We start from the raw sequence: 72,089 nt of genomic DNA on the forward strand, positions 1-72,089 counted from the left end.
ACAGAATGTCATCCCAATCTTATGCCCTTAGAATCCAATCATCAGTGTGTAACATGCAGTGTCTTTTACTTACATACGTTTCATATATATACACTCAGTTCTTAGCTATGGTATTCTTTTTTGGGGAACAGATGCACACAATTTTCAAACTCCAGAAAAGAGCCATAAGAATAATAACCACAATTATTAGTCGAGCCCATTGTGAAGATCTGTTGAAAACACTGAGGATTTTACCTGCTACAGGTTAATACATTTACCAGTCAGTTGTACACATCAAAAATATCACTGGTAGTTACTGCAGAAACAGCTCTGTTCATGACCTTGGAACAGGTGCTAGACTCAAATTACATTTACCTAGAAAAAATAAACACGAAACTCAAAACAGCATTTTATACCAAGGAATAAAACTGTACAATAAATTACCAAAAGAGATTAGAGAAACTGCAGAAATACACTTATTTAAAAAGGCAGACAAAAAGTACCTTTTATGCAATTCATTTTATACATTAAAGGGTTACTGAGACAAAACAGAGTAGGGGTTTGGTAAAAAAAAAAAATGTTACACAAATAAATAAAAATAATGATTCTAAAACATGCAACACTCCACATAACACCTCAACACTATGTATCTTTCCTTCTGTTTTCCTTTTATAAAAATACTTACTCCCAAGCTATGAATAGCTCAATATTAACACCTCATCCCCTTTCTGAGCTCAACATGTCTCTCACTGTAGAGGGATGCTAACTACGTTTTTCAGGATAACAAAGAGGGTTTGCGTTACAGAAAATGGCCCAGAGATGACCAGTGTGTGTGTGTGTGTGTGTGTGTGTGTGTGTGTGTGTGTGTGTCGGTGTCGGTGTGTAGTGAGTGAAGTGTAATGAAACAATGTGTATGTATTGTGTGCTGTGACTCACAGTTAGATATGAGTGAATAGTGTGGCATTACTTTATTTAATAAGTTACTTGTAAAAAAAAAAGTATTTTATACCAGGAGTAAATGTAATGATTGTCTCTAACTAGAAGTCTGTAAATTATGTGTATACGAATTAGCTTATTCTAAATTGGGGTGAACATGGAAATATTTTGACATGTCCTATATCGTTGAAAAAAGAGATCTACGATGAATAAAGCTACTACTACTACTACTACCTCTACTACTATAACCCCAGCCGCAATGACCGCCTCAGATCTTGTCCGGAAGCGATAGCACGCACTCTTTAAAATAGCTCTGCCCAAATTCGCGAATGCTGTTTCGATAGCGGTGCGTAGAGATGCGACATTAAGAGAGCCTCGTCTTATTGGCTACTCTTTCGACTACACTCCAAACATAGTAGTGGAGGACTTCGAATCCGGGCTATTCGGGCTTTAGACCTCCTTTGGTCAGAACACTTCAACGTTATCCGAGAGCCAGTGTCGGACTAAACGGCTCAAATGAGGTCCTCCTCTGCATTACGTCGCATTCTTCGCTAGCTGACATTCAATACTGACACCAGTTTCCTCAGCGATTGCCCGGGGTCCTCCGAATCAGCGCCTGAGCGTTTTCGATTACCGCCGCAGTTCGTGACAAGCTTTTCGTCGAATGAGATTTCCTCGCCGGGTTAGCAGAACCTACCCCAGACATCTCCATAGCATTATACTTGGCCACAATATCGTAATCAGATATTCTCGGGCACCCGAAGAACGGAACTATTTCAATAGGCCAACGCCCATCGCGAAGACTTCCGATAGCCGCGACTCTTCGGTTGTACTTCGCACTTGTCCGTAACATTTTGACCTTTTTGAGGTTCTGACAGTTTACTAGATGCCTGTGGCTTTCAAGAACGCCAATCGAGGCCTCCGGCGGAACTACGATATGGCGGAAAATTCAAATTGAAATTGGTCCGGATTTAAGGGCAGCACGCTGGACATATTAAGATATTAGAATATTACGGAGTACTTTATCAGTAATCAGTTGTGAGGTTGTAACAATACCACCACTTGCCAAGTAGGTTAGTAATCAGATTAATAATGTTGATCACGCAGCGTATGTTCGCTTTATTGGGCAGCAACGAAGTTATTGACTGTGGATGGTATCGTCAGAATGGAAATAATGAAGTCACTGTAAAAAAGTAGTTAATATGAGCACTTATCTTGAATGGATTCCCACGTAGATTTCGTCGAAGTTGTTATGGCTCATCTTGTTGCTTCTAAGGTGATTCCACTTTGACTGTTAGAAGGTCCAGATCTGTATTTTAGCAATATTTGAAGACCTAACAAATGCGTTTTTCAGAAAATTCTTAATGATCAAACAATCCCAGATCAGAACAATGGTATGGTAGAAATAATTTTTGACTTCGTGTTCACGATCCACATTTTTATTAAACTTCGTGTAAATTCACATATATTTCTTCTTAATGGTCACATCATTAAGAAAACAGTTTTGTACCAATCTCCATATATTTAATTTCTACTTTAACCAAATACAAGAGTTGACTGTTCTTTTACAAAGCGAAATAACAACTTAACTTCTGCAAAGTGAAACAAAGACTGCTCTGTGCGCATTCGCGCCAAAACGGTTTTAAGTAAGTCAAAGATTATGACAGTCTCACAGAAATGAATACACACAAGAACCATATCAGTTTAATATATCGATAGATCGGAGTACCTATACATTAATAAAACCAAATATGAATATTGTCACTAAAATATCTCCTTTACTTCGCAGAAAAGTAGTACGATATTACACGTATCCAGAACCGGGTTTGGAGTGCAGTACTTGTCACGTAAATAAAGAACCATTACAAGCTGCAGAGTAATTCTGTCAGTCTATTTTAGCACTGCACACTCCGTAGATGGTGGTTGAAATAATCAAGTGTAATTACGAACTATTACAAAACGTGTGTGTTCCTCACAGGATTTGTTGTCTGAGAGGCGATGCACTCCCAGGATAGTGCAGCCATTAGAAAATGCACACTGAGTTTAGTTTTGTATCACAAATCTGTGTTTTGGAATATGTAGCACTTTTTTTTATTTTAAATAGTTATGTGTAGAATGCTGTATAATTACAAGAAATGAAGTAAACCACTTTCACTTTCTTATTTTTGGTGCACTGCTTGTAAATCCCGTAATGACGTCAGTTATTTAAAGAAATGACGTTGACTTCAGGTGTTCAAACGCAATATTTTACTAATAAGACGTATGAGAAAAATTTAATTATTAGATAGATGATGACAGGTAGCAATGGAGGTACTTCAACAAAATACCATTGCTTGCTGGAGCTTAATATACGTAGACAGTCTTCCACACTTTCAAAAAAAATTTAAAAAACTTTAACTACCTGTTTCTTTATTCTCTACAGAGTAATATTTTAAGACACTTATGGTAGCGTTACACAGCTCAATATCATCTGTCAACGAGTCCTTGCAATGTAAAATAGTCAAGCAAATCCGCTCAATTGGGCTATCGTAATGTAGACAGCGGCTTGGGCGGGGAAGGGGCTGGTGTTTTACGTGTGTGTACAAACCATCAATTCAGTCACCTAATTAACTATCAAAACAATGCTGCTGTCCAGTAGTTTTATTTGACAGCTTGTGGACACAAAGGCATCTATGTTGGATTTGCACCAGACATCGAGTTTGATGCCGCAACTGGACTAGAGAATGTGTAATAATGTATACATGTTCTCTTCCAACAAACAGAGTGATGACGCTCGTGTGAATATCGCACATACATGAAAAGTACATTACTGACCACTTCTCCTGTGGCAACAGTAGGAGTAGCAGTAGAATTGCCTGCAGCAGTTGTGTTAATACCTCAGTAGTAACAGCGACTAGTGGTAACACAACTAAACTACTAGATCCAGAGACTGTATGTAGCATATACACTGACGGAAAAAAATCGCAACACCATGAAGGACTTGGGCAACATAAACGAATGTTGAATGTGTTTCTACGTCTTAAGCACCATGTCTTTTCTAATTTTTTGCATCAGTCGTTTACGAGTGGCGCCGTAGACTCACTATGAGGATTCAAGTCACGTTTGCTTTAAATACATCCTACAACGGTCGTGAGCCTTAGCTGCCTTTGAGATTGGACGTGGTGAACTGATGTTAGTCAAGAATGCCTCTACGGTGATAAAGACGAGGTAGTTTAATTGCGCTACCAGAAACTGGAAGTTTCTTCAGCGATACTGCAAGAACGACTTGGTATTAACGTAACCACTGTACATGATTGCTGGTAGCGGTGGTCACGAGAACGTACGGTAACAGGAAGACAGGGCTCCGGACGGCCACGTAACACTACTGAGAGGGAAGACCACGGTGTTTGGCGTATGACTCCGGTACATCTGCACTTGCAAGTTGACCAACAGTGGGCACCACAATGACAAAGAAAATTCTTACAAATCGGTTGCTTCAACGACAGCTCCGAACCAGACGTCCTGCAGCGTGCGTTCGACTGACCCCACACCATCGCCAGTTTCGTCTTACGTGGTATCAAGCGAAAGCTCGTTGGAGGGCAGTGTTGTCTGTTGTATTTTCTGATGATAGCTGGTTCTGTCTCAGTGATGGACATGTGTTAGAAGGAGATCAGCTGAGGACCTGCACCCAATTTGTCTGTGTGCCAGGCACACTGGGCCTAAATCTGGTGTTGTGGTCTGGGGTACGATTTTGTATGACAGCAGGAAAATTATTGTTGTCATCCTGTACATCCTTACTGCTAATTTGTACGTCAGTGAGCTGATGTGCTGCCATTTCTGAACGCCTTTCCCGATAGTACTTTTCAACAGGATCACGCTCGCCTACGTACCTCTGTTGTAAACCAACATGCTGTAGAAAGTGTCGACCTGTTTCTTTGGCCTGCTCGATCACCAGATCTGTCTCCAGTCGAGCAGACGACAACTCCAGCTTCATCCAAAAACAGCATTATGTGTCCTCTATTACTCGAGCAAGTGCAACAGGAATGACGCTCCATTGCATTCATCATTCTGGCGGTTACAGTGATTGTTAACGTACCAGCATTTCACATTTCTAATGGCTTAGCTCCTGGTGACGTTAACCTGGATCTGGCAATGTTAATCACTTAAATATATTATTTTATCCGAGTTGGATCTTGTGAACTCCATGGCAGTTGATAATATTTGGTGAACGACGCACTCAGCCACCAATACTTATTAAATGTTTTATTTTAGTATCATAACCGGTTTAGGGCTACCATGCACATCTTCAAATGGCTAATACTTTTCGTTCTGACCAACAGTATGTCATCTATTTCACAAAAAGTAGATATCTGTTTAATGAAAAATATTAGGCATCTGAAGATGGGCGTGGTAACCCGAAACCGGTTGTGACACTGCAATAAAACATTTTAAAAGTATTTGTGGCTGGTTGCATCACTGACTAACTTAAATATGTTACCTAGACAAATGTATTGCCGAAATTTCATTAATTACTTTTTTGTGTTGCGATTTTTATCCGTCATTGTATCTAATAAAGCAAACTCTTGCTATTACATATATAGTGTTCATAATACAGCGTGTTTTACCATAAACAAAATACACTCTTGGAAATGGAAAAAAGAACACATTGATACCGATGTGTCAGACCCACCATACTTGCTCCGGACACTGCGAGAGGGCTGTACAAGCAATGATCACACGCACGGCACAGCGCACACACCAGGAACCGTGGTGTTGGCCGTCGAATGGCGCTAGCTGCGCAGCATTTGTGCACCGCCGCCGTCAGTGTCAGCCAGTTTGCCGTGGCATACGGAGCTCCATCGGTCTTTAACACTGGTACCATGCCGCGACAACGTGGACGTGAACCGTATGTGCAGTTGACGGACTTTGAGCGAGGGCGTATAGTGGGCATGCGGGAGGCCGGGTGGACGTACCGCCGAATTGCTCAACACGTGGGGCGTGAGGTCTCCACAGGACATCGATGTTGTCGCCAGTGGTCGGCGGAAGGTGCACGTGTCCGTCGACCTGGGACCGGACCGCAGCGAAGCACGGATGCGCGCCAAGACCGTAGGATCCTACGCAGTGCCGTAGGGGACCGCACCGCCACTTCCCAGCAAATTAGGGACACTGTGGCTCCTGGGGTATCGGCGAGGACCATTCGCAACCGTCTCCATGAAGCTGGGCTACGGTCCCGCACACCGTTAGGCCGTCTTCCGCTCACGCCCCAACATCGTGCAGCCCGCCTCCAGTGGTGTCGCGACAGGCGTGAATGGAGGGACGAATGGAGACGTGTCGTCTTCAGCGATGAGAGTCGCTTCTGCCTTGGTGCCAATGACGGTCGTATGTGTGTTTGGCGCCGTGCAGGTGAGCGCCACAATCAGGACTGCATACGACCGAGGCCAACACCCGGCATCATGGTGTGGGGAGCGATCTCCTACACTGGCCGTACACCTCTGGTGATCGTCGAGGGGACACTGAATAGTGCACGGTACATCCAAACCGTCATCGAACCCATCGCTCTACCATTCCTAGACCGGCAAGGGAACTTGCTGTTCCAACAGGACGATACACGTCCGCATGTATCCCGTGCCACCCAACGTGCTCTAGAAGGTGTAAGTCAACTACCCTGGCCAGCAAGATCTCCGGATCTGTCACCCATTGAGCATGTTTGGGACTGGATGAAGCGTCGTCTCACGCGGTCTGCACGTCCAGCACGAACGCTGGTCCAACTGAGGCGCCAGGTGGAAATGGCATGGCAAGTCGTTCCACAGGACTACATCCAGCATCTCTACGATCGTCTCCATGGGAGAATAGCAGCGTGCATTGCTGCGAAAGGTGGATATACACTGTACTAGTGCCGACATTGTGCATGCTCTGTTGCCTGTGTCTATGTGCCTGTGGTTCTGTCAGTGTGATCATGTGATGTATCTGACCCCAGGAATGTGTCAATAAAGTTTCCCCTTCCTGGGACAATGAATTCACGGTGTTCTTATTTCAATTTCCAGGAGTGTTTTTCAATTAACCAACAAGACGTAGTGTGATGCAATGCGCGACAAACATTTCGTGTGGGCCTCATGTTGGCTTACTGCAAAGCTACAAGTGGAATGCCAAATTAACGTGTAAAAAAGACAATTGTTTGCTAAATGTAAATAAATATAAAAATGAAATAATGGAATCTGAAGCCATAATTTCTCTACATAAAATCTTATTTTACATTTCTGGTGAAAAGGAGCAAAACTTCCAAATGTTATGATTAATGTTTGATAGATGCTTCACACAGAGTTTATAACGGCCTTGAATACTCAGGAAGGTAGCTAATCGGTTTGTATAATGCATGCTATTGCTGCTCTGAACGATAACTCTTCCTCTCCATTTCTTGGTTGATGAACAGTGATACACCTCGCATAATTTAAAAATGCTAGGTCGAAAATGAACGGTGTGCAAAGGCCATTGCTGCTGCACACATCCTTCTTCTGGGACGTCATTTATTGGAATGCAGTTGCGTGAATACCTTTCTGATAGTTTAGATCTACGTTTCCGAGCGAAAAATAAGCACGAAATTGTACTCTTACCCACAGAACGTAAGTACACTGTAGTGTCAAAACATTGTGACCACTGCCCATCACAAGACTGAATGCTGCGTGCAAGCAGCGTGGGTATAGGATGCGGCAAGGAAAGTATATAGTCGGAGCAGAGACGAATGGGGTATCACTGTAACCAAATTACTGGCCCCAAATTCAGACATCCACATACATAAGCAATTTCGGCAAGGGACAGATTGTTATGGCCCTAGCGCCTGGCAACGAGCAACTAGAAAACAGCGAATCTGCTCGACCTTTCGCATATTAATTTCATATTTAATGAGTGTCTATGGAAAGTATGTGAAGCACGGTGTAACCACAAGTAGGCGACAAGGTGTTATGCCCCCATGCCTCACCTCTGATGTGAAGGCCAGAGACTTGGCAACTCTGTGCAGGCTTACAGGCGCCGATCTGTGGTAAGCATGGGGATAACCGATTGGTTAAATCCTATACGGGTATTTTAGTTCTTAATAACCAGTGCTTTACATTGTCTGTTTGGTCTCAGCTATAACAGGTTTTTTTCCATTGTTTACTAATAAAATGGTAAAACTGGCATCTCAATTTGCCACAGTAGTAGTGCTACAACTTTCAGTTTTAAAATAAATCGTTTCTAGAAGTGGGTAACGTTTATTCGAAAAAACTCCATTGCTTTGATATAATAGATTATTATACAAACTGGGAAAAATATCAGTACTACTTTAATAACAACACCTACGATAAAAACTAGCAGCAGACACATGACGTAAGTATCGGTACATCATTCCAGAGACAATAACGTACTATTTTTCAGGATAATCTACAATGAGTGCGACGGCCTTACTCCATCTCACTGGGAAGGCCAGTATGCCCACATTGTACCAGTCTACATGTCGATATAGGAACCAACGTCTTGTTACATGAGTACTCTCTCCATCATCCATGTATTGCTTCCTGCGGAGTGCGGCATGGCATGTTACATGATACGCGTGGAAGTCCAGTGTGCAAGATTTTCCCCCAAATGGGCTGTCGGTATTTTCTCCCTATCGTCCTCGGATGTCAGTTGTATTGCAGAATAGTGCAATGTCCAGTTTGCTGAAGTATTTTACAAAGTAAGGTGGCAGTGGAGTACAATGCTTCATTTGTTTTAAGAGATTAAAACCGAGAGGATGGAAGACAAACTTGCGATGTCACGTAAGGAGAAAGCATCCAGAGTGTTCCTTGGAAAAGAAGGGAATTTGATTGCTGTGCCTATAAACTAGGGATAATAACTGAACATAAACTAGGGATAATAACTGAACACTTAATTCTGTGGCATAAACTAGGGATAATAACTGAACACTTAATTCTGTGGCAGCTTGATGGTGAAAAAACTGGTACCATCCAAATGTGACTTTGCGGAGAGGTAGTCTTCGTTTGACATATCGCTCTCGATGACGCTGCACCTGTCCCTTTGCCTTGCAGTTTTGGTGGGGATTATGAGCCTGCTTTGTGCTTCATATCGGAAACGGTTTCCTACTCCTTCGCCTGCATTGTTCCAGTCTTTTTTCAAGGGCTACGTTTGTAATCGCGATAAAAACCCGAAAATCGTTTACTTTCAGCGGTGTTAACAATCAGGTTAAACTGGAGACGAAAAGAACCGGTGTAATGGAAAATAGGTTGTTTCGGCGATAACCGCCATCCCTCATCTGTGTTGATTACAATGCTGGTGAGCACAACGTTGAGTGCACATTGTTTAACGTGGGGCAGGGCTTGGCAGCAGACGAACTCTCGCTGTTCCGGTTTTGAACTAACGACATTGTCATCTACGACTGTAATGACATGGGATCATCGAAATTAGACCCTGGATCACTGAACCACTATTAGTGCAGATAATAGACATGACAACCAGAACAGACATGCCACACATAATCCCAGTCCAATCCAAGGACGAAGGAGAAGCCAGAAGGTTAATACTTCGATTTTAGCAACAAACCAAGAATATCCAGGCGACAGACCACCGAGCGCCATCGATCACTGAAAATGTGTCGCCACGTCGGATGAAACATATTTCTTGATTCACAACGTCGATGGTCATTTCCAGATATCACTCTAACCTGGAACACGGCTGCTCCAAACATACATCCCATCCTGGGTACATGTCCCTGGTGGCAGTATTATGACCTCCACTTTGCCATCCATCGCACCTGTAGCCCGCAATCGGAAGCCCAAGACAGCTGTGACATACATTAACTGCATTGCACACCAAACTTGTTGTCTGTCCTGATACCGATGTCTTCCCAGGGAATAACTATACATTCGACAATGGAAGGATCTTGCTCTGTATAGTAATTCAACACTTTTTTTCTGAAAGCATGCTGATTTTGTTCATACTCTTCAACACACTTTTAGCTACAGAACCCCATTTTTCAACATGAACAGCATTCAGTGCGACGGTCTTACGCCACCTTACTGGGACGACCTCTATGCTCTCATGTTTCTACTCTACTGGTCGATGTCGGAGCCCACGTCTTGTTGCTTCAAAAACCTCCCCATCATCCACGCACGGATTCCCGTGGAGTACACACTGCAACAGACCAAAGAAATGGATGTCACAAGGTAAGAGATATGCGCTGGAGAATGGTGAGGAAGAACAGTCCAACGAAGTTTTTCGAGCTATCCTCGGGTGTGTAGACTTACGTGAGGCCTTGCCTTGTCGTGGAGAAGAAGAGGTTTGTTTGCATTTTTGTGGTGACGAACACGCTGAACTCTTTTTACTATCCTTTTTTTCAATATCCTAGGTTAGCACAACACATTTCAGAGTTGATCTTTGCCCCACGATGGAGGACAAAAACAGGAAAATCCCTTCAGAGTGCCGGAAGACCGTCACCAAGATTTTACCTGCTGAGAATAAGGCTTTGAAATTTTTCTTCTAAGGAGAGGTGGTGTGGCGCCACTTCACTACTGACCATTAAAATTGCTACACCAAGAAGATATGCAGATGATAAACGGGTATTCATAGGGTAAATATATTATACCAGAAATAACATGTGATTACATTTTCACGCAATTTGCATAGATCCTGAGAAATCTGTACCTAGAACAACCACCTCTGGCCTTGATACGCCTGGGCATTGAGTAAAACAGAGCTTGGATGGCATGTACAGGTACAGCTGCCCATGCAGCTTCAACACGATACCACATTTCATCAAGAGTACTGACTGGCGTACTGTGAAGAGCCAGTTGCTCGGCCACCATTGACCAGACGTTTGCAGTTGGTGAGAGATCCGGAGAATGTGCTGGCCAGGGCAGCAGTCGAACATTTTCTGTATCCAGTAAGGCCCGTAAAGGACCTGCAACATGCGGTAGTGCATTATCCTGCTGAAATGTAGGGTTTTGCAGGGATCGAATGAAGGATAGAGCCACGGGTCGTAGCACATCTGAAATGTAACGTCCACTGTTCAAAGTTGCCGTCAATGCGAATAAGAGGTGACCGAGACGTGTAATCAATGGCACCCCATACCATGCCGCCGGGTGATACGACAGTATGGCGATGACGAATACTCGCTTCCAATGAGCGTTCACAGCGATGTCGCCAAACACGGATGCGACCATCATGATGCAGTAAACAGAACCGAGATTGATCCGAGAAAATGAGGTTTCGCCATTTGTGCACCCAGGTTCGTCATTTACACCATCGCAGGCGCTCCTGACTGTGATGCAGCGTCAAGGGTAACCGCAGCCATGGTCTTCAAGCTGATAGTCCATGCTGCTGCAAACGTCGTCGAACTATTCGCGAAGATGATTGTGGTCTTGCAAACGTCCCCATGTGTTGACTCAGGGTTCGAGACGTGGCTGCACGATCCGTTACAGCCATGCTGATAAGATGCATGTGATCTCGACTGCTAGTGATACGAGGCCGTTGGGATCCAGCATGGCGTTCCGTATTACCCTCCTGAACCTACTGATTCCATATTCTGCTAACAGTCATTGGATCTCGACCAACGTGAGGAGTAATGTCGGGATCGGATAAACGACAATCGCGATAGGCTACAATCCGACTTGTATCAAAGTCGGAAACGTGATGGTACGAGTTTCTCCTCCTTACACGAGGCATCACAACAACGTTTCACCAGGCAACGCCAGTAAACTGCTGTTTATGTATGAGGAATCGGTAGGAAACTTTGGTCATGTCAGCACGTTGAAAGTGTCGCCACCGGCGCCAACCTTGTATGAATGCTCTGAAGAGCTAATCATTTGCATATAATAGTCATTTCTTCCTGTAGGTTAAATTTCGCGTCTGTAGCACGTCATCTTCGTGGTGTAGCAATTTTAATGGCCAGTAGTGTATATGGATCGCCGTTTGTTTCGATTCGAAGTGATGAGTCCATGTTTTACCGCAAAAATGTTTTCACGACCAGCCTCATAATGCGCAATCAATTCCGTACTGATGGCTCTTCATTTCTCTTCATGACCTTGTGTTAGGCGCCGAGAAGTCCAGCGAGCACATACCTATGAGTATCCCTGCTGGTGGATGTCAGCACTACCAAAAAACTTTCATGTTGAGCAGTAAGGTATTTGATTGCGATCCGTCGATCCTTCGAATTAGAGTGTCTACAGTTTCCAGCACTGCAGGAGTCACGACTGTGTGCTACCGATAGGCACACGGCAGATCGGACAGGTCTGCGGGACCGTGTTGCGATGATGGCAGACGTCTCGCCCAACGTCTCACCATGCTTTTGTTCACTACCAGATTTTCGTAGGCATTCTGCAAGAGCCTGTGAATATCTGCGATACCCTAGTTCTCCCCAAAAAGGAACTCAATGACGGCTATCTGCTTGGAAAGCACCCGCATTACAGACGCCATTTAGAAGGCTACTTGTAGCAACAACACCCGTCGGAAACTGCAGGGGCAGAAGCGGAAATATTCCTCGATTTTCCACAGCAAATTGTGCAGTTGTTCAACCGAAACTGCCCGAGAAAAAACGTGTTGCATTGGTTACCAAAAGCCTTTCGCACAATAGTTTGAATAAGCCGACATTAAACGCACGTTGATGTCTTGACCATGTAATTCGTCTAATCTAATGGGACACAAGCTGGTACCATCCCATCTACCACAATCCACTGGCCTGTAACTTACCCCCAATACACACTGCACGCAGCAGAGGATCGGTATAGGCGATGCAGCGTTTGTAAAGCCGGCTTTGGAACGAGCCACTATATAAGGATGCAGCCGAGTCGCAGGGTAGGACATTAGCTGGGACAGCCTTCTGTTCTCCTCTACCTGCGCCCGCCAGCGTCGTACCCCGGGACCCGTTACCTATAATCCCGTCTCTGTCTGTAGCTCGCACCAGTTTTCGCTCAGCCAGTACTGACTCTGCAGCAGCAGTGAGTGCATCTGCGTCCGTAGTTAACTTTCGTTCTTATTGAAATCCTTCAGTTACGGAACACCACATTCAGTTAATTGAGGACAACGCAGTGCTGTACCACATCAGTCATCCAGACTACGCGAAGAATATACTGAAGACTGCAAATATGGAAGAAGGTTGCGAGGAATTACATTGTAGCAGTTGTAAGTGTTTTTGAATCAACATTTAAAATTAAAGACGTAAGTTCTTCACTTTTCTATTGGCCTCTTTTTATAGCTGCATACTACTAATGAACAGACTTTCAGGTGAATTAAATTCTCTAGTAGGAGAAGCGTTTCTGCACCTACTTACAGCAGGTGAGCATTGTGATTAGTTCTCAGTAGCGCCATGTCCTTCTGCTCGGCGAGATCACTTCACGTAATGTTTTCAGTAATTATTCAGTTCGCATGTGGCCTTACCGGTTCTATTTACAGTCTCCAGATAATATTCAAAAAGTCATTTAAACACACAGAATCTGTAACTCAATAAATCAAATGAACATTCTACAGGTCGCTCTGTCTTCTGTATGTCTGTGTAAATACATGTGTAGCGAAAGGCTCCCAGAACCCAGACCCCCCTTCTAGTGGAGCAAACTTCGAACACAGAACACGTTTGCGTACGTAGCGCGTGATTGGTCCACCTGCGAGCCCTATTCCAGATGCGACCTGTGGTGGATCCGCCTCTGAACATCGTTCCAGATATATATAGTGTGTAGTTAAAAACTTTATTTCAGTCATTGTCAGTAACTCTGCACTTAGAGTAGCGTCACATTAAGTTTTTCTAAAAAGGAAATGTTTCATCACCTACGAATTCGTAGGCGGCACTGTTTTGTTCTCCAGGAAGCGATTTATCTCCTGGTATTTAAAGTTCCATAAGTCAACTTCCACTCTAGTACTGAATTTGAAAAAATATTTGCATCACTATATCTATATAGATGTAGATGTATAATGAGCACCGACAGTAGACACTAGTATTATTGAACATTGTAATTTACATTCAGTAAATGAGGAGCCAGATAATAGAGGTTTCCGCGAGCAGACATGTTTCCCGTCAACAGCTCCAAGAAAAACGTAAAATTGCCATTCCCTCTCGAGTCAGACTCAGTATTTTCCCACACAGCTGTTGGAAACTCAGGCAGATAAATGGGTTGTTGGTGCATCCATACAGCCCCACATACCTCATAACCTATTTACGATACTGTCTTTTTGGCCATGTCTAAGCTTCGAGCGATGTTTTCAAACTTGTCCCCAGTCTTTAAATACCTAGAATAAAAAAGGATACGACAATCTGTTTATATCACATAATCAGAATGGACAACTAATTATTAAGTATTTTCTCAGTACTGGTATGTCCACATGAAGCCAAAGACTGTATCTGACACTGGAACAGGGACAAATCTATTTTAAAAATATTTATTCTGTCGTTTCATACCCAAATTCACGAGAAACTAATGGTTTCAAAGCCGGTATTACGGCATGAAGTACCTTTTTTCTGATGTTTGCAGGTCAGTTACGGCATATTTTCTGATTAAATAGCATGAGTAACGTGTCAAGCTGTCACAATATTTTTCCACTAGTAAGACGATCATTAATCTAAACCGGTTGTGTGTGAATAAATACATTGTGAGACAACACAGCATTTACCATGTATTTCTCCAACGAGCGAGAAACTAAATACAGGAATTCCTTTGTGCTGGGTAAATGTCGTAGGGTAATTTGAGAACACTTGAGGAATGTCACTGAGATGCAGTGCATAGGCAGAAGATGAAGAGTGGCCAAGCAGCAATCTCAAGCCACACATGGACACACCAAAACCAGGCGGAATTTTTAATTCATCGTATGTCATCGTAGAGTAAGAATGTATGCTACCTTGGTGCGTTGCATATATTGGCGGAGGAGAGAGGTAACAGACACACAGCGGAACAAAACACAAGACGAATTGTGGACGCCGTTGTTGAAGAAGAAGAAGAAAGTACTCGCGAATAATATCATTCTTGAAAATATTAACAGCGATATTAACAACTACGAAGAGAGAGCTAACAAAAGAAACACTTTACTCAAGTGATCACTGCAGCGAAAACAACGCCTTACACCAGTTCTTCATGTCAGTGTACACATCTACAAAAGAGATGCCAAAGGTTATCAAGAGGCCAAAGACCTATCAAGAGGCGGTAAATATAGTATCTGAAACAGAAGAGGAAATTTTAAGTAAACCGATGGTGCAACAACATTCATCGACATAGTCAAGCAACACAGCAAATAGTTCATCTACCACTTCAGTATATTGCTCTCCCGATAAGGAGTTAGAACCTTCAGCGCCGCATTCGTTATAAACGATGTTTATTATTTTAGTAAAGTTATAGATGAAATTCGTTCGGTGAACTCCTTAAGTATACGGCTAATTTTTCTTTTATAGGTATGGCCTTCCGCGTTTGTCACGATTTTCGTCTTATGTCGTCCTATGCCAATGTGCAAACCTCTTCGAACTGCGGTTTCTTTAGTCGCAATCTTTACCTGAATATTCGATCAGGAAACACGTATTCACCATGTGTTATTCGCTTCTGCCAGTACTTGTTTTGCGTAGAGATCATGCTCTATTTTTGCATGCACTGTACAAAAAAACGAAATTGCAGTAACAAACTAGTGAAAAGCAGAACCTCGGAACGTACTAATCATCCTTTGTTTAGAATTTCCGCGGAGGGAACTTAGTGGCGATGGTATTGTGCAGTAGACCCTATAGTCATTTTGATTTTGTCAGTGGTATTTAAGCTGAGAATCGAGTTGTTAAACAGTTGAAACAGTTAACGACGGCAATAGTCTCAGCATTCCCTAAAAGTTATTCTAAGTGCCTTTTTTATATTTACATTATAATTAATATGAAATGCAAAGAGAATTAATATTAATTATATTAATTCATATTTATATTATAATTAATATGAAATTCTCTTTGCAAAATCTTTGACTGCGATACAGCTATAAACAGAATATCATTTTTAGTGCCAAAATTTTAGTATTCTTATTGAAAATGATTTAAGCTTGAAACAGTTAGACAATTACTTGTTTGATATATACGTGGGATTGCTGAATCAATGCCTCTTAATTTTGTAAGTGAAAACTCTCTCAGCTATAAAAAAAAAGTTATTAACATTCTACATTTTATTCTTCACGTATATATATTTCGCCAAATTTTCAAAAATGGTTCAAATGGCTCTAAGGACTATGGTACTTAACATCTGAGGTCATCAGTCCCCTACACTTACAACTACTTAAACCTAACTAAACTAAGGCCATCACACACATCCATGCCCGAGGCAGGATTCGAACCTGCGACCGTAGCAGTGCGGTTCCGGACTGAAGCGCTTACAACCGCTTGACCACAAAGGCGGGCCCAAATTTTCACCCTGGCTGCGAACACGTTTCTCCCAACGAGAGACCAGTTTATTGATACAGTTACTGTAGAATGTTTGACTTTACTGACAGAGCCACAGCCTCACTTCTGCTTGCTGTGCTTCATCACTATCAAATTAAAATTCTCGAAGGTCTCTTTACGTTTTTGAAACAGATGAAATTCGAATGGGGGCGAGTTGGGACTTTATGGAGGGTCGATCGATGACAGTGAACCCAAGAAGAACAAAGATGTAGTGTAATAATAACGTTTCTTTCACTTAAAAATCTTCGAGTTCTCACATAAAAATGCGGAGGAATCGCTTTTCATCACCCCCTCGTATTACAACTGCAATGTAACATCATGTAATTTATTCGATCGGATTTGCACAATAATGTTAAAAAAACCTTCCACGGTAAATGTATCTCTCAAAATTTATTTTTTAATTTCTTTGTAATTTATGTGTTTGGACTGATGTTCAAATGGTTCAAATGGCTCTGAGCATTATGGGACTCAACTGCTGTGATCATCAGTCCCCTAGAACTTAGAACTACTTAAACCTAACTAACATAAGGACATCACACACATCCATGCCCGAGGCAGGATTCGAACCTGTGACCGTAGCAGTCGCACGGTTCCGGACTGAAGCGCCTACAACCGCACGGCCACCGCGGCCGGCGACTGAAGTTATTACTAACGTCCATGTACAGCTTAACTGTCAGTCTATCAACTAAAAAGGATACCTTGGAGTTTTCAAATCATAACTTTTAAAATTTGTGCGCTCTACTAATATGTTGTCGTGTAGATATCTTTGGTCAATTTCAGAAAGGAGACAAGCATTGTCATCTCTGACGTGGACACATGACAGCAGGTTTTTATATTTACTAAAAATTGTACACTTGCAACTATAATCATATCTGTAAACGGCTGTGTAGGTCTTATCAGTAATATCTGTAATAAAATATTCAATATAAACACTGCATTCATGAAGTCAAGTTAAACAATTTTATCATTTGAAAATGTGTATACCATAAATATTGATTGTCACCGATCAGTTTATGACACGTTACTCACTAGCCAATATCTAATTATACAACCTCTTTTCATTATTTTCTCTCTCCTTAGGAGGAATTTAAGTTTATATATCGGACCTCTATTCCTATAAAATGACCTGCTTTGACTACAAGGCTACCAACGTTCTCATGTTCCCCTGCCTTAAGGGCCTTTGGTTGTTGGTATCATTGTATTACGTATCCATAATGTCACACGTCCGTCTTGTTCTAAATATTATCTCACCTTCGTGCTGAGTGCAGTATTGCTATAAAGCCGTAAAGATTGCCTCACAAAAAATACGTTGGAACCATACGAAAGGAATCTGCTCACATTATTTGATGACATCCACTTCAAGCATTATTCAATATAAATAAATGAATTACGAAATGTTAAAACTTGAATTTATTTTTTCAGAAATTACAGTTTCCACCGCCTTATTTTTATTAAATTTATCTGTTTATTTACCACCTCAATTTCGGCAACTGCACCATTCTTCCAGTCTCAGAAACAAACAGTGCTAAGAGATAACTCAAGTTTAGGGAAACACTTTAGCCGGACGAAGTGGCCGTGCGGTTCTAGGCACTACAGTCTGGAACCGCGCGACCGCTACGGTCGCAGGTTCAAATAGTGCCTCGGGCATGGATGTGTGTGATGTCCTTAGGTTAGTTAGGTTCAAGTATTTCTAAGTTATAGGGGACTGATGACCTGAGCAGCTAAGTCCCATAGTTTTAGGGCCATTTGAACCATTTTGAACCACTTTATTTTTGAAAATTTGTAGAAGCCAGTTTTTTTTTAAGTAATAGCTCGGCTTTGTACTGTTTTGAAAGAGAATCTTTCCGTGGAACTGAATTGGTCTTTTAGCAGTTAATGTTATTACATCCTGTTCCTTCAAGAGATACAGCAGCCGAAATGGCGTTGTCTTTTCCGGATATACTTCGCTTATCTGGTGTGGCACTGGATGACTCAGAGAACTTTCCATGCCTCACCAGCACGAGATATCGCATGCTGCCCGATAAACTTTCTTGATTTTTTAAAATAAGTGTTACGAATTTCTCGTACGAAATCAAGGTATAACGTGATATTCGCATTTGTATGGGCCCTTTTAATGTTCCCTCTTAGTCATCCTTTTTTTGTAGCTCCTGAAGATGAGATTTACGTCCTGAAACCCAGATCATGTGTACGATTTTATCCTAATAAAGGATTTTTCAAGTACGACTGGGACGAATTTATTCATCAAGAAAGATTTTAGCAACAGTTGAGCATATCCCGCAAAGAGTATATTAATAACTTAGAAGCCAGTTGAAATGCTCGCACAGTCGGAATACGTGAACGTAAGTCGGCAGTGTGTCGTTGGGATTCGACGCAGCCAATAGCGTGAGAACGTTGCGGCAGCACGGCCCCCACCATGCCCTCCACGGCTCGTAAGAACGTGTCACGGGGAGGGACGGCCCAGTAGTTGCGGAGAAACAGTCGCGGCGACTGATAACGCGTCCGGCTGTCTCGAGCGGTTCCGCAGGCATCTGTCACCCCACCATTGAGTGCAGCCATGGCCTTGGAGCCGGACCGCGACGGCGTCAGCGGGTCGAGAGGCTCCGCGGGGGACGGCCTGCAGCAGGAGCAGCGCGATGACAGGGTAAAGGCCCACAAGAGGCGGCTGGCCATCGAGAACGACGCCTTCTTGGAGCTGGACGAGATGCTGCCGGTCCGCAGCTCCAGCAGCGGCTTCGTCGACAAGCCCGCCGTACTGCGTCACGCCATCGCCTTCATGAAAGTTTCCCGGTTCTACCGGCGAGATCTCCCGCCGCCTCCGAGGTACGGTTTTGTGACACAGAGGTCATCGTCGTGGCGTAAGTCGAGAAAACAACTGCAGGAACTTGGTATCTAGTTCATAAACTGCCCCAGATTTTTAACACTAGAACCGCTGATATTTGGACATACCTAGAGCCGTGGCTGGGTCACTAATCACCCGCTGTCTTTTCCTTTATTTCCCCCATGTCAGTGGGTTATTATTACTGTCAATGAATCTATTGTTAGAAGCACCAGGAAATTTAGGATGAAATTTACAAAAACAAACAAGTTTTACACAAATTATAATTTTGTATTTTAAAACTTGCATGCATTTGCTGAGTGTTTTTACTGGCTAACGTTACATAATGAACACAAATAATAGTCTTTTGATGTACATTTTTTGTACACGCTTTTATTGCAGATGTGACATTTTACAAACCTACATCTACATCCATACTCCGCAAGCCACCTAACGGTGTGTGGTGGAGGGTACCTTGAGTACCTCTATCGGTTCTCCCTTCTATTCCAGTCTCGTATTGTTCGTGGAAAGAAGGATTGTCGGTATGCTTGTGTGTGGGCTCTAATCTCACTGATTTTGTCCTCATGGTCTCTTCTCGAGATGTACGTAGGAGGGACCAATATACTGCTTGACTCTTCGGTGAAGGTATGTTCTCGAAACTTCAACAAAAGCCCATACCGAGCTACTGAGCGTCTCTCCTGCACAGTCTTCCACTGGAGTTTGTCTATCATCTCCGTAACGCTTTCCGTTGGATCTTCTCTATCTTTTCTATCAACCCTATCTGGTACGGATCACACACTGCTGAGCAGTATTCAAGCAGTGGGCGAACAAGCGTACTGTAACCTACATCGTTTGTTTTCGGATTGCATTTCTTTAGGATTCTTCCAATCTCAGTGTGGCATCTGCCTTACCGACGATTAATTTAATTTGGTCATTCCATTTTAAATCACTCCTAATGCGTACTCCCAGATAATTTATGGAATTAACTGCTTCCAGTTGCTGACCTGCTATTTTGTAGCTAAATGATATGGGATCTATCGTCGTATGTATTCGCAGCACATTACACTTGTCTATATTGAGATTCAATTGCCATTCGCTGCACCATGCGTCAATTCGCTGCAGATCCTCCTGCATTTCAGTACTATTTTCCATTGTTACAAGCTCTCGATATACCACAGCATCATCCGCAAAAAGCCTCAGTGAACTTCCGATGTCATCCACAAGGTGATTTACGTATATTGTGAATAGCAACGGCCCTACGACACTCCCCTGCGGCACACCTGAAATCACGATTTGTTTCCCTCACAGCTAGACTTTACAAGGCAACGTGTTCGCTTTTTTTGTCTGTCAGGAATATCTTCAGGTCTGACAGGGACTCTAGTCTTTCTAGTCGCTGTGTACTTCTCAGCAAGCTTCTCCCCCCAGCTGCAGGATGAAATCCGTGAGTTTCAATTTTTTATCATTTAGAGAACTGAACAATACCCACGCATTTATCCCAGCCAAATCCAGCAAATTGCAAAATGTGTGGACAGGCCAACGTCTCGACGGTGCTTTGACAGAGTATTTGAGAGACATTTGGTAGACCACGTCCACGCCATATTTAGAGCAGTTATAAAACGTAACTGTATCTGGCTTCTTTTTTATACCATCCTTAATCGTCACATAAGGATACACAGTGCTCAGACTCTGGACATTTTTGTTGCTCTTACCCTGATAAACAGTCAGTGTGGTATCATCTTCTTTCAACAATACTGTGCCCTATAACTGTTCTCTTGCCTTTTTCATACAGACTGGTATTTCCCTGCGAGATCGATTTATTGTGCCCACAAGACTAGTAGAATTAGCTTTCAGTGTCTCAGAGAGCACTAAATAGGTGAAAAAATTGTCACATGTGACATTTATTCCTTTGTTGAGGTAAGCTTGCATCAATTTTTGTACAACAAAGTCACCAAGACGCTCATCACTCCCTCTAGTGTCATCCTTTCCTAGATAAGGGACAGCATTCACAATATATTTTGAGTCTTTATCTACTTTTGCCCGTATTTGTCCGGTTTTGAGGCCATAAACTGCGTGAATCTGCAACGGCACTTTCAAGGAAAATACTGTTCGTCGATTGTTACATATGGACCCGGTATGTGGCTAGACTGTGCATTCGCATTGAACTCATTCCAGATTTCTGATACCAAATCAAACTTGTCTTGTCTTAGTCGTTCTGATCTTGTGGATCTATTGTCAAATCTGAGATAACGCATTATCTCTCTGAAGCTGTCTCGAGCCATTGTTGATTTCACAAAATTATTTCCCCACTTCACTGACCACAATGTGTCTAGTTCTAAGTTCTTAGCTCCAATAGCACCACGGACATACAATATAGCTATAAAAGCTTCCAGTCCACTCATCTGAGTTCAGTACAAGACGAGCTTCAGTTTCTGTACATTTTACAATATGTTCCAAAATTTTGTCCGTTCATTAGATGCCATGTACTGTAACACGTCTCATTCAAGTTTCATTTTGCATGCAGAGATGGTCCTGTCCTGTCTTTGAAAACATTCTGTTGTCCATATCTTCCAGCTGAACAGTTACCTATTACTCCAACTTTCCAGGTTGTTCCATCTGGTGCTACAATATCGATACCTGAAGGAAACTGGAGTAGTCCAGAACCCTGGGCATTTTGTTGTCCACTCCGACCTTGAGGACGTCCACTTCCTCGAGTTGAATTAGTCTTTGTGGCAGCCGTTCCTGTAATAGTAGTTATACGTATTAGAACGCGATTTAATATTGAATATAGTGTGTAATATTAGAACAGAAAAACACCTTCATAAATGTAATATATAACTTGTAAAAATTCAACATGAAACAAAGTATAAACATAAGTGTTGCAATTGAAATTAGTGTCTACGCAACATATACATAAACAAAAATTATTGTGAAACAAACACATAAACAACCATACCTTTCTCATCAGCATTCAGTAGAACCTTCTCAGACGTAACATCTTCTTCTGATGAAGAATCCGGAACTATTGGCGATGGAAATTCTTCCTCAGATAAGGACTCCAGCGGTTCACCCTCAGATTCATTATCTAAAATCACATTTAGAGCATTTATAATGTCCTCTTCTGTGCGTAGAAATTTAGCCATAATATATTCGTAAGTTACAAGCACTATCTACACAAACAGAATGCACTGCTAAACCCTTTTTCGTGGTACAAAATTCTGGGTGCGCAATATCTGCGTACAAGGTCAGACTTGTTTGAATCTCTCTCCCTGCTGAAAACTGGAACGTCAGCCGGAAGTGAAGTAAAACGAGTTCTGCGATTGTTGACCAAACAAAATCTAACAATAGGCGTGAAGCTACATGAAAAATGCGATTGTTATAACGACTGCACCGGGCGGCTCAGAACTGACCCCTCTGCAGTTCTAGGTGAATCTTCATATTTCTCTTTTATGTTTTCGCCATAAAATGTGAAATGAAGTATAATCACTAATTACCTTATTTCATAAAAAGTGACAGAAATGTAACACTCTAGGCAATAATACAAAAGAATGACCAACAAAAGAATTATCTAGTGTTAAGAAAATACCAGAGCTACAATTGACATCGCAAGAAATGACTATAAACTCCAATGTCTAAAAGCTATTACTGTTAGCGGGCTGAGCAGATGCAGATATATACAGGTAGCATTAGGACCATCACGCCCTCTTTTACCTGTCATCAGCCTTTCCGCAGTCTATTCATTACGACAGGAATTTTATAAATTTAAGGGGTTACGTGCACTTCTTTCACACTGTCCTGGGCAAGCCTTTTTATCTCTGAATGACAGCTGTAACCTACATCCAACTGTATTCGTCTCTTGACGTCTCTCTAGCATTTTTATCCCCCATACTTTTCTGCAATACTAAAGTGATGATTCTTTGATCTTCCTATCAGCCGAACACTTCGTTTAGTTACGCCACAAATATCTTTCCTTCCCAACTCCATTCAGTGCCTCTGCATTAGTTACACGACCTATCCATATAATGTTCAGAATTATTCTGTAGCGCCGTATTTCAAAGGTTTCTATTCTATTCTTATCTTACCTGCTTATCGTTCACGCACAGGACATCGAGTGCACTCCAGATGCTTGTTTTGCTTTCGTTGGTGTTGATCTTACATTCTCCTTTGAAGACACTGTCCACACTATCCATCTGCTCTTCCAAGTCCTTATCTGTCTCTGACGAGATTAGAATGTCAGCGGTAAACCTCAAAGTTTTATTTCATCTCCCCGACCTGTAATACTCCCTCCACATTTGGGTTTACTTACTCCCTCCTCAGTCAACGGATTTGATAACATCGGCTACAGCCCTGTCCCTCTTCCTTCTCAGCTATGGCTTCCCTTTAATTAAGTCATTACCTTCGACTCTTATAGCTGCAGTCTGCTTTCTATACACGTTCTATACTGGGTGGTCAGAAACAGTCTGAAAAACGTCTGACTGTGTTGCACTGGAGGCTGCACTGAGAAATAATTTTCAAAAAATCGACAGGTTGCGTCGTTTCGGAGCTATTCAGTACTGAAGTTAGTGATTCTCGTCGTTGGGTGCGTAAATTCAAGCACTTGCTCCCACTAAAATGCGGTGACTCACAGATATCTGCGGATCCATAAGTTACCACTTGTTAAAATGGTCATTCCCAGTTAAAATATATATTGTTTGTTCGATTTGAGGAAACTAAAATAACAACCAGGCTGGTGACACTGTCTCTGACAAACTGCTTGAATTTAATGCGTTTCAGTGTTAAATACTCGTAATTCGGAAACAGCTCCAGGTTTAGATCGTTTCTTCTTAACAATTATCTTTTAGCACAATCTCCCCTGCAGCACACTTACATGATTCTCAGACTGTTTCTGAAGACCCTGTATAGCCTTTCGCACCGTGTATTTCACCTTCAGAAATTCGTAGTGTGTTCCAGTCAAGAGTAAAAAGCTTTCTTTAAATCTGCAAGTATTATAAACATATGTTTTCCTTTCTTTAACCTGCCTTCTATGTTAAGTCGTAGTATTAATAATGTCTCGCATGTTCCTGCTTTTCCCCGCAATCCTATTTAATCTTCTTCGATGTCATCTCCTACAAACTTATCCACTGTTCTCTAAATAATTTGAGTCACCGTTTTGCAACTATGACTTGTGAAACTGATAGTTTGTTAATATTCACATCTGTCAGTACCTATTTTGTTTGGAATTGTTACATTCTTCTTTAAGTCTGAAGGTATTTTCCATGTCTCATACATCTTGCACATCAGGTGGAATAGTTTCGTCGTGGCTGCCTCTGCCAAGCATATTAGTAGTTCTGAGGGAATGTCGACTACGATAGTAGTTTTCTTTTGATTTAGGTCTTACAGTGCTCTGTCAAATCCTTCTCGGAGGATCATATCTCTCATTCCATCTTCCTCTACTTCCCTTTCCATAATACTGCCTTCACTTACATTAACCTGGTATAGACCTTCCCTTGTAACTTACACCTTCCAGCTTTTCCCTCTTTCTTTAGTACTAGTTTCCCATTTTTGTTGTTAATTTCATACAGTTGCTTCTCTTTTCTACAAAGGTCTCATTAAATTTCCTGTAGCCCGTATCTAGCTTTGCGTTAGTTGTACATACTTCTATAGACTAGCATTCATACCCTAGCCACTCCTTCTTACCCATTTTGCACTTTCGTCGAAGGCGTCCATTCCGTTCATGAGAAGTACAACAATAGAGCAAGGCCTAGCAGAGATCAAGGGAGAAGCAGACAAAGAGAAACGTACACAGGGGAACAAAATGTGGCGTGACTGATTGAGATTTGAGAAGGGAAGAAATCGCTACGGGAGAAGACAGGTGCATTAATTTCATGTTTCATAGATGGACAACTTGTCTTATCAGCTGATATAATTTTCGTCTATTTGCACTAAACAAATTCATAACAGTAAAAATTATTTTGTATGTCAGTGGTAGTGGTCATTGGAAACTGACTTCAATTTTATTGACTTATTTTCTCGTTCTAGGAAAGGCTAATGCATTGATGACATCTACAGGAACTATAGAAGGCGACCAACCCTTATTCCTTGTCTTCTTACAATTACACATGTATCCTGCTTCTGCTGTACCAGCTGTTGCGAAGCGTGTCAGTAAATCCTGTATCGTCTGCTGTAACAGAGACCACGTGTGGAACTGAGAAAAGTTGCCACAAACCCACCTGATGGCCCTTCTAAGACACTCCATTCGTTGGAGCCTTTGCGTCATGGTCAGACTTCTGTTTGGGTATCACATACATACATTCATACGTACGCATTCTAAAAGATTAATGTCTTATCGGTGCAACCACTCTTTTCTGTTATTGGCTGCTCGTTTCAGTTCCATTCAACTGTCGTTTTCCAGATACTTCCTCCTTGGCCGTCCACTTCCTTTCTTTCCCAGCACTTTCCTTTCAAGAATGTTAATAACGCAGTTTTTCCTATCAGGGCCGTAAATGATGCAATATGGTCTCTGATGACTTGCCAAACAAATTTTATTTTTCTCTTCTCTATTTTCTTTAGTAATAGTCTTTCTTCGTTGACTTTCCTTAAGACTTCCGGTTTGGTTTTTCTTTCCGTTCGGCTCTTTCTTGTCATTTTCGGCCTTTCCTTATTAGGGCAGCTTCGATTCCTTTCAAGTTCACCCACAATTCAACTATCACCTCAGCAGAGCTGTATATACAATATAGACAATTTTGCGAAGGATTTTCTGACACCTGACTCAATATGTATGATAATGCAGCCCTTCTCCTCACTTCCATTAAGCACCTCTTGTCCTCCATATTTATGTTACCGACATAAAAAATTGGTTCACAAATTCAATTTTTATATTATCAGCTTTTATATTGGTTTTAGTTCCTCCCAAATCATTCTGCACTACCATTAATTTAGCTTTTCGTCTGTTATGAATATCAAGTACGACAGGCAGCATTTTATTCTTTTTTTTCGGAGTATGCAACTATTACAACGTCAATAGCAAATTTGAAACAATGTATCCTTTCACCAATGACTTTCATTCCTTTTGTCTTCTCCTTCCTCAATCATCATATATTAACTGAATAGCAAGAAAGAGAACGTTCTTGTCTAGCTTATTTTCTAATCCTGGCCTCTTCCACTACATTGCTGATGTTGTTTCATTGTGATACAGTTGATTATTTATTCTTCTGTCCTTCTAGTCCAGTCCTATATTCACCGATATTATAAGGAGTAGCTCCCAGTTCACATTATACAGAGCTTTGACTAAATGAAGGTAAGGTAAGGGCTTTTATTCATATCCATCTTACTCTCATGCAGCATGCTAGGCTTTGCCAAAATTGCTTCTCTTTGCCTTCTCTATAACCAAATTTCTCTTCTCTGATATACCTGTTCAACATACCTTACTAGTAATGTTTGGATAAAATCAGTAAACCTACATCTACATCATATTCCGCAAGCTACCTAACAGTATGCAGCCGAGGATTCTTCTGATGCCACTAACCGATCTCCCTTCCAATTCTCCAACCGGGTGTGGTACTTGGGCAAAATGAGTGGGTGAGCTTATGTATTAGCTGTAATTTCTCGAATTTTCTCATTGTAGTCATTTAGAAAGATGTTTGTTGGAGGAAATTAATGTTATCCAACTCTTCCCATGGAAGGTGATCACTTAAATTTCAAAAATAAACTTAGCCGTGATGCACAACGTCTCTCTCGGAATATCTGCTCCTGGAATTTATTGGGTATCTCTGTAATGCTCTCGCGTCAACTAAACGATCCCGTGACGAAACGCACCTCTCTTCTTTTGATCTTCTCTCTCTCTCTCTCTCTCTCTCTCTCTCTCTCTTCTATCCGTCCAATCTGTTACGAATCTCAGACTAATGAACAATACTCAATAATCGGTCAACAGGTGCCTTGCAAACTACTTTCTGCGTAGATGTGTTACATTTCTTTAAAACTCTTCCTATGAATGTCCGTCTGGCATCTGCTTTTCCTACGTTCTGGTTCAAGTGACCATTCCACTTAAGATCACTCTGGATAGCTGTTTACGGTAAACAGCAATTTGTCAACAATAGTGTAGTTGTACAGTTGTGGATTCATTGTCCTATATATGCGCAATGTGTTACGATTATTTACGTTCCAGGGTCAGCTGCCAGAGCCAATACCATTCCTCAACCCTCTGTAAGCTATTCTGCAAATGATACTACTGCCTTCTGGAATTCGCATGTTCTTATAGACAAACATATCATCTGCGATCAGACTGAAGATCTTCGGAAGCTTGCTACTAGATCCTTTATATGAACTGTAAACCCTAGCGGTCTTATCACACTACATTGCGATACTATCGAAATTACATTTGTTCGTTTTGTTCCGTTAAGGGCGAAGTGCTGACAGCGACGTATCGAATCCTGTCTGAAAGCAATTCTTGAATCCGATCACAAATATGGTCAGATACTCAGTAATCTCGCTTTTTTTCACTAATCGGCAGTACGGGACGGTTCAAATGCCTTGCTGTATTCGTGGGACGCTGTATCAACAGGAGAGCCGTCATCTATAGCGCTATGAATCTCATGGAAGAACAGAGCGAGCTGAGTTTCGCAGAATCTCTATTTGGGGAGCCAGTTTTGATTTTTAGAGAGATTTTCGTTTTCCAAAATCGTCGTAATTTTGAGCATTAAGCATGTGCCTAAAATTATGTGTATGTATCTCACGACCCTTCCTAAAACGGGAATGAATCTATCAGTGTTTCTCTTAAGTATACATAACGTCACACTTATTACACTCAGATGTTTATCACGTTAACGTGATCCAGCACTATCGTTAATTAAACTAAATTTGACAAATGAACTAAATGACAAAACGGTATGCAAAGTGTGACGTTTGTATACAACACGATTTCATTTGACTGCGCAATGTTGCGGAAAATTTCATAAGACCTGTTTTATTAATTATGACAGAAAATGGTAACTTACGAAATGTGTCGAAAGCATGACAACCTATACCATATAAAATTGAGGTCATGATCCGGCTCTAGGCTCGTAGTCAATGAAATGTAAGTTACGTGTTCCGACTTCAGCAGAGGAAAATTTAGGTCTTTGTGATCCTATCGTCAGAGCTTCAGCAACCTGAACGGTTTAAAAAGGTTTCCAAAATTTAAAATCTGCAGTAGTGAGTGCAGATAAAAATAATACTGGCGCGGATTTCATTTCTCTTAGCCACATGTATCTCTATCAATATTCAACAAGCTTTTGTTGTATCTATGTCAAATGGGATCACATAAATGGGTTATTTTACTTTCGTCTCCTTGAGAAGCCACCATGTACTATATTCAAACTAATTTGCCAAGAGAATGGTTATAGGGCTTTGCTAAAATCTATACATTCATCAAAGAGTTATACGCAACCCTTCGGGGAGTATAGCATGCCCTGTTACAATCATCTGAATGATGAAATCCTAAGGGGACGAACAGTAACTGAATGATCTGAATGATGAAGTTCTAAGGAGACGAACAGTAACTGACGCCAAGAGTTTCAGCCGAGGTCCTAAATATACATCAAAATAATTTTCTTTACGGGACGTCACGGTTTTTCAGTTCCGTAGTATACTTATTCTATGTAAATTAACCAACAGCTTTTTTTTTGAGGTTCAGGAATTCAAAAGCAGTTCTGTACTCTTTCTGCGTTACGCATTCCATTTTCCAGAATGTGTGCTTGAGGCAAAGTGTTCGAGTAAAAGTGCATTACTAAACACATATCTGTTGTCATAGGGAGATAGGAAAATAATTTATCGTGTTGTTAGACAAAGGATATGGAAGGAATCGCAACTGATATTAACTCAAATGCTGTAACTCTAGTTAAATAATGCTTCCAGAGATGAGTGCTTTCAGAAGATATTAAAACATAGGCATTTGAATAGAAATATTTGTGACTTCCGGAAGACAAGGACATACACACAAACACACACACACACACACACACACACAGAGAGAGAGAGAGAGAGAGAGAGACGAAAACATGGAAACAACTAAATCGTGGGACATGTGGTTTATCTCTAGTCTAAATAAATTAATGTGTTTTAATACAAACACTGCTATTATCTATAAAATTTTAGCATAATGGCAAATGCTTAATACCCCTTTAGCGACTCTTTTTGGTGTTGTATTCCAAGAGACGTAATTATAAATTCTGTTCACCATATTTGGCATCCTATGTCCTCACCTTTATCCCAACAGCTAAAAAGAATTTGTGGCTGAAAAAGTTTTTTACAGTAAATAGGTTATGGTACCGATACTTGTTGATAAATATTTTCCAGACCTTCTGAGGTCTCAATACTGATGTTGCAATTTCTCACTAAGGAAACTCAGTACTGAGTGTCTGGTCCACCGAGCGAGGTGGCGCAGTGGTTAGGCACTGGACTCGCATTCGGGAGGACGACGGTTCAATGACGGGTCCGGCCATCCTGATTTAGGTTTCCCTAAATCACTCCAGGGGAATGCCGGGATGGTTCCCTTTCAAAGGGCACGGCCGACTTCCTTCCCCGTCCTTCACTAATCCGATGAGACCGATGATCTCGCTGTCTGGTCTGCTTCCCCAAACAACCCAAACCAGTGCCTTGTCCTGAAATGGGTCCAGGCCCAAAACTTTGTGGAAATGTTTACATAGAATGCTAAGTATATCACGGTGTCCTAATGCAGGAAATTACGTCATGGCTCCAGATTACAATTTTACATCTACATCTACATCCATACTCCGCAAGCCACCTGACGGTGTGTGGCGGAGGGTACCCAGAGTACCTCTATCGGTTCTCCCTTCTGTTCCAGTCTCGTATTGTTCGTGGAAAGAAGGATTGTCGGTATGCTTCTGTGTGGGCTCTAATCTCTCTGATTTTATCCTCATGGTCTCTTCGCGAGATATACGCAGGAGGGAGCAACATACTACTTGACTATTCGGTGAAGGTATGTTCTCGAAACTTCACCAAAAGCCCGTACCGAGCTACTGAGCGTCTCTCCTGCAGAGTCTTCCACTGCAGTTTATCTATCATCTCCGTAATGCTTTCGCGATTACTAAATGATCCTGTAACGAAGCGCGCTGCTCTCCGTTGGATCTTCTCTATCTCTTCTATCAACCCTATCTGGTACGGATCCCACACTGCTGAGCCGTATTCTAGCAGTGGGCGAACAAGCGTACTGTAACCTACTTCCTTTGTTTTCGGGTTGCATTTCCTTAGGATTCTTCCAGTGAATCTCAGTCTGGCATCTGCTTTACCGACGATTAACTTTATATCATCATTCCATTTAAAAATCACTCCTGATGCGTACTCCCAGATAATGTATGGAATTAACTGCTTCCAGTTGCTCGCCTGTAATAATGTAGCTAAATGGTAAGGGATCTTTCTTTATATGTGTTAGCAGCACATTACACGTGTCTACATTGAGATTCAATTGCCATCCCCTGCACCAGTTGCATCCCGCTTTCATTGGAGGAAAGGGTGGAGGCCTGCTGTGGTCTGACAGCAAGAGCACTCTCATGGTAATTCCATGTGCCCAGACTACAAGTCTGTACGTCAATCTCGTGATTCGGCCTGTTGTGCTGCCATTCATGTACAGTTTTCCAGAGGATATTTACAACAGGATAACGCTGGCCCACATACCGCTCGTGATTCGGCCTGTTGTGCTGCCATTCATGTACAGTTTTCCAGAGGATATTTTCCAACACGATAACTCTGGCCCACATACCGCAGTTGTAACCCAACATGCCCTATATAGTGTGTCAACATCCTGCCTTCGCCTGCTCGATCACCAGAACTGTCTCCAGTCGAGTACATGTAGGGCATCACCGGACGACAACTCCACTGATATCCACAATGAGCATTAAAAGACCCTATATTAATCGACGGTGTGTAACAGGCATGGAAATCCATCCAACTAAAAACATCCGGCACATCTGCAACACAGTGCGTGAAGGTCTGCATCCTCGAAGTCCACGTTCTGGCTAGTGTCGTACCAGCATTTCAAATTTGCAGTGGCGTATCTAGCTACACGTGGTCGGGGGATAGCGTCTTTGTTTTATAATCAAAACGTCTTCGTTCCAGGGTTCGATCCCCGCCACTGCCTAAATTTTGATAAATAATCAGCATTGGCGGCCGAAGACTTCCGGCATAAGAAGTCAGCCTCATTCTGCCAACGGCCTCTCTTCTATCAACCCTATCTGGTACGGATCCCACACTGTTGAGCAGTATTCAAGCAGTGGGCGAACAAGCGTACTGTAACCTATTTCCTTTGTTTTCGGATTGCATGTCCTTAGCATTCTTCCAATGAATCTCAGTCTGCCATCTGCTTTACCGACGATCAAGTTAATATGGTCATTCCATTTTAAATCACTCCCAATGCGTACTCCCAGATAATTTATGGAATTAACTGCTTCCAGTTGCTGACCTGCTATTTTGTAGCTAAACGATAAGGGATCTATCCTTTTATGTATTCGCAGCACATTTCAGTTGTCTACATTGAGATTCAATTGCCATTCCGTGCACCATGCGTCAATCGCTGCAGATCATCCTGCATTTCAGTACAATTTTTCATTGTTACAACTTCTCGATACACCACAGCATCATCTGCAAAAAGCCTCAGTGAACTTCCGATGTCATCCACCAGGTCATTTATGTATATTGTGAATAGCAACGGTCCTATGACACTCCACTGCGGCACACCTGAAATCACTCTTACTTCGGAAGACTTCTCTCCATTGAGAAGGAGATGCTGCGTTCTGTTATCTAGGAACTTTTCAATCCAATCACACAATTGGTCTGATAGTCCGCATGCTCATACTTTTTTCATTAAACGACTGTGGGGAACTGTGTCAAACGCCTTGCCGAAGTCAAGAAGCACGGCATCTACCTGTGAACCCGTGTCTTTGTCCCTCTGAGTCTCGTGGACGAATAGCGCGAGCTGGGTTTCACACGACCGTCTCTTTCGAAACCCATGCTGGTTCCTACAGAGTAGATTTCTAGTCTCCAGAAAAGTCATTATACTCGAACATAATACGTGTTCCAAAATTCTACAAGTGACCGACGTTAGAGATGTAGGTCTATAGTTCTGCACATCTGTTCGACGTCCCTTCTTGAAAACTGGGATGATCTGTGCCCTTTTCCAATCCCTTGGAACGCTTCGCTCTTCTAGAGACCTACGGTACACCGCTGCAAGAAGGGGGGTATACGTATTTCAGATAAGTTATGTTTGTATTAAAAAGTAATATGTAATGAATCACAGAGGCGTTTTAATAAATTTAAATCTATCGTTTGTACATATATGTCTTCAAAAATGGCTGAAACAAATTTATTATTATTATACATTACAGGAGTCCATTCACCCCCTAATTTCCTAGTACACGTAATTATAATTTTACTTCCGATCGGTTCACAATTCATTGCATTGACACTTAAGTTACATCCTCTGGAGGATTCTGTGCAATGTAATAAATATTTGATAATACAGACATCGGTATAGGTATTTTTCTTACATAAAAACGGTTTTATAGTTAGGTTACATTATCTTAGTTTCTGCTTGGTGAGTTATTTATTTGTCCTGTTCTGTACATCACATTATGAAAGTGAATCTTTAGTTGCTTGGCAGTAGTATCAAAGGAGTAGCTTTATTAACTTATTGCTCCTTTTTGCTTGGTATGCGATTTGTCACTCTACTACATTTTGAGAAAAAAAGTGTTAATACAAACAAGTATTTCCATACTCACATTATCAGTAGTTAGATGTGGACTTTAAATGGAAACTCTTCCGGAATTCGCTTGGGGTAGATCAGGGAAACCAGAGAAGAGTCAAGATACAGAGTAACAAAGAATATCATCTGATATAAATTAATTATATGGACTTTGTTAACAATTATCATAAAACTACTGTCTATGTTACCTGCATTAACGAATTTGTATGAAAACGTATTATTTTTAAAAAGTTACTCTATACTCAATCAATCGCCGGCCGCGGTGGTCTAGCGGTTAAGGCGCTCAGTCCGGAACCGCGCGACTGCTGCGGTGGCAGGTTCGAATCCTGCCTCGGGCATGGATGTGTGTGATGTCCTTAGGTTAGTTAGGTTTAAGTAGTTCTAAGTTCTAGGGGACTGATGACCACAGCAGTTAAGTCCCATAGTGCTCAGAGCCATTTTTTCTATACTCAATCAGAATAAACAGCTCTTTCAAGTATTCAGATTTTATAAAAATTGGTGAGGTCAGTGACTCTATTACAATATTAATTAAACATTTTTTCCGCCTCAGTCCCTTTCTACCACTATGCATTAGCATAATACGTTTTGGCAGTAGGCTGCCATCCTCATGTGCTTAACAGTTACATCTACATTAATTTCATTTACATATTGTTACAGACTGCGAAGAAATCTAATGCCAATGAGGTTATGTAACGAAATTTATACACGTAAAGAAAGATTAATTTATTTCAGTGTTTCTTCACTAAGTCATTTGTTTCAGTTGTCTCAGTGATATCTTTACTTACATTTTTGCTCAGTACACACTTACCTGGCAAACAAAGAACAAGAATAAACACAGCACCATTACTTAACACATTCAGATTTAGTAGTTTACAATCTGAACAATCCTAGCTGGTAAGGTATAACTTATTGCAGTTACTAAGATAGTACATACGCTAAAAATGCAAGACTTTTTAAAGAAGCATGTTTATGTCATAGTACTTACAATATTGTAAGATTAGGCTATTTATATGTTCTATTTATTCAGTATTAGTAAGTGACTTTTTTGATTGTATTTCTTTATATTAGTAAAACATATATTTTACGATGGAGAAGCACGACTCACGATCCAAATTCACAGGTCACAGCTCACCGTTACTCTTCTTCCACCTTCGAAACTTCGCTTGAATAGCTCAGTCGGTAGAGCATTTGCCCACGACAGAGAAAGGTAACCTACGTGGTTCGATTTCCACTCCTCCACACCGTTTTAATATGTCAGGAGGTTTAAAATCAACGTGCACTCCACTGCAGAATAATAATTAATTGTGAAAACAATGCCCTAGTTTGTGGCTAACCTATTTCTCTGCAGTATCCTTTCTTCCTGGTGTGCTGTCCCCACAAGGAATTCATAAGAGGCGCTGTGAAGTTGGGAAGGTAGGAGAAAAGATATTGGCGAAAGGATATCTTTGAGAATAAGGGTGGGGGTAAGGGGTGTAAGTCATACTTGGGTAGGTCAGTCGGCAGATCACTTACTCTTTCAAGTCAAAAGGCCCTGCTTCGTGCCCTAGCCCAGTACACATTTGTAATGTACCAACAAGTTTCTTTCGTGGAGTGTTACAAAGTAGAGGCATTTAGGGATTTTCCATCAAGATAAAATCATATAAATCACACAGCATTTCGACAACATATCAACATCTATTACCGCTGTCCTCAAGTATCATGACAAACTGCATGTCGCTTAACTCCTCTAGGGGCCATACTTGTTCACTTATCCTGCTAAGACACTGCTTCAAAACCACCGACTGGCAGTTAAAAATCTTGGAAAATTCATATTTCACATTGTTTAATATACCAATATAGAGTATCCTTGAGAAGTAGCACCAACGTCAAGAGAAATGTAGCTTACGTTGACCTCCAGGCAAACAGCAGCCTAAATCTAGATCTGGTCAACCATTAGGTGAGTGCCCTGACCTGTGGCACTGCTAGACAACAACGTACGAATTAGTAAAGACAGTCCACATAATTCCAACACACATAACAATGCTTCAGAACCTGGTGACAGGAATTATTTTTATACTGCTATAATATGACTGATTTTCCTGACTGAAGAATTTAGTATAAACCATACTTACCACTTGTCGTTATTGTTGTGGAGTCGTAGATGTCGACAGATATCGCCAAAACCACTAACATTGGACTGGGACTGATAAACACTCAAATAGGATAATAAACTAAACTGTCAGGCGGAATTGAAGTGAGGAAGGATCGAAAGAAGAATGTCAGAATTGGGGGATTTACGTAACAAATGCTAGATTTCATGTACATACACAACAAATTAAGAAATGCAACACACAAATATATTCAGAGGACGCTGTGTCAAATCAAAGATTAAATAATGCAAATGAATATTAAAATATAACCTCTTTTAGCCACTATCTAACAGTTCTATTTTACCCAAAGCATGAAGCAGAAACTTATGAGCAGTTTCCTATTTCCTACTTCCAGCCTGATATCCCGCCAAGGAGTGTCTGTATCACAGGAGTTTTCACACTTGATTTCTAGCCGCCCACTGAGAGTTTGCACTTCGGTGCAAAGATAAATGCATCAGTCATTGGCGCGAGTCATGATGTTGGAGCCCAGTGATCATTTAGAAAATTCCATGCTACTGGGTCAACTGATTTCGTCGCCAGGTGATAAAAGGTGACAAAATCACCTTACATAAAGATAAGTAGCGGCAAGGAACTTCGACATCCTTCTATGTTAAAGTAACTATTAAATAATTAATAACTTAAACAACGCCGAAGCATAGTTGCCGTATGTTTCAGTATTCCACACGTAGGTCTTCAACATTTGTTTCCGTTCAAGTATTATATTCTTTGCAGTGAATATGTTTCTCTTCTCATTAAAACATTCTTGGCCTGTGAAATTCTGTATACAATCTCCTTGTAGCTTCTTCCATCACTCGTGATTTTACCACCCAGATAATTAACCTCTTTTGCTTCCTCAATTGTTTCATTTTTCAAATTTACCTCAGACGTTATTTCTTCGTTTCTACTGCAGACTACAACTTTTCTTTTCTGTGTGTTTATTGTTTATGAGATTCCTCCTCCGCTATTCCATTCACTGTGCTCAGGATTTTTTGTAGGTCTCCTTATCTTTCTGCAATTACTGCTGTATCATTGGTAAATCTCAGCATCTCACCTTATCTCCCTACATAGTTACTCCTACATTTACTGCTTGTGTCATCCTGTCGATTTCCTTCTGTTCGTACAGATTAATTAAGTATGGGGACAGGGTGCAAACTTTCCATATTCCCTTTTGAATGCTAGCTGGTTCCTTTTTATTATCACAGCGAACTATTCCCATTTCACGTATGTAGGCGTTATATGCTGCTTGTTCGGAAAATCCCATTGCGGACTTCTAGGTCTTACAGAGGGAAGTGAGTACACCTACATAATATTCTGAATAGGATTTCATGTCCGGAAACGTACCATTTCCGTTCTACGACGGTTTAATTCAAATATTTAACTCTTCCACTTCTGCTTGAGGAATTGAATTGTCATGCCTAAGTACAATTACTAGGAAAAAATTCAAAATGAAACATCAAGAAGCATCCATTTATCACTTAAGCACATTTGTTAGTATTAAAACCTAAACATTACGTGTTTATATTATTCCAAATGGAAAAAGAACCCAGCATACTGTATGTACAGAACAGCACTGATGCATTTCAACAGCCGCATAATGTGGCGACTAACAGTGTTGTTAACAGATATCGTACCTACGAAGCATGTTCTGATACACATTCGCCATTCCACCTGCAGTACCATAAATTTCTAGAGCAGTGGCCTGAACTCGTTCCAGCAGATCTTCCTCTGCCCGTACGAGTATCGCAAATTAAACATTGCCTACGAACCCACAAAAAATTGTTCACGTCATCCTGTCTACCCTGTTGTATATCAGGACAAGCAACTCTGAGACTTCTCTCTTTCCCTCAGCAAACGTGTACGCGTTACACATCTAAACTGAAACCGCCATAGAATGGAAAGGGTATGTTTCCGCACATGGTTTCGTAATCAAAATACTATGTACTCAGTCGCATCTACAAGGGCTAGAAATTTGTAACTGGAATTTCCAAACACCTCGTATAAGTCCTCTCTGTCTAAAGCTGATATCTAAACGTCACATGCTTTATCAGTAAATTTTTTAATTTTTATTTACTTTTAATTTTTATCAGTCTACTGACTGGTTTGAAGCGGCCCACCTCGAATCTGTCTCCTGTGCTAACGTTTTCATCTCAGAGTGGCACCTGCAACCTACTTTCGCAGTTCTTTGTTGAATGTGTTACAGTCTCTGTTTTGCTCAACAGATTTTACCATCTAGAGCTCCCTCTATTACCATGGAAGTCATTCCTTGATGCCTTAACAAATATCCTATCGTCCTCACCCTTCTTCTTGTTAATGTTTTTCATCTATTCATTTCCTCGCCGATTCTGCGGAGAACTTCTCCACTGCATACCTTATGGGTCCACATAATTTTCATCATTCGTCTGTAGCACCACATCTCAAACTCTTCGATTCTCTTTTATCCAGTTTTCCTACGGTCCATGTTTCACTACCATACAATGCTGTGCTCCAAGCGTACGTTCTCAGAAATTTCTTCCTCGATTTACAACCATTGTTTGTAATGGTACACTTCTCTTGAATGCAATTTTTGACATTGCTAGTCTTTTTTTAAGTCCTCTTTGCTTCGTCCGCCATGCGTTATTTTGCTTCCTAGGTAGAAGAATTCCTCTTGACTTCATATAGTTTCATCACCATTGCTGCTGTTAAGTTTCTCGCTGTTCTCTTTTTTACTATTTCTCATTAGTTTCGCTTCTCCTCTATCTACTCTCAATCGGTATGCTCTACTCATTAGACTGTTCATTGCATTCGACACATCCTGCAATTCTTCTGCATTTTCACTAAGGACAGCAACGTCAGCAGCGAATCTAATCATTGATATCCTTGGCCCCTTGATTTTAATTCCGCTATTGGTCCTTTGCCTTATGTCCAGCATTGCTTCTTCGCTGTGTAGATTGAACAGCAGGGGCGAAAGACTATATCCCTGTCATACACCCTGTTTAATGGGAGCGTTTCCTTCTTGGTCTTAGACTCTTATTATTCCCTCTTGGTTCTCGTACATGGTCATCATCCGTCTTTCCCCATACTTAAGCCGGCTTATCTCAAAATTTCGAACATCTTGCAGCATTTGGCACTGTCGAACACTTTCCCCATGTCGAAAAATCCTTTGCAGATGTCTGATTTTTTTTTCATTATTGCTTCCATTGTCAATCTCGACCTCAGAATTGCCTCTCCCGTGCCTTTACCTTTTCCAAAACCCAACTGACCTTAATTAAATACAACTTCAATTTTCTTTTCTGTTCTTCTATATATTATTCTTGACAGAAACTTGGATGGATGAACTGTTAAACTGATTGTGCGACAGTTCTCGCACTTTTCGGCCCTTGCAGTCTTCGGAATTGGGTGGATGATATTTTTCCGAAAATCACATGGTGTATCGCCAGACTCATACTCTAGATCTGCAAATATTGTAAATGTACTCTTGCTCTTCTTGAGCTGTTTTCCTATCACTTGTCTCATTAACTCCCTCAAAAGCTGTTCAGAAACGCCTACACAAAAAATTAATGAATCAGTTGCAGACTTTGGAAGTAAAGTCCTTTTTTGATGAATGAAATTATACTATTAAGTCTCAGGTTGTTTTACATGGGCAGTGTATTAGTTAAGAGTTACAGAAAGCGTATAACACTACCGTCAGTCTGCTACTGCTATACCATAACCTTAAAGTAGGAGGCAGGTCTTGATATAAAATTATCTAGTTAAAACAATTATGGTATAAAGCAACAGAGCAGTGTAGCCCTCTGAGTGGAATTTTGTTGTGTCGACCGTGTTGTACCTAACGGAGGTGGCTTATCGGAAGTGAAAGTCAGAATTACGGAAATACTTGAACAGTAACAAACAAAATTTTGCCTATCTGCACTGTTTAAAGGGTAAAGAAAACGGTCGACAGCCTAACTAGGCAAGAGAATGATTAACATTCTCGTTCAAGAAAATAGTTATTAGTAACTGTAATGGATAAACACAACCTATACTTTGTCACACGGGAGTGCAGTGAACTCTGACACGTACATATGTTTACGTTAAGATTGAAGCTAGCAGCTAGAGCAGCACAAACTATTACCAAAAATATAACAGATACCGAAACATACTATTAATTTCAGGGCTTACACAAACTGAATGGTCTTTATAACGTTATTATTACTATTCACTGCAGAATCATTAATTGGATATAGGTTAAGTCTCTCTCAGTTAAATACTTTACTATTTAAAATGAAAGTTAATTGGAATCCACTAACAGGTTGCTTCTCACTATCATTTGAATAAAGAAATTATGGTTTTCCTAATTAGTGGTCTTTCCGTTACTTGTTACCGAGCATTAACCCAATAGACAAACTGTGGATCCTGTTATATTATTAATAAGCACTTCTAATACACAGGAGAGACAAACACTTAGCAAACATGAGTATATTACGTTTCACACTGCAGTTTTCCACTTTTACTACATTGAGAGACAAAATTAACATATATGTAAGACACTGACTCACCTTCTGAGATTTACAACAGGCAGTAATGTGATCATTTACTAAGCAAAACTTTATAAGCCTCAGTCTTATGAACTCTCAATTTGAAGTTGGCAACAGTACATTAATAAGCAGTTTTATTAGGAAAATTACTTTCAGCAAGCATCATTAACTTTAACTTTCTTTCTACTATGTTCAAGAATCATCAATTAGCAAAACACTGGGATTTAATGTTCTTTCAGTAAGGACACTGGGAAATCACATTAGTTCAAACGGAGAGGAACCTGAGAGGTGTTATGATAAGGAGAAAAATCAAGGTAGGTAGATAAATTCATTTATAAATTACCTTATATTTGAGCACACTAACACATCCATTAAGCTGATCCTTCACTGTACATTGCTATAGTGCTCCATTACAGTGATGGCGCAATGTGGTGGCTATTGCATGTCGGTACGTGGAATTGCAGGCAGAATTGCTGGACTCTGACCATTCTTGGTGGCGATGATGAATACCAATTCCAGAGTCGTTCCAGCTATTTATCCATCCATCCGAGGCATTGGAAAGTAGCAGAAAAAGCCTCTCTCGGAACCAGGACAACGTGCAACTATTAGATGGCAGTGCACAGTTCGGTAGCTCGTCCCCGACTTGTAGCTCGTCCCTGTCGTCCATGACTGACTCTCAGTTCCACCTTTTCCACCTAGGCCAACCACAATTTGCGCGCGCTACACAGTTCCGTTCCCGAGGGGAACCACAACAACTTATACATACAGAATAACTAAGAACACTAAGTGAGGATCAGCAGTTTACATAACAGCAACCAAATTCATTAAACAAAACTGAATATTTGCACATATTGACATTTCTACAAAAAATTATTCACACAGAAAGTACAATTATATACAGTAAGTTTTGTTCCCTCCAAATGGGTCAAAGAATTTAAATGACAGATACACTACATTGCATAGAATCATATCATGACATCGAAGTTCTTACAAAGAAAGAAGTATACAGTTCTGTGTTATCTGTTCAATCAAAAACATTTACAGAAGCTTAACAATGTAATATTAAATGAAACAAAAAACCAAAATAAATCATTGGAGTATCAGAGCTATGGTGTTACGACCTCTGTTACTATTTATGTTGCAGATCCTGTGGTGGTTTGCAGTGGGAAACAACTGAAACATTGACGGATGCACTGTCGGGGTTCGTCTTCATGTTGGACGGCAACGGGTGGATCCTGTACATGTCAAATTCGGTATCCAAACATCTCGGCCATTCTGCGGTCGAAATGATGGGCAACAACATACGGAACTACCTGCACGACGACGATATGGCAGTCCTCTCCAACCTTCTCAGACTGCCGGTGCGCGGCTTGACGGATCGGGGCGAACCGTGCCAGATGCTTTTGCGAGTGACCAACTCCCTCCGCAAATGGCGGCCCAGCTGCAAGTCTGTCTGCAGCCGCTACGCTGTGGTGCTGTGCTCTGGCTACCGGCGGCTCTGTCAGCTGACCGAGTCGCCCATCTCCGAGGACAATCGCAGCAGCAACATCCTCCTCTTAGCGACTGGTTACACTTTGCCGCACTCCTACCTTCCGCAGTGCGAACTGGAAACGGGAAGCGGGATGCCTGTTCGCAGTTCTCTGACATTTTTGGGACAGAGGTGTTTCGTGTTTCGTTCCAGCTTGGGTTTGACCCCTTTCTACGTCGAGGCTGCCGTAAAAGAGCTTACAGGGTACGAGACGTTTACTTTTTCACGTAGCTCGTTGTACCATTTCGTTCATCCGTGTGACATAGAGAGTGTTCGCCGGTCCCACAACGACGTTCTGGCTAAAGGCCATTCTGTAACAGGCTACTATCGTCTTATAGTTCGATCAGGTGGCTGGATATGGATGCAGAGCTATTTCTCTGTAGTTCACGCTGCAAGCACAACGAGGAAGAAGTTCATCCTCGGCGTAAATTACGCAATAAGCGGCGTGGAAAACTCTCGTTTAGGATCCCATGACGTCAGCTATCCGAATCACTTCCTCTCACTACGTAAAGGACCAGGAATCTCCGACAGGGGTAAAGCAATGGAGTTATGTCGTAGAGAATGGAAAACTCCGTTGAAGTCCACACCTAAGAACGTCAAGTGTTATGGGAATTCTGATCAGATTGCCATTCTTGGAGGTGCAGGGAGTGCACAGAACAATGACCACAATACTGCGCTGGCAAATAGTTGCGCGCGCTCTAATTTCACGAAATCATTAGCGGCCAGCGAAAGCGTCAGGAACGTGCAAACCCATACACTTTGGTCCCAGCCCCAGCGAGAAGCAGACGGAATCAGGAGCAATGCTTCTGCAGGACGCGTAAGTGTGAACACTGCAGGTCTTAGTGGAGGTACAGTGCATCAGAATTTACTGGGCCCCCCTCAAAAACTGGTGTGTCGTGATCGCTGCAGAACATTCGCTAGACACGTCGGTCGGATTCCTGGACCGCAAGATTGGAGATTGCAACGCCTTTCACACCAGCCCATGGAATCGCTAACACTGAAGTTCATTTCTGAAGCTACCCCGTTCACCGACGATGACAGTAAAGCTACCAATAACTTAATGTTTGACACAGGCTTGTTAAGCGGCAGGCTTGGGATCCAAGATCGCGGACGCATTCATGCCACCAGTGTAAAGCCAGCGCAGAATCACAATACTGTAATAGATACATACCAGCAGTTTCAGTGGACGAACTCCTTTGCAACACCGATGCTGCCAGCAAGAGAAGACTTGACTCTACGGCAAGTACCAAAAATGCCTTGCAGAAAAGGCAACCCACTGATGGGCCGTGGTAGTCCACAAGTTGTACCAAGCTATCGCGACACGCGATTCCCAGCGCTGCTCCCCGCTCAGCCTCTTAATTCCGAAACGAAATATCCCCAGCAAGCTGAGGACTGCTCTTCTCGATCCCTAACTAGGAGTACACTTAAAGCTCCCATGCCAGCGTGTCGTTTTCAAAGTGGATTTTAACCCAGCAAAGCCTCATTTCAAATATTGCTCTCGTGTCTGCGTAATTCTGTCACGTGTCTGTGGGAAACTCCATGAACAGTATGAAACATTAGGTTTCAAAGTGACGTGAAGAACGAACATCTGTACAGGATTTAGACGCGCCTCCAGTGTTCGGTGGTATGAGAACTTTGCCCAGAGCGAAGACTGGTACGAGAATCAATGTAGTACCAGCTGACAGTTACGTGGAGCGTAGGTTGCACAGGTTGCAAGAGTGTTGCTGCTTCCATTCACCAGTAAATGCAGAAAATTCGGAGTGAAATGTGGATAAAAATTTTAAAAAATGGTGGTGTTAAGAATGATAAAAGTTAGAGTTTACAACTATGTTTAGTATGTTTAAAACGATGAGTCACTTGTGACGTAAATATGACTGTAGACCTAAGTTTAGGAAGTTTAAAACGATGAGTCAGTTGTGAAGTAAATTTGACTGTTGAGTTGTGTGTTACTAATAAGGTTACTGTTTGCGCATTTCATCGCCAGCGAAGATATTCATAATGCTTTGTCATTAGTACAACACCTATTTGCTATCAGTGTGTTCATATGTTGCAAGCATGTGTCTGTATAAGTATTACCTGAAAAATGTTTTAATTTTTTATCAGTATGGAAAATGTTCAGCTTCTGTAATAAAATGGTGCTGCATTTGTAATCCAAAACAAATAAATAAAGAATTTTGTGGTTATTGCCAATTGCACTTTCAATAAGAGGACCAGTGTAATGAGACGACATACACTAGAAACTTTCCTAAAAATTTTCAGTGTATTTTTGTTTACTGAATAGGTTTGGTCGCTGCTTTGGATTTTATTAGTTGTAGACATAAACATTAATGGACCGTTTACGCCCTCAGGGAAACTCGCTTGCGTTAAACGTCTAACTGTGTTGTTTCAGAAAATTTGTGGATTAGTAAGTTTTCTTCATCAGTATTTCCAGGTAATTTACACAGTTTTGTGCCAAACCTACGTAATTATTCTTTGTGTATTAACTGACGTGTAAGCCTTAATACTTTACAAGTCGTTCAAGGCTTCTTATTAAGTTGTTGCAGACGAAAGGGAACGATTTTCATTTATATTTAACAGGAATATAGCGTAACAACTAGACATTTACTACACATTTTAACAGCATTGGGGTGATGCTGAAAAGCGGAATACAATGATATAGCGTTTATTAAATCTTTCAGAAACATTGTTATGGAAACGTCCGATATTTGTATATAGGCTCCTGGTATAGTTCTGATGTCTGTGCCTGCTCACTAAATAGTAGAGTTCTCCAGGTTATCTGAGAAGTCTCGATTCGTTACCATGTAAGGCATACGTAAAAGACTGCTAAAGGTGTGGCATTTCGTGATTTAACGATAGTCGGAAGACAGATGGCGGTCCCTCTGTCTTCACTGTTCCAGGTGTAAGAAACTACGAGAAGCACCTTTGGTGAAATCATTCCATTCGCCTTTAGTTTCCAATTAAACACTCAGTATTAAGACATTTGACTCAGACATGGAAAAGGCGAGTCATCTCTTCACAGGCACACCGTGTTTTCCCGAATAACACTTCATGCAAAAGTCAGGACGTTTCTTCTAGAGGGGACACTACTTCCATCTCTAATATCTTGCCTATCGAATTTCATCACACTCCAGCTTTGCTGTTTCTTTCGAAGTGGTCTGGGGTAAAGCAAGAGTAATCTGTTCCTATGAGTGGAATAATTCATTGGAGAAGAGGGTATTCAACACAGATATTGTAATCTGGATGGTTGGCTGCTGAAAATAGGATGCAGGCAGCACTTTTGAGGTGATACATTTTAGTCTATGTTCTTCTTCTGTAACTAGGTTCGCCATAGGGTCACCTTCTCACAGAATTAACAGCTGAAAGTGGAATAAACCACTTAGAGTGTCCTGAGTCCGGTGTAGAAAGGTGAGTTTAATGTGTGGTACGACATCGTCCAGCACACAAAATCTGCGGGATGAAGACGCTGCACCAAAATTAATCGCAGGAGAAGATATCGTTCTTTAATAGTAGTTTCTAGTGGTGTAAAAAATTATTTAATAATTTAATAAAATGTCAAAGCCGTGGAGCACCGTTAAGGATTGCATGAATTAAAACTTACTTGTGCAATATATTAGAGTGCGGAGAAATAGTTCACAGGTGAATAACCGGATGTCAATGTCTAACATCCATAGTATTTTGGTAAACGACTGAGATGCCACCGACAGGTACGGTGATAAACTAATCACTTAGATTTTTATTAGTTGTAATATTTTTTGATTTCCGTTCCGACTCTGACTGGGATCGCCACTCGACGGCATTCAGCTCTTCTGGGCCTAGCGTAACAGTTACGGTTACTATATTCGAGGCTGTGTGTGTGTGTGTGTGTGTGTGTGTGTGTGTGTGTGTGTGTGTGTGCGTGGTTTTTTTTTTTTTAGGGTCTAAACATTCATGGTTGTGTCTGTTTGTTCTATATCGTGTCTCCCTACCACATTCGCGCAACGACGCCCTGAGTGTGTTTTTTAGGGAATTAACTAGTTTGAACCTGGGACCTGTTGCTGGTAAGGAGACGCCAGACCACACATGACATGTAGAATTCAGAAGAGTTCAGTGAGACCAGCGATGACATAACCAAATACTTAATGATTTCAGCGTCAGCTCCACTGCACTCCCTGTAAAAGAATCTTAATACTAACTAAACTTAGTGGAAGGGGTTCAACGCTTTCCTATTTTTATTTAGCTGGTAAAATAACGTCGAAAAAGCAGTTAAGTTTAACATTGGAAATTTTATTCTACTCACACAACATTGTTTATAAATTGCACTATTGATAAAAGGAAATGTTTTAATACACAAAGGTAAAAAGCAACTGCGTTCAACAAAAATGTGAACGAATATTCCCTGAATGGGTTTCCAAGTTCTACAATGGATCGATGGATGATCTATGCCATATCACATCTATAATCTAGGTTTAAATTAAGTTTCACAAAAGAGCAAACTATCAAAATGGTCTACAGTGACCCTCAGTTATCTTTAATTACTTATCTAACTTGTCGTAAATTACAGTGGCTGATGTGGCTTCTTAATAGTTACATAACAGAGAAATCATCACGTTTTAGATTTTTACTTCAAGTGGCAAATGTGGACACCATGAGCTTTAATTTACGATCGATACCAGTATTACGCAAAAATAAAGGGGGTGTAACAGATGAGACTTCTGCAATTCTGAGTGAAGACTTATACGCTCAAAAATTCCGCCTCGCGTGCGTTCATTACTTTGTCGGTGTTTAGGCAGCTTCAGGGCGGCAGCGGGCAGCACAGCTCCGCTCACCTCGCCATCTCTGAACTAACTCTTCCTAACTTCTCCTTACTACCATTTACCGAAGTTTGTTTTAAAAAAAACTATCTGGCTGTGTTTTCATCTGACCAATCAGGATCTCAATGTTAACCTTAAGCTCTGCCTACAAAAATTCTGTCTATCCAATGAGAAACGTTATACTTTTCGTGGTGTGGCAATGATTTTAAAGTTTGCAACGTAACAGAGACGCGAAAAAGTCTCACGCTAAAACCTGTAGCTGGTGTGGTCCTTTTAGCGTTATCGTAAGATCTATACTGCTCTTCTGGAGGACTCTATCCTTTTACATGGGCTGGGGGGTGGTCCTAATGTAACAGAGACGCGAAAAAGTCTCACGCTAAAACTTACGGGTGGCGTGGCCCTTCTTGTGTTATCGTAAGATCTATACTGTTTTTCTGGAGGGTTCTAGATTTTAACATGGGCTGGGTGGTGGTCCTTGACGTAACAGAGATGCAAAAAAGTCTCACACTAAAACGTGCGCGTGGTGTGGTCATAGCGGTAGGCTGGCGACGTGGGTGTCCAGTCTGTCCCTTATCGTAGGGCCTTCTAGCTTAACACGGTTCTGCTCTCGGCTTCTGTTCTCGTTTCCCCCCTCGGGACTGCGTCTGTATCACGGTGGGAAGGTATGACATGCATTTAGGAATTGTCGAATTAGTCTGTGGTATTCCATTTGCTCACTCGTTACTCGTTTTGATGCTGTCGTAGTCAACTGGTCGATTGTCTTCTCCCACAGGTTGATTCTGGTTTTGTCTGTACTGGTTTAGAGATACTGTCCAGCTCAGCGCTCTTCTCCCTGGGTTGTCTGATGTTGTAGCTGACACTCTGTCACGAAAGATTTGGGTGCACTGTTGATGCACACACCGGCTTGTGCTGCTCGTAATTCTGCCGGTGGTTTGTTGCCAACAGTAGGTTCGAGGCCGCCTCCATGACCGTTCTGTGCGAAGTGCCATCCAGTATCTAGCTTCCGTTTCCTCCAGTTGGGAGTACGTGTGATCATTTTCGGTTTGCTGTCTCTTCGGCTTTTCACCGACCGCCCTCCGTCCTCTCCACCACTCTCTCTGGAGTGTGTTGGGGAAGGGGGAGGGAGCGGAGGAGGATAGGAGGGTGGCATTCAGAGTGTCAGCAAGGCGGGGGGGGGGGGGGGCGTCGCGCTGAGCGGCACATCTCTGCTATCCCTCTACATGTCCCTGAAGTCATTTCCTCGTGGCATGTCTCCTTCCTCTTCTTAATCAGACTATTCGCGGGTTCCTAAGCCTTACTATGGCTGCAGCCAATATCGCGATTGGTGAACGGTTTCCTTACTGGAGTGTTCCTAGATTCATTAATGACACGTTATCGGAAAGTTGTACTTCTACTTAATAATCTTTGTACGATCACACTCCATTCGATGAGATTTCGACAGACAATGTATGGCGCCTGGTGACTTTTAGGCTGCAGCAATCTGACGTATTACTGACACTCTGGGCAAAGATCTTCGACAATATGCACCATATGCACATAATAAGGGCGTTCAGTAAGTAATGCAAAAATTTTTTTTCCGTCAAAGCAGGCTAGTTTTAGTCAGGATTCCAATCATCGTGTTATTCACCCTTATTTTGACTACACAATGTTCTCCGTTCAATACAACGGACCTACGCAACCTTACTGGGAGGCCCTGTATGACCGCATGGTACCACTCTACAGGTCGACGTCGGAGCCAACGTCATGATGCATCAATAACCTCCACTCATCCACGTACTGCTTACTGCGGAGAGCGATCAGGCCTGTATGGTAGATGAGGAACAATAGTGTAGTGATGCTTTATGATATGCTGTAGGGTGCACAGACTTGTGCAAGGCTTTTTGCTGTCACGGAACAGGAGAAATTCCTTTGGATTCTGAAATTGTTTCTTCAGTTTCCTGAGGGTAGCGCAGAACACTTCAGAGTTGAGCGCTGCATCATCAGGGAGGAAGTCAAGCAGTTCATGATATCCAGAATTACAAATTTACTCTTTCTCGTGGACACACGTCCAGATCGTCCGCTCTCAAAATTCTGCCATCTCTCTCCCTACACCCACCACTGCTGGCAGCTCACCTCCAGCTGCGCAACGCTACGCGCTGTTCACATCCAACTGCCCAACACTATAATAGCAAATATTCCAACCATTGCGAACCAGCTACGTGACACTTACAACATAAAAGTCTAAATAGCGTACTTACAACATTATCGTGACTTGTTCGAGCAGCAACAGCAACCACATCACAGTGCATTTTTTTCGGTAATTAGGTACTTTGTATTTTTGTGAATGCATACAAATGCCTTATCACTGTAACGAAAGTATTTGCACGTGAACAAGATCAATGGAGTAGTGGACGGAGTGAGTCATAATTACCATAATACTGTGTAACTAGCCAACGGACGCCTCGCATCCTTGTACCAAAATGCTCAGAGAATATTAGCGAGCAAGCTTCGACATATCCTAGGTACAGGTTTCTCGCAAGTGCAACTCAGTCAAGATTAGCTGACATTACAAGAAGAGTTACTACGTACGTATGAAATTAACATGTGACATACATTAAATCCGGAATTATTTCAGCCGACATTTGATGTTAACTTTGTGGCAGGGGCTACGACGCGATAAATGCCATCGACATCTGTGGTCACAAATGTCACGCGCTGCTCTTTCCCGCACGCGAGACTCCTGCGGCCGGCAAAGTGCCCACAGCCCGCAGGCGTGTCCGAGCCCGCTTCCACACGTGCCATCTGGCCAGAGTCCGCCTCTATTACGCGGTGCCGCACAGGGACGAGTCCATACAACGTGCACTGCCAACGAACTGTGTCACATTATCAAAACATGGCGTGCGTTGCAACTTCCTCTCTGTATTCACAGTAGAGATTTCATGTTGGTGTGTGTATGTTTACATTTCATTTCGCAATATGGTTTTTTACATCTGCGGGATTTAAATATGTTTCACTACAAATCAGAATTCCGTCAGAGCCAACCACACCCTCATTGGGGATTCAGACAAGTAAATATTTCATTTTTGTGTCTTGCTGCATACAAAAATAGTAGATTAAGAAAGATAACACTAAAAATCCAAAATAATTGTGACTAAGGGAAACGTTAAGATCTAAAGAAAAACCTGCAAGCACAAAACACTATTACAACAAAACCTCACAAAATGATTACCTAGGAAAGGCGATACAAAGAAGGAAGAGAAGAATTCATCTCGGGAAGCAAAACAAAGAAAATATCAAACACATCTAACAGATTTCCAATAAATGTCATACACACAAAGCATTAGGTGTATATTTACTGGCAGAAAGGTGCAGATACTTGTACAAAAAGGTTTCTGAGGCCCCAATATGGGATGCTAACCATAGGTCCATAAAGAAAATACCCTTGTCTGTCCGACAGTTAACTTCAGATCGACTCCGACGTACCTGCTAGCGAAACAAATGCTGTCACAGTTCACCCAATAGTATGAACATGAAAATGATAGAAGAACAAGAAATACCTCTCAGCTAATAGCACACATAAGAGACATCAAAATCTCTCGCACAGCAACACTCTCTCCTTTGATGTAGAAAGTACGTACAGTTGCAACTCTGTTAATTAAACCATACAACTAATTGAAGAAAACCTGAAGAGACACAACCAGCTACCTCATGAATATGCAGATGAAACATATACACTCAATAACACGACAAAATTATCATCTGACATTGCTGAGCAACAGTCACTCAACATTTCTTAAAGGAACACACAGTCATTTGACTGTTTTATTGTTTATTTAAGTACAACCCAGGTATCGGCCTTCTATGCCATTTATTATCGTTAACTTATATTACAGGACTCTTAACATGCTGGCAAGTTCAAAGTTGGCCATAAATTAAGAAAAATATTGGCTCCCTACGAAATGTCAGATTTAAAATCACCATATCGTAACTTTCTGATTTCACTCCAATTACGTTTCAAGGACATGTGTTCGTCTTTTATTTACCAACGTTGGCCTGTTTTTGCTGTATATGACCTGTTCCTGGTTTTATTTACTGATCTGTTACAATATGGTATTCTACATCTGGCATTTCGTGGTGAGCCAAAAAATGTTCAAATGTGTATGAAATCTTATGGGACTTAACTGCTAAGGTCATCAGTCCCTACGTTTACACAATACTTAACCTAAATTATCCTAAGGACAAACACGCACACCCATGCCCGAGGGAGGACTCGACCCTCCGCCGGGACCAGCGCACAGTCCATGACTGCAGGGCCTTCGACCGCTCGGCTAATCCCGCGCGGCCACGGTGGGCCAATATTTTTCTATATTTATGGCCAGCTTTGAGTTTGGCAACATGTTACGTGTCCTGCAGTATCCGTTAAAGACATAAAACAGATACTTGAAAATGGCATTAAAGGCCGAAACCTTACTTAAATAAACAATAAAACAGTCAAATGGGGATGTGTTCCTTAAAAAAACGTTTCATAAATTCAATCAAGAATACTACGGTTTCCCCTATTTCAGGGACACTAATCAATATTTTGATGACTCGTATAGAAAAATTAATATATACAGACATTATAACAAAGGAAAGCTACACAATGATCTACTGGTACAGGTACAGTGATAACATAATATGCATGGTACATTAATCTAAAAATAACATATAACAACAAAGAAGTAATTACTATACACTAGGACATCAAGTTGCCAATAGAAGAAGAACAAAAAAGCAGATTTAATGTTCTAGACATAACTATAATAAGAGGAAATGACAAACACAAACTTGACAACTGCAGAAAACCAACAACAAGTAAACTGTCTTAAATTCAACCTCTAATGACTCACAGAATCAGAAACAGGCAGCAATCAGATACATGTTAAACAGACTCTACACGTTCTCCCTAAACACTTGCGACTACCAAAAGGAGCTGGCCATTATAAAACAAACAGCATTAAAAACATACACGAAGAAACACTGATAGACAAACTAAACAGGCAAATAAAGTCACAAACCACGAAAAAACTAAACAAACCACATGAAGACATACGACCTGCACAACCACAAAAAATTGCATACAATGACCTACCATAACAAATTCATACAAAGTAGGTAACATATTCAACAAATTAGCCATATGTGTTGACTATGAAAACAATATGCATTGGGATCACTGGCAGGACATTTGATGCAAGATATAAATAACGCACCTGGCTACTGAAATACTGTACAAAACATTCAACATTTGGCAGACCATTTAAAACTGGAATACCACAGACCAAGCACCATTGTAAATGACATGAATATCGTAAGAATCTCAAAAGACATAAAGAATTAGCACAATATTGTTGTTCAGTGACCTAATAAATGTTGCTAACCACACACTATCTAAAATAACTGAAGAAATCAGAAAAGGGCCTTTACATCCTTCATCCTCTTTCGCTCACTCTCCCCCCCCCCCCCTACTGGAGTAGCCGGCATAGAATTTCATTTCACTTCTAGCTCCACACCTTTTTCCTCCAAATCGCTCTCTGTTACACTAATATGCGCTTATGTACACTGTCCACTTACCTTTGCTCCTCCCTCCCCACACTACTAAACACCGAAAGGTAAAAAGTAAAACTCCTTAAATATTCCTTCATTACTCTTACACAGCACGTAAATACATAGTAACATAATTAAACAGAATACCACACGTATAATGACCCACAGAGAAAGGAAAAAAATGCAGATCAAAGAAAAACTAATGGCGACGTTGGCAACACTACAGAACAAAAAATGGTTCAAATGGTTCTGAGCTAGATAGGACTTAAGTTCTGAGGTCATCAGTCCCCTAGAACTTAGAACTACTTAAACCTAACTAACCTAAGGACATCACATACATCCATGCCCGAGGCAGGATTCGAATCTGCGACCGTAGCGGTCGCGCGGTTCGAGGCTGTAGGACCTAGAACCACTCGGCCACGCCTGCCGTCTACAAAACACAATACACACTTAAAAGATATACAAATAAACATTTAATAGTGGCGTGTAAAATTGTGCTGCGTTAAATGGTGAAGAATGCACAGTTCTGCAAAGCAGCGTAAAATGGCGTCATGATTCACAGCGTCTAACGAAGAAAAAGTCCAAAGGTGTGCTAGCAGACGCCATTCCCTAATGTAAGTGAAAACCCAAACAGGCTTTACCATAAGTAAATACCAACAGTGCGGTTCGTCCTGGAGGAGGTTCAAAAAATGTTTCAAATGGCTCTGAGCACCGTGGGACTTAACATCTCAGGTCATCAGTCACCTAGAACTTAGAACTACTTAAACCTAACTAACCTAAGGACATCACACACATCCATGCCCGAGGCAGGATTCGAACCTACGACCGTAGCAGTCGCGCAGTTCTGTGCAGAAGCGCCTAGAACCGCTTGGCCATCGCGGCCGGCGCGGAGGTTCGAGTCCTCCCTCGGGCATGGGTGTGTGTGGGTCTCCTTAGGATAATTTAGATTAAGTAGTGTGTAAGTTTAGGGACTGCTAACCTTAGCAGTTAAGTCCCATAAGATTTCACACACATTTGAACATTTTGAAATACCACCGATTCGTTAAAGAACTGTTTTTACATCACGATCACGAATCAAATTGTAAATATTGTTAATTACAGACAAATAATGACGCTTTACTTTAATAAAGCTAAACATGCTTTTTGAGTAAAACACTTCTATTCTTGTAATTGTAATGATGGAACAAAAATACCTACAGAAAAAAATTGATATATTCTTCCATAAAGTATGTACGAATTTTTTATTTAGGATAATTTGAACTATTTTGGATTAATGCTCTAGAATGAGTACTGCACGTTTCTTTTGACGTGTTCTCTTAAAGAACCTGTCATTATGGCCGTAATTAGGAACTACATATCCAGAGACTGAATCTGTGGTGCGGCGCTACCGGGGATAAATGTAGTATAATCTGTAAAAGAAGCAATTTGAAGTCATTTTTTAAATTAAAAGCCTATAACACAGGGCTTAACGTTTAATAATGAACTCCATAAAATATTTATTTACATGTTACGATTTAATGAATTAACGTATTAAAACACGGAAAAATTGAAGGCATTAAAGTATTCAACATGATTTATTTATATCGCAATGAACCATTATACCTAAAAAGAAAATTCTCAAGAAAATGAGATTGTTGTCTATGCGCAATCGAGTACTTGAATTTTAAAAATAACATACTGCGACACTATAAGCAAACATGTTATAGCAAACCCAAAATAAAAAGAGTAATTTAATAACCAAGCAAAGTTTACTTATACTGAAATTAACGAATCAAGTTACGTGAGAATTAGTTTCCCCCAATTTCAAGAGGTCAAATTGGGTGTTAGATGCGAGGGAACACGGACTTTTTCGAGTGAACGCTGCCTTAATTCGTTATCCACTGCGCACTGAAAAATTCAGTCGAATAAGCCTATAGAAAGTGAATAGGTGTAGTTCCTTTACGCAAAGAGAAGAAAGACTGAAAGAAAAAGCCACGATGTTGGATTTTGGGGAAAGAGCTCTTTAGGCAAGACAAAATCGATACCCTGACTGCGCGACAACAACGGCAGCTTTATTGACGACCGTGCCCCTAAAGCAGAGTTACTAAACACGGTTTTGCGAAATTCCTTCACAAAAAAGAAGAAGTAAATATTCAAGACTCGAATCCAAAACAACTGCCAACTCAGAAGTAGACATCGTCGGTGTAGCGAAGCAGATTCAAACACATAAGTGAGGCAAGTCTTTCATTCCCGATTGTATACTAGACAGATTCCTTTGAGAGTACGCTGATATAATAGCTCCATATTTCACGAGCCTCTATAATCGCACGCTCGTAAAAGATTCGCACTCAAACACTGGGATGTTTAGAAGTCACGCCAGTATTCAAGAAAGGAAATAGGTGTAATCCGCTGAATTACAGACCTGTATCATTACCGTTGATCAGCAGTAGGAGTTTGGAACATATACTGCGTTTGAACAAAGTGAATCACGTCGAAGGGAACGATTTCTTTGATAAACTGCCAACACACTATCAGAAAACATAGCTCTTCCCGAAACACTACTAGCTCTTTATTCTCACGAGGTAAAGATTGCTGTAGACAGGTGACGTCAAACTGATTCCATATTTTTAGATTTCCCGAAGGATTTCGGCAACGTTCCTCAGAAGCAACTTCTAATTAGACTGCATGCTGTGAAGAATAGTCTCCAATAATACATGTCAAAACCTAACGTGAAATTTTTAACACAAGAAGAAAACAACGGAAGAAACGCAGTATCAAAATTTTAGCTGCTAATAGGAACTGCAAGTGTAAAAAAATGGCGAAAATTGCCTAATTCGTAGCTCTCCAGGCAGCGGTAGAAATGCACAGCGATACTGGCGCCGTAGCAACCGCGCATGCGCAACTAGACACACACACACACACACACACACACACACACACACACACACACACACACACACAACCGAGGTCGACAGTACATTTGTAAACGACACAGCCCGATCGTAATTTGTAAAGGACGTTTCAGGTTACCGTTCGTTGATGGTTTCTCTGATACTACAGTACACAGCAACTGTTCTCTCGAATTAGCCACTGGAGTAACATCTACTACAAATTATCAGTTGATTTTTGCACTATTCGTAAGTACTGACAATAAAGATAAAGCTGAACTAATATTTATTGTGCTTTCGCTAGGCATGCCTGCTAATATTACCTTTCTTTTCTTCCAGTTTCACAGCAATATGGAATCTAATTATTAACGTTCTCGATTTAGTAGTGATGAAATACGAATAACATGGTTTCCGCCCGAAATCACCTACTTCTCTTGAGGACTTACATGTGTATCATTTGTTAGTCGATTTCCTTTACATTCACTCGAATGGTATCGTCATTTAGTTTGAAATTGGGGATACGTTAGAAGGAATAGGAAATAACTGTAACTATTCCATGTATTGTAGTACGGATGACGTCGGTTGTGCCAGGAACAGTTCTGACGAAGAATATCTTCGAAGCCTTAATAAAAAATAAAAATGAAAAAAAAAGACCACTCACTGCAACAGTTTTCAGGTGCAAGGAAAAGGCAGTGAAATATAGGTTAAACGAGGGAGGGAAAAAACGCTTGAAGTTACGCAGTGTCCAAAGGAGTTTTTGTTTCGTAAAGTCGGAGCGTGAACTGTACAAATGGAAGAATGAATTACATGAAGTAAGAAATAAGCGACAAACGGAAACCCGAAACCATCTGAATGAAAAATTGCTCGTGGGAGGCTATGCACGGTTATCGATGGAGATCTACGTGTCTGGGCCCCCCGAATTGTATCCGACATGAACGTTGCTAATTTCCCGACTTCGTCAACGTGGCTTCATCGTACAGAATAGGTAGTCGCAAAATCACCAAGTTTACGTGAAGTAAATGTGTAGAGCAGCTGGCAGTGACGTTGCCATAGAGAAATTCATAGCTGACGTAAAGACGAAATTTCCTGTAATCCCCACAACTGCTGTTTGTAACGCTGATCCGTCAGGTGTCGTGAACGAACTGAGTTCACACAGCACTTTATCATTTCGGGGTGAAAAAACAAACCGAGTCAATTTCACAATCAATGAATACAGTGACACATCCACATACTATAATGCCAGTGATAAGTATGAACGGTTTTCTGTTTCCGCAGCTGTGTATCTGTCTTCAAGAACCGCAAGGCAATTAGCATAAAAAATAAAAAAAGTGGACTGTAAAAATCTTGTAGTCTACTTATTAAAATCTGGAAAAAATGATTAAGAATAATTTTCAAGGTTTTATTAGAAACGTATTCCTACCGGCTGCAGAAATTAATTCATTGCTTTTGTTGGATTCATGATCTGGACATGACGACGCCTCTGTTTTTGTGGAGGACGACGAAAAATCTGTAGATGTAATGTGGATTCCACCTGCAACCACCAGTGTGACTCAACATCTCGATAAAGAATTTTTTCGCCAGTGGAAAACATTTCTCAGGAAATTATAAGACAACGTTCTTTCCGATACCTCTCTCTCATTTCAGGTTTATCAGTGGAGCAGTATTCTTAAGCTCCAGTCATTTCTGCATTACCAGTCTTCTTCGCCACGCTTTACGAATTTGATCAAGTACGCCTGTTATGCAGCGCTATATGCTGACGGACGGCCGGGACCATTTCTGACTCCATCCCAGTTCTGTCTAACAAAACTAATGGTTACTGCGAAGTGCCTGACAGTATCAAATTTTCCTTTGTCCGACGTGCCTGATGTTAGGAAAATTTTGTTTTTGCCATTCAATGGACACTTCGCATTTTTGAGACAACTCCAGTAAATAAACAATGAACTATTTCACTGATAGTCAAATGTATAACAGCCAAACATTGTTATAAGGAATGGCCTACACGGATTGTTGTAAAACGCAGTACTGTTAGACACATTTCATTTCACCAAATTACAAGTCCTCAATGATGGAAGTCGTCTGTGACATCAAACACTGCCATGATTTTATTTCGGGTGCTAGCCAGTTTTATCAGCATTACATGTGCAGGAATTGAACTGTTTATATGAAGTAATTCAAGAGAATTTTTGTATAGTTTGAGCCAGGTTTTCACCACAGCAAACACGGTAATAAACACTAGCAAAAGAGAATTCGGTCTGGTGTATCCGGTACGACGGCACTGCAGCTGCTTACGTGTCCCTAACCTTCCCTAGTTACCCAATCGGAAAATGGAGACCTGCAGTTCAACGCGGAATCCGAACCACATGTCTATCGCGGTCACTCCTGCATCTGTGGGAAAGTAAATGCTCGGTGAAAAATCTTAGTGAAAAAGTTGTGCTCTGATTCCACGCTCTCTGGATCACGAAGCGCAAGCTTTGCCACTAGACCATTTTGATTTTAGAAAAAAAAAGTCAAAAAACAAAAAAAAAAATAATATTACCATTAGACCTTACACTTGTAGGGGAAACGATAGCTGTGTCACTTCTTGAAATGATGCTCGATGTTGGTAATTAGCGTTCTGTTAATAAATTTTCCTCAATGGTTCTGAGAAGCCAGGAAAAAATGGCAGCCTACATACAAGGAAAATTTTTGACCAGTGCTAAAGAGAGATGGAGGGGAAATTCCGTGTAAACTGCACGATTCCATACAAATTAAGACACTTAAATTCTTCGTTCCTTGAGCCATTTTGCATACTACCTCAAGAATAGTGCGCTCGCCATGTAAAATAATCCTCAGTGAATAGCAAAGTTTCTCACTGTGGCTCTAGCAAGATGGAATTGTATCCTGCATGAAGAATATTAGCTCTAAAGACTAAAAAGTAATATCACAGCATTCATAGTCAACGTTCGCTACATCGTGTTCTTTTCGTTCCCTCTACTATAAACGATTCTACCCGGCACATGCGAATGGTGGTGAATTTTCTGTAAATGCTCATTCGCATTAGTTATAAGCTGTTCTTCGCGTGGCAAAGATGTGTAACTTCAACATTTTTTTCATAAAATACTTGCAGTGCCTCTTAGCAGCTAAATGTTTGGCAGTACATTTATTTCGTTGTCTTATTCCTCTGTAAAAAATTTCAAGGTAGGTTTCTGTTGTCTCTTGCCCACTCGTCTCGTATAGTGTGCCTAAGAGATGCTGCGTTCTCGGAATGCTATATAACAATTCAAGCAAGTAACATTAGTAGTTTTATTTCTATAAAGCAATTGACAATACTTAACTTTAATGAGCATAGGTGTCACAAGCGATGGGCGACATGCAACATAAATCCGAGTCCTTGTTAAACACAATGTTCAAACTATCAATGGATGTGGATGACTAAAATCTAATATCGTATCACTGTCTGCTAGGCCGTGCTAATACTCTACGAATACTTTCCATTAATGTCTGTATACTGAGCCGGTCTGTGGTACCGTGGCTGTTTTTTTATCCTTTATTGTTAATTTCACACCTGGTACAGGTAGGCCAGCAGCAGCATATTATGCCGCTCTTTGGCCACAGATAAAACTAATGATACAAAAGAAGGCAATAGCAGAAGAGACATGGTATATCTAAAAACGTAGACATACCAAATTAAAACACACAGAGCCATTCACGGGCGCAGAGTCCAAAATAAAAATGTTCAGGCAAGTGGGCACGCACCGAGATGACGATGGCTCACGCGAACGGTGGAGCACAAACGAGTAACAGTGGAACACTTGAACACGAACACGAGGACACACACAAATACTAGGCGATGATCTTCGGCGTGCGAAAGTTCGCTATATGTGTGCGACTCCGGTGACGGGCCAAAAGGGGAAAAGGGGTGGAAAGAGGGAAGGAGAGTGTGTAGGTGCCAGTGGCAGAGGAGATGGGAGGGGGAGGAAAGAAGGTAGGGGGTTACGGTAAGCCCGGGGGGAGGAGGGATGGAGGAAGGGAGGAGGAAGAGAAGGGAGAGAGTGTGCCCTCGGGAGAAAACACAGGGTGCGGTAGAGGAGGATCGAAGTTGGTAGGACGTGTAGATGGAGGGGATGAGGGCATCATCAGGGAGGGGGAGTTGGTGGAAGCCACTTCGGGCTAGGGTATGGAGAGTGGAGATATGGAGATCAGGTAGGATGAGGGAATGCAGGCACGGCAGTAGACAGGGGTGGGAGAGGATGGGAGAGACAAGAGGGTGAGGGGGATCAACTTCGTGGGTGTGTAGAGGAAAAGAAGGAGGTGCGGGAACAGAATAAGGTCATAGAGGAACCGCGTGGGGGAGGGGAGACGGATGCAATAAGCGAGGCAGAGCGTATGGTGTAGGATTTGAAGTGATTTTTAAAAGGTAGGAGGGGCGGAAATCCAGGCAGGAGGAGAGTAGCAGAGAATAGGGCGGATAACGGATTTCTGGGTGTGACGGTGAACCTGTGGTCTAGGGGTAGCGTCTTTGATTCATAATCAAAACGTCTTCGGTCCCGGGTTCGATCCCTGCCACTGCTTAAATCTTGATAAATTATCAGCATTGGCGGCCGAAGACTTCCGGCATAAGAAGTCAGCCTCATTCTGCCAACGGCCTTGTCAAAGAGGGCGGAGGAGCGGATAGAGGTTCAGGGACCTCTCTAGTCCTACGGGTGGGAAATTGCCTCTAAAGGTGGAAGAATCAGCAATGATCAACGACATGAGGATGCAGAAGGCAATGGAAACCACTGCATTAAAGACACGTAACGTGTATCCACAGGACATGTGGCCTGTAGTGAAGAAGTGTTGTGATGATCTCTCCATTGGCAAAAGATTCTGGAATAGTCCCCCATTCGGATCTCCGGGAGGGGACTGCCAAGGGGGAGGTTACCATGAGAAAAAGACTGAACAATCAACGAAACGGTAATGTTCTACAAGCTGGGGCGTGGAATGTCAGAAGCTTGAACGTGGTAGGGAAACTAGAAAATCTGAAAAGGGAAATGCAAAGGCTCAATCTAGATATAGTAGGGGTCAGTGAAGTGAAGTGGAAGGAAGACAAGGATTTCTGGTCAGATGAGTATCGAGTATTATCAACAGCAGCAGAAAATGGTATAACAGGTGTAGGATTCGTTATGAATAGGAAGGTAGGGCTGAGGGTGTGTTACTGTGAACAGTTCAGTGAACAGGTAGTTCTAATCAGAATCGACAGCATACCAACACCGACAATGATAGTTCAGGTATACATGCCGACATCGCAAGCTGAAGATGAACAGATAGAGAAAGTGTATGAGGATATTGAAAGGGTAATGCAGTATATAAAGGGGGACGAAAATCTAATAGTCATGGGTGACTGGAATGCAGTTGTAGGGGAAGGAGTAGAAGAAAAGGTTACAGGAGAATATGGGCTTGGGACAAGGAATGAAAGAGCAGAAAGACTAATTGAGTTCTGTAACAAGTTTCAGTTAGTAATAGCGAATACCCTGTTCAAGAATCACAAGAGGAGGAGGTATACTTGGAAATGGCCGGGAGATACGGGAAGATTTCAATTAGATTACATCATGGTCAGACAGAGATTCAGAAATCAGATACTGGATTGTAAGGTGTACCCAGGAGCAGATATAGACTCAGATCACAATATAGTAGTGATGAAGAGTAGGCCGAAGTTCAAGACATTAGTCAGGAAGAATCAATACGCTAAGAAGTGGGATACGGAAGTTCTAAGGAATGACGAGATACGTTTGAAGTTCTCCAGCACTATAGATACAGCAATAAGGAATAGCGCAGTAGGCAACACAGTTGAAGAGGAATGGACGTCTCTAAAAAGGGCCATCACAGTATTTGGGAAGGAAAACGTAGGTACAAAGAAGGTAGCTCCGAAGAAACCATGGGTAACCGAAGAAATACTTCATTTGATGAACGAAAGGAGGAAGTACAAACATGTTCCGGGAAAATCAGGAATACAGAAATACAAGTCGCTGAGGAATGAAATAAATAGGAAGTGCAGGGAAGCTAAGACGAAATGGCTGCAGGAGAAATGTGAAGGCATCGAAAAAGATATGGTTGTCGGAAGGACAGACCCAGCATACAGGAAAGTCAAAACAACCTTTGGTGACATTAAAAGCAACGGTGGTAACATTAAGAGTGCAACGGGAATTCCACTGTTAAATGCAGAGGAGAGAGCAAATAGGTGGAAAGAATACATTGAAAGCGTCTATGAGGGTGAAGATTTGTCTGATGTGATAGAAGAAGAAACAGGAGTCGATTTAGAAGAGATAGGGGATCCAGTATTAGAATCGGAATTTAAAAGAGCTTTGAAGGACTTACGGTCAAATAAGGCAGGAGGGATAGATAACATTCCATCAGAATTTGCTAAAATCATTAGATGAAGTGGCAACAAAACGGCTATTCACGTTGGTGTGTAGAATATATGAGTCTGGCGACGTACCATCTGACTATCGAAGAAGCATCATCCACACAATTCCGAAGACGGCAAGAGGTGACAAGTGTGAGAATTATCGCACAATCAGCTTAACAGCTCATGCATCGAAGCTGCTTACAAGAATAATATACAGAAGAGAATGCGCTAGGTGACGATCAGTTTGCCTTTAGGGAAAAGTTAAGACGCGAGAGAGCGAATTCTGACGTTACGGCTAATAATGGAATCAAGGCTAAAGAAAAATCAAGACACGTTCATACGATTTGTCGACCTGGAAAAAGCGTTCGACAATATAAAATGGTGCAAGCTGTTCAAGATTCTGAAAAAAGTAGGGGTAAGCTATAGGGAGAGACGGGTCATATACAATATGTAGAACAACCAAGAGGGAATAATAAGAGGAGACGATCAAGAACGAAGTGCTCGTATTAAGAAGGGAGTAAGACAAGGCTGTAGCCTTTCGCCCCTACTCTTCAATCTGTACATCGAGGAAGAAATGATGGAAAGAAAAGAAAGTGTCAGGAGTGGAATTAAAATACAAGGTGAAAGGATATCAATGATACGATTCGCTGATGAAATTGCTATCCTGAGCGAAAGTCAAGAAGAATTAAATGATCTGCTGAACGGAATGAACAGTCTAATGAGTTCACAGTATGGTTTGAGAGTAAATCGGAGAAAGACGAAGGTAATTAGAAATAGTAGAAATAAGAACAGCGAGAATCTTAACAACAGGATTGATGGTCACGAGGTCAATGAAGTTAAGGAATTCTGCTACCTAGGCAGTCTACTAATATCAAATACCGGCCTCAATTTGAAGAAGAAATTTCTGAGGATGTACGTCTGGAGTACAGCATTGTATGGTAGTGAAACATGGACTGTGGGAATACCGGAACAGAAGAGAATCGAAGCATTTGAGATGTGGTGCTATAGACGAATGTTGAAAATTAGGTGGACTGATAAAGTAAGGAATGAGGAGATTCTACGCAGAATCGGAGAGGAAAGGAATATGTGGAAAACACTGATAAGGAGAAGGGACAGGATGATAGGACATCTGCTAAGAGATGAGGGAATGACTTCCATGTTACTAGAGGTATCTGTAGAGGGCAAAAACTGTAGAGGAAGGCAGAGATTGGAATACGTCAAGCAAATAATTGAGGACGTAGGTTGCAAGTGCTACTCTGTGATGAAGAGGTTAGCACAGGAATGGAATTCGTGGCGGGCCGCATCAAACCAGTCAGTAGACTTTTGACCAAAAGAAAAAGGTGTGTAGGATGGTGGAGGTGTCCAGACCCCATGCGCGGCCAGAAAGGTGCTTGAGGAGATGGAGTCGGGGGCGCGCCTTTGCTTGGATTGTCTGGAGATTGGGTGGTCCAGAAGAGGCGACGGTCAAGGGTGACGCCAAGGTTCGTAAGGGCGGGTGAGGGCGATAGGACGGCCATAAATGGTAGATATAAATCAAGGAGACGGAAGGAAGGGGTGGTTCTGCCTACAATGATCCTCGGTGAAATTATGTTCTCGAAACTTCAACAAAAACTCATACCGAGCTACTGAGCGTCTCTCCTGCAAAGTCATCCACTGGAGATTATCTATCATCTCCGTAACGCTTTCGCGATTAGTAAATGACCCAGTAACGAAGCGCTCCGCCCTCCGTTGGATCTTCTCTATCTCTTCTACCAACCCTATCTGGTACGGATTCCACACTGGTGAGCAATATTCAGGCAGTGGGCGAACAGGCGTAGTGTAACCTACTTCCTTTGTTTTCGGATAGCGTTTCCTTAGCATTCTTCCAATGAATCTCACTCTGGCATCTGCTATATCGACTATCATCTTTATATGCTCATTCCATTTAGATCACTCCAAATGCCAATTTCTTTCATAATTTCCGAAGTGCACTGTGTTATTATTTTGTGGCTGTACCGTATTTCTGTGTCCCTCTTTCCGTATTGGAGCGCGAGTGTCTCCTGAAAAACGTAATTCTTGTATTAGCTGTGTCAGCTGATCTTGTACTTCCCGGATTTCTCTTTGGTGCTGCGTATTAATTTGATTCTGATTTTGTTTGAATTTCCTAATTGATTCGAACTCTTCCGTGTCATTAAAGACTACCGGTTTTGTGTCATTCAGATTATCATCTACCTTCGTAGATTAATTATTTAGCTGATCCGAAAATTTAACAACTTTCTCTGATAACGAACTAATTTCCTCCATGTGTCTTTCTAAACCAATTATCAGAGTATCTACTGTGTCCTTTAAGTTTTCTTGAGTTTTTGCAAGTTGCGTAACTGAATCGGTAGATGCAACTGAGTCAATTTTAGCTTGCAAGGTCTCATGATTTTCATGAACAATAGTTTGCAGTTCTTTTATGGCTGATTCGTGATTATGTAATGCATTTTCATGCCGCGAAAAAATAGGTTCAAATGCTCACAAACCTGTGTTTTTACGTCATTACAGACTTTTGACATTTCGATTCAATGTTATGTAACTCAGTAGTTAAAACTTCACTTGTTTGTTCAAGTGTGGTTTCTAACTTTTGAAGTTTTTGCTGTGTTTGTCTCTGATTTTGTTCCACTGTGTCTAATTGTTGCTGTGTTTGTCTCTGATTTTGTTCCAGAAGACTCCAGTGAGGTATCCTCAGCTAAGGATCGACATATGAAACGTCCCCAAAGAAAAATTATACAGGACTGGGCTTAAAGTGACCCACAATGTTTTTAGCGCAACACAATCTGACTTTCAAAGGTCCCTACAAAAGAATGGCCCTGACTACATTAACTTATACGTTTCACAAATCGATTATCTCAAAAAATCTTGGTTACTCGAACTACTGAAAAACAGCGAGAGCCACTACTGCCAGCTAAATAAAAGATTTAAACTACGGAAGGCACTAACTAATGATAGGGATTAGGTAGCAAATGAAAGATTTTAATAGAGAACAAACATTGTATTTACCTTAATATCATCAAAAGTCATAATATATATAGCAGTTCATGACATCCAGTCTTACAAATTTCAAAACTCCGCCATTTCTCTCCTCACATCCACCACTGCTGGCGGCTCACCTCAAACTGCCCAACGCTACGCGCTGTTAACATCCATCTGCCCAACACTACAATGGCAGACAACAATGCAAACTAGCCATAGACTGCGCACAGCACAGCCAATAATTTTTCATATTGAGCGCTATGTGGCGTTACCAATAAGAAAACCTAAACAGCCTACTTACATAGACCCAATGCTCCACACAAAAAATTTTACAAAAATGTTTTGGGCACTGGCCAATACACATTTGGAAAAAAAATTCATAATTACATTAATAAAGATATCAAATGCACACACTTATTAATGCAATGTTGGTCAAAATCTAAAATTTTCTCACAGTCCATAAAGACAGTCCTGATCATTCATGACAGTAAAACTGCCGTTTGTTTTCTCAAAGTCTGAGCAGTAAAAGACTATGCACACGAAAGTAGTGGATTTCCATGCAGTCTTGAAGAAGTAGTGTTGTCCTTCCAAAGGAAAGACAGTGCTCACTCTTGACATGCTGACAGGTAGTGGGCCACAACAGAGCAAACCCACAGCAGAGCCATTCGAAGTTTTGAAGAATATTGGTAGGTAGGTCATCACAGAGCAGACCCACTGTAGTCCTGGTAGAGAGTATGGTATTAGTGGGCCACCAGAGGGTCAGACCCACTGCAGTCCTTGTAGAAATAATGGTATTGGTGGGCCATCAAAGAAGCAGACCCACTATAGTCCTTGTAGAGACGGCCAGCAGTCATCTGTTGCGACTGTGCAGGTGCACAATCACCATCGAAGAGTCTTTTGGACAATATAACAAGTCCATAAACCACCACTTGTGCACTCACAAAGTTTTTGGAATTGTCCTTAGAACCAGCAATGCTGTTAACCAGTCCCTTGCTGAATTATCAACATACGTGCAAGCACTAACAGTCCCATCTTCTCACATACTGTGCATATATTATGACCAACAGAAATGTGTGCAGTGAAATGATACTTAATTTGAAGAACTGGTGTCTATACAATTATAAATTTACAACATAAGAATACAATTACAAACGTACAAAATACATCACTAAAAACAAAATAATACAGGTAACATTTGTAGTAATACAGGCTGTACAGAAGAATCGAACTAACATATATATCAGTGTTACAAGAATTATGACATAAGTAAATATATAAAAGATCAGAATAACTTTTGAAACATCAACTTCACATATGAGCATTAAAATAAAACAGAATAAATAATGTCTAAGCATCTTTACAAGGTAAATAACATATTATCAGAAAAATTCTACAACATAACTCGTGTCAGCTAAACACATAAAGACAGGGAAAATACAAATACACAAGGGTACACAAACACATAGAGGGATAACACAAAAGGAAAGGACTGGGTTTGTTTTACTGCAGTATTTTGCTTAGAGATCTCCCTTCGTTCATCATGATTCCCAAAAAGTCCTATCTAAGCCTGCTTTCTCTATTCTGTTCACATCCTCTTTCAAAAATAGTTTTTCTCCACTTTACACTACATTTTTTTGGCCAAACCATTTTCTTACACCTTTTCAATGCATTTCTTCCAATTCGTCATAACTTGTTCTCTTATATGACCTACCCCACCTTAAGCTAACTTAAATTTACTGAGCTCAGATGTTAAACTAAGGGACGAGGCAATGCAGCAGCACAAAACAATTAATAAAAACAGCAATGAAACGAATTGAAATTGTCAAAGCAAGCAGCAGCAAATGCAATAACTTATATCTAAACATGACGAGGCTCAAGCAGAAAAAATATTACACTGAAGACAACAGTGCAGATAAGGGAAATGTATATTCACATCTTAATGTCTATGTAATTAAAGTGGTGCATCACAACTTATGCTACAAAAGTAATTACCAAGTACTTGAAAATAAAATTCTGTACGCAATTCTTCAGAAGGGAAATGTCTTTTTGTGCTCCCTCGTTTTTTTTTTAAGTAGATTGTAAAGTTATTATGTACCGTATCTGTAGGCATAAAATATTTATATTAGTACATCTAGAAAATTTTATTTTATCCAATGCTGCAGTGCAGCTAGAAACTAGATATTAAACAAAATGAGCAATCTCTCAACTGCAAAGACAATAGATGTAAAATGTTTCTCATCATTTCATTAGGCATTTTAGTAAATATAATAAATTAAGAGCTCCACAGTGTAATCATATGTTTTCAAGTTTGAGCGTGTCGTATTTGCGATGCAAAGAAATGTCGATAGCGAGGATAATGGCCTCCCTTCTTTTTCTCCACCTAATGGCTTTCTTTTGTCAGACGACTATCTCTCAGCTGGGCGCCCAAGACGCATTACGTGAAGGTGGTCACATAACTTTCTTACCGCAATATTTACGACAGCAGTTTCCGCTACAGTGACAGTCTCATATAAAAATATTTCACAGGTAAAGAATCTGCATTACAACTGTGTAGAAACAAAATTATATTAATATAACAGTGTCCAAAAAAATTTCGCCAGTATAGTGATACATTCACGCATATACACCCATTTCATAATTCCTAAAGTACGATTCTCGGTTTCCAACATCCTTTTGCATAAATCCGACTCCCTAACCACTACTAATTATTCCTTACCTTATTATACATATACATATTCGTTGACACTTCTTCAATATTTCATCATAAGAAATACGTAGCATAATCAAAATCCTCATATACGGCAGCACCATCTTACCGATCACAAACACACCTGAACACCAATATACACATCGTCGTAGTAATAATATCATAACATCTCAGTCAATTCTCAAAATCGTCATAGCTTCCTCCAATAATTTCAAAACCTAAAAAAATTCTCTACTAATTTCAATAGTGTCATCTACCTAAAACGTAGTTTAAAATCATGATCCCATATCAAATACATCATTCAAAGCTCTCATAGTACCACAATGGTTCCAAAAAAATATGAACAGTTCACAAAGTACAGACAAAATACAATTTCATAAGTGTGAAGTTACCCAACTGTGTAATTACATAAACATCTCTCACTGACATAGTAAAAAAAGTAAATGTTTATCTCTCAGTTAAATGATCAGATTGCTCCGTAATTTATGTGTTAGAGAAATATGGTACCGATTTGTAAAGTTCTATAAGCAAATACCATATTAGCTAGGGCTCCTTCAGTTTGCCAGAGACATGCGTGTACCCCCTGAGGATTAATGTAATTATACCCTCAGGTGTTACAGAGTACAGCAATAGAATGAAATGTATCACGGAAAACCTTTGTATCATTGTACTTCAAATATCTTTAAAAATAATTATTTTAAGTACAAAATTTATCACTCAAATACGTGTATTGTAGCGCTAAACAGTGCGTCTTCTTGTAAATTAATCTCTGTGGAAGTGTCGTAGTTATCGTCCTCCGAAAGCTAAGTTCTCAATGTACTCACCTCATCATAAACAAAACTGAAATGCTTTGAGTGTAGATATCTTAGTTATTAGGCTTATTGCCATGATGAAGAAAGTACTGTTCTGTAACGTATTGTTGTGCTACCGAAAAGGCTGTGTCATTGTACCTATACCACAAAAGTTACTACTACAACATGTTTTACTTTCCAGAATAATTCAGAAAAACTATGCACATATAAAACAGATACAGCGCAAAAGCAAAAACATAAATTGTCTCTCATTGGTAGTGTCGTGATAAAATCGTGTAGCTGTCACATAAACTAACCACTGTGTCTTCTGGTAGCTCACAGAAAGTACTTTAAATCCAGAATGTATTTTCAGGTAAACCAAAATGTTGCATTAAAATCTCATTAGCAGTACTGATAAATGTTCAAAGTACGTGAGCCTTATAGTCGTTACGTAATCGTGCAACTAACAAGCAAGAATGTACACACACAATAACATTGTGTCGTCTGTTCACAATAACAATGCATTCGTAATTTCTGTTTAAATACGTTCTCTTGGTTCTTGACTGGACATTTAACTTCGAACATTGTTGCATGTTAACAGATTCAGTCTGACAAAGCATACTAGAAATGTGAAGTGAAAAGTGTTATGGCAAAGACTAAGTTAAACAGCAGATTATCATTCAATAAACGGTTTTTCATGTGAAATGTGGTGTAAACCTTTACTCTTCTTAGTACGCAGAGTTTCAACCTCAAAGTAATAATCATGTTGTATACGTCAGTAAGGAATGCTAAAATGTTTCTCAAGGTTAGCGTCTAGGTTATTTTTCTCTGAGCGAGCCGGCGCACGTGGCTGCCTGCGGAGAAAGACATTGTCTGCCTCTTTGTTGGCGCGCGTCGTTATTGGGATTTGGAGGTCTAACTTCTACAAATTCGCCTTGTCGAGAGGGCCCTGCTCTGTTTGGATCCCGCCAGTTCTGATGGAATTCAGGTCTGTCGTTTTGTTGGTAGTTTACATAGTTTCTTGTTTGTCGGTCACGTAGTGGAGAATTTCTTCCTGAATCGTAACCGCGCGCTGGACCGTTACGTCTAAAGTTATTCTGTCTCCCTTGATAATAATTATTTGGGTTCCCATATTGTCTGTTTCTCTGATTGTCTCTGTGATAGTCACTACCGCGGACAGGTGATCTTTCCCTGTAATTATTACTACTTTGCCAACGGTTGTCATACGGGTGGTGTCTGGTTTGGTCACGATTTGTGTTGTGAGAATAACCTTGTCGTGTCCAGTTATTATTTCTTTCTTCTCGGAATTTCGACGGATGTGACCTGTAATTGTTGTGATTCTGTTTCCGCGTTCCGCGATTGCCAGTGTCAATTTCGAATTCTTGTAAGGATCCCTGAAAAGCTTCAATGTCGTCTTTGCAACGTCCTGCCAAAATAATATGTCGTAAATGTTCAGGTAATTTGATTAAGCAAATGTGGATGAGTTGTGAGGGGCTGTATGGGTTTGACAGGTACTGATTCTTGTGCAACATGTCTTCAAAATATTTCACATGACTGGAAAATTCACATTGTTGGAAATGTTTTGTCATTATGATGCCATGTTTTACTCGGTCTTGTGTGGCTTGAGACCAATATGCAGAGAGGAAAGCATGGTAAAATTCTCATTCACTGTGGCAATCCTGAATGTCCGATCGTATTCTTAGAGCTGGTTCATTCTCTAAGTAACCACACATAAATTCTAATCTGTGTTCTAATGACCAGTTGGGAGAAAAACAATGAGAGAATTGATGAAGCCACGCTTGTGGATGAATGTCGTTGCCAGAATTCTTAAATGTTTTGAATTTACGTGTAGTAATGAACAGATTATAGTCAAAATCATCATGTCGGCGAGTCGCATGTCGGTCATTGTTACGTCGTTTCGGCGGTTCTATCTCAAAATTTGGTGTACCTTGCCAATTTCTTTCATAATTACCGAAGTGCACTGTGTTATTATTTTGTGGCTGCTCCGTATTTCTGTGTCCCTCTTTCCGTATTGGAGCACGTCTGTCCCCTGAAAAACGTAATTCTTGTATTAGCTGTGTCAGCTGATCTTGTACTTCCCAGATTTCTCTTTGGTGCTGCGTATTAATTTTATTCTGCTTTTGTTTGAATTTCCTAATTGATTCGAACTCTTCCGTGTCATTAAAGAGTAACGGTTTTGTGTCATTCAGATTATCATCTACCTTCGTAGATTAATTATTTAGCTGATCCGAAAATTTAACTACTTTCTCTGATAACGAACTAATTTCCTCCATGTGTCTTTCTAAACCAATTATCAGAGTATCTACTGTGTCCTTTAAGTTTTCTTGAGTTTTTGCAAGTTGCGTAACTGAATCGGTAGATGCAACTGAGTCAGTTTTAGCTTGCAAGGTCTCATGATTTTCATGAACAATAGTTTGCAGTTCTTTTATGGCTGATTCGTGATTTTGTAATGCATTTTCATGCCGCGAAAAAATAGGTTCAAGTGCTCACAAACCTGTGTTTTTACGTCATTACAGACTTTTTGACATTTCGATTCAATGTTATGTAACTCAGTAGTTAAATCTTCACGTGTTTGTTCAAGTGTGGTTTCTAACTTTTGAAGCTTTTGCTGTGTTTGTCTCTGATTTTGTTCCATTGTGTCTAATTGTTGCTGTGTTTGTCTCTGATTTTGTTCCAGACGACTCCAGTGAGGTATCCTCAGGTAAGGGTCGACATGTGAAACGTCCCCAAAGAAAAATTATACAGGACTGGGCTTAAAGTGACCCACAATGTGTTTAGCGCAACACAATCTGACTTTCAAAGGTCCCTACAAAAGAATGGCCCTGACTACATTAACTTATACGTTTCACAAATCGATTATCTCAAAGAATCTTGGTTACTCGAACTACTGAAAAACAGCGAGAGCCACTACTGCCAGCTAAATAAAAGATTTAAACTACGGAAGGCACTAACTACTGATAAGGATTAGTTAGCAAATGAAAGATTTTAATAGAGAACAAACAATGTATTTACCTTAATATTATCAAAAGTCATAATATATATAGCAGTTCATGACATCCAGTCTTACAAATTTCAAAACTCCGCCATTTCTCTCCTCATATCCACCATTGCTGGCGGCTCACCTCCAACCGTCCAACGCTACGCGCTGTTAACATCCATCTGCCCAACACTACAATGGCAGACAACAATGCAAACTAGCCACTGACTGCGCACAGCACAGCCAGTGATTTTTCATACGGAGCGCAATGTGGCGTTACCAATAAGAAAACCTAAACAGCCTACTTACAAGGATAAGCAACAAATGAGGCTTCACCAAGAAGGAAAGTGGAGCTGAAAAAATTTTCGATGACTAAAGCAATACTGAACCTGAATCAGGAAAGGAATAATCCCGGGAAATAAAACCATAGTAGAAAGTAGAGGGAATATTAGTGACAGACTGTGAAGAGATATGAGCTCGTTCGAAATAATACACACAAGAGCTGTACCATGATAGGTACTCAAGAATGAAAATAATGTGATTGAAGTGATCACCGAGTTTGAAACAAAAATGCAGCGTCCTCCAATGATGAGATGTGAGTTCAACATGCCTTCAGCGTCTCACGAGAGGAAAAGCAGCCGATGTTAATAACATTCTTGCAAAATTGATGAAAAATTTAGGTAACGGCACGAAAGACCTATTATTCAGAGTAATAAAAGACTGCTGCGAGATTGGAATCAGGCCAGAACGCATCATAAAATGCAGAACCATTATCAGATCTAAAATAGAAAAGGCAGTTGGCTACACCAGTTATAGAGAAACATAGATGTTCTCCCAGGCTTGCAAAATATTAATACTGGTGCGAGTTATCGTGCATTATGTGAGGTGTAGATGTTAGCGTGCTGGCCGACAACTGTCGCCAGTTCAAACCTGACAACCAACAGTAATTTTTATTAAGCAATTATGGGTTCTGGAATGTTCTACAATACCCCCATGTTTGTAATAATATAACATAGGATACACTGTTTCTGTACAAATATAAAAATTCTCTAATTTTACAAGCTTGCACTATCCGTGCAGGAGGTCACTTCTCTTTTGTCTGGCCGTTAGTGTCACAATAGTGCTTTTAGTGATGAGTTGTACGTAACTGACGACTACTGGCCATTAAAATTGCTACACCACGAAGATGATGTGCTACAGACGCGAAAATTAACCGACAGGAAGAAGATGCTGTGATATGCAAATGATTAGCTTTTCAGAGCATTCACACAAGGTTGGCGTCGTTGGCTACACCTACAACGTGCAGACATGAGGAAAGATTCCAAACGATTTCTCACACACAAACAGCAGTTGACCGGCGTTGCCTGGTGAAACGTTGTTGTGATGCCTCGTGTAAGGAGGAGAAATGCGTACCATGACTTTCCGACGTTGAAAAAGGTGGGATTGTAGCCTATCGTGATTGTTGTTTATCGTATCGCGACATTGCTGCTCGGGATGGTCGAGATCCAATCACTGTTAGCAGAATAAAGAATCTGTGGGTTCAGTAGGATAATACGGAACGCCATGCTGGATCCCATCGGCCTCGTATCACTACCAGTCGAGATGACAAGCTTCTTACCCGCATGGCTGTAACTGATCGTGAAGCCACGTCGCGCTGTCTGAGTCAACAGATGGGGACGTTTGCAAGACATCAACCATCAGCACGAACAGTTCGACGACGTTTGCAGCAGCATCGACTTTCAGCTCAGAGACCATGGATGCGGTTACCCTTGACGCTGCATCACAGACACGATCGCCTGCGATGGTGTACTCCACGATGAACCTGGGTGCGAAAATGGCAGAATGTCATTTTTTCGGATGAATAACGGTTCTGTTTACAGCATCATGATGGCCGCATCCGTGTTTGGCGACATCGTGGTGAACTCACATTGGAAGCGTGTATTTATCATCGCAATATTTGCGTATCACCCGGCGTGATGGTATGGGGTGCCATTGGTGACACGTCTCGGTCTC

At 41.1% G+C, this 72,089-nt stretch overlaps 1 protein-coding gene across 1 annotated transcript; it reads left to right on the forward strand.

Annotated features, from left to right (window-relative positions):
* The first annotated feature begins 18,762 nt into the window (after positions 1-18,762).
* On the forward strand, positions 18,763-43,202 carry LOC126335455 (single-minded homolog 1-like). The gene is made up of 2 exons (XM_049998747.1): positions 18,763-19,126; positions 40,617-43,202. The coding sequence occupies exons 1-2, from the start codon at positions 18,861-18,863 to the stop codon at positions 42,466-42,468; spliced, it is 2,118 nt and encodes a 705-aa protein (XP_049854704.1). The 5' UTR covers positions 18,763-18,860; the 3' UTR covers positions 42,469-43,202.
* The last annotated feature ends 28,887 nt before the right edge of the window (positions 43,203-72,089 follow it).

Source organism: Schistocerca gregaria, chromosome 2 (assembly GCF_023897955.1).
Source record: "Schistocerca gregaria isolate iqSchGreg1 chromosome 2, iqSchGreg1.2, whole genome shotgun sequence".
NCBI classification, from domain to species: Eukaryota; Metazoa; Arthropoda; class Insecta; order Orthoptera; family Acrididae; genus Schistocerca; species Schistocerca gregaria.

What these genes read in the sequence shown, in the direction of transcription:
- LOC126335455 (XM_049998747.1), top strand. Translation starts at nt 18,861, where the DNA reads ATGGCCTTGGAGCCGGACCGCGACGGCGTCAGCGGGTCGAGAGGCTCC. An exon ending in GATCTCCCGCCGCCTCCGAG is followed by an intron (nt 19,127 to 40,616) that starts GTACGGTTTTGT and finishes TTTATGTTGCAG; the next exon opens with ATCCTGTGGTGGTTTGCAGT.